General features: G+C 50.8%; 2 pseudogenes; both read right to left on the bottom strand.

Moving 5' to 3' along the window:
• Positions 1-21,088: 21,088 nt before the first annotated feature.
• LOC134426168 (28S ribosomal RNA) lies at positions 21,089-29,104 on the bottom strand (annotated as a pseudogene).
• Positions 29,105-30,001: 897 nt separating this feature from the next.
• Positions 30,002-30,154, bottom strand: LOC134426074 (5.8S ribosomal RNA; annotated as a pseudogene).
• Between the last annotated feature and the right edge of the window lie 41,458 nt (positions 30,155-71,612).

The raw sequence follows: 71,612 nt of genomic DNA, 5'->3' as shown, positions 1-71,612 counted from the left end.
CCAAAACTTAACAAAAACATCCTTTTCAGCTTGGGAATGAGTATTTCCCATAGCTGCCCCCAGTGGAAGAGGGAATGCCTACCCACAGGAACAGAAAATCAGAAGCCCAAACCGCTGGGAGCTCTTTGCCACTCAGTCTCTCACTCTCAGTCTCACAGGCACAATATCCAGCCAAAGTGGGGCTTATGGGGTTGTCAGAGAAGCAGGTCCCATAGATGTTGAGGGGATTATCAACTTCTTCTTTAGCGAGATTAGATAAAACTGGAGTCTCACTTCAGTGTTGTGGCTGACCCGAAGGGGTACAGCTTCCAGTGACGTCTGGCTGGCAGGATCACTGCTGGAGACGCTCCCAGGGACCTTAAGGAATCTGGTTCCTCTTTGGGCGCCATGTGTAGCATCATGGCCCTACTGAGGCCCTTGGAACGTCCAGCACTCATAAGCCCAAACCTCACTGCTACCTTAGAAAGCTGACAGAATGAGCAGGATGGGTTTTCATATGATCTCCAGCAAACTGGGTTTATTGGTACAGGAACAGGCTACACAGCTGAACAGGGTCCAGGGACGAAGACAGGGTGTAGGCTGAGGGATCAGGGTCTTATATGGGGTAGTGAGGGTGGAGCTGAGGGTCAGGGTCCAATGGATATGGGGGAAAATGGTGCAGAGGAGGGGGTCAGATCTCAGGTCAGCCAATAGGGAAACAAGGGTGGAGGAATACAGCAAACTAGGGCAAATGGAGGGACAGAGAGAGAACATTCTAGGGCCAAACAAACGGGGGCAATAGGAGTTGAACTAGGGTAATTAGGCCAATGGGCCAATGGGGTAACCTAACATAACATAAATCAGCATGTGTCTGCAAAGGTCAATATGAGAAGAAAGCATCTCACCCTAACCTGAAAGCCTATTCCTCTTATCTAGAACCAGTCCCCCATGTCTGGGGGATTGAGACTCTGATGGTAGGCCTCTGGGCCTCCACACGTCCTCACAGCTGGCCCAGGGCAAGTCTGGAGGGGTCTTGGTGGCAGGTTGGGCTTGGCACACACTTGAGGAAGGTGTCTGCTTTTAACAGGGAGCTTAGGAGTTTTAGAGTGCTAAAAGAAAAGAAAAAAAACCCTCTTTGCCTGAGAGCAGCCAGTTCTCCAAGCTAAGCTGATGCCAGGTGAGTGAGGAGAGACAGGATGGGGTTTGGAAATGTGGAGCAAGGCTCTCCACACTGTGCCAGATCTCAAGACACAGCTTCTCAGAGCAGGCCAGAGCTCCTTTAGCAAAGTCCCTGGGACAATGTCAGTCACAGAATTCTGCTAACATTTCTTCTCTAAATAGAACCATACACCCTTAAAACAGGAATGTGGATTTATTAGAAGCTCTTTGAAATATTTCTCCATAACAATAGGAAAAAAACTTCCTAGTGAGCTGCACTACAGTAGAGGGAAATCAAGACAAAACCATGGTTTGTCAGGACTTGCTTGATTCTAATGAGCCCCATGGTGCATTTGGAGCTGAGCCCTTGAATCTCAAGGTCTGAGAGGAGATTGCACAAACCTTTCCAGGAGTCAAAGACAGAAGAAAACCCCAGAGTGTCTCAAAGCATGAATGGGTCCCACTGAGGTCCCTCCCCAAGCATGGTCCTCATGACTCCTTGGAGGAGAGAATTGGAGGCCAGATGGCACAAAAACCTCTCAGAAGCCTCACTGAGGAAAGGAAATTCCAAAGCACCTTAAAAACCATTATTACCTCAAAGTATTAGAGTTCCACTGAGTGTCAATACAAAGCTCTCAAGCGACTCGTTAAAGCAGATAACTGAGGCCATGATTGCACAAATCTCTCACGGAGTCTCTATCAAAAGGGAAGCACCAAGTACCTTAAAATAACTGAAGTACCTTGAAGCATTAATGAGCTTCACTGAGGGTTGTTACTGACAAAGCCTCTCCATGGACGAATTACAGCAGATAATTGGAGGCCATGATTGCACAAAGCTCTCAGAGACTGCAAGGCCAAAGCAAAACCCAAAGTCCTTTGAAAAACCTGCAGTCCCTGCAGGGAGCATTCAGGAGCCCCCAGCGCCATTGCTGAGCAAGGCTCCCCAGGGACTCCTTCCAGCAGATCCTTGAGGCCGCTGGGATGTGAGATAGGGGGGGATGCTGAGGGCAGGACAAGGGGCTGACAGTGCCTAGCCTGGATGGGGCTGTGCCAGGAGGCCCCAGTGTCTCAGGACAAGGTGTCTCCTCACAGCCCTTGGTGGCACAGACCCTGCTGTGCCCCTGGGCAGCAAGGCTTGTCTTCTCTTTGTCCCCAGCTGTCATCAGTGCCTCCAGTTCTCTGCTCTGCCTGGGGCCTGGGGACACTTTCTCTGTCATGTCCCTCAGTGAGAGCCATTTAAAGTCAAAGAGATTTTGGAGTTGGATTCTGACTCGAAGTTCTTGAGAGGTTTCTTCAGCTCCCTCTCAGGGACTGATGTTCAGGGCATCAGCACAAAGCCCCAGAGGCTCATTATAGTCTTTGTGCTGTGTCTGTGCTGCTGAGCTGGGCTGGGCTCCTGGCCCAGAGGCAGCTCCTGGCAATGGCAGCACTGCAGAGAGACAGCTCTGCCCAGGAGCAGCTCCTCCTGTGCACAGCCCAGCAGGGCTGGGGCACTGCCTGCAGCCACCCCAGGCACAGCAGAGGCACAGAGAGTTTCAATCAGGCAGGGCTGGGAAGGGGCTGAGAAGTGCCTGGGGCAGAATCACTGCCAGCCTTGGCACAGGAATCTCTGGCTGCAGGAAAATGCAGCTGCAACTCCTGCAGTTATCTCCTAAAGCTGCAACATCCCAATGTCTGCTGACTCTGTGAGTACAACTCTGGGTATTTCTGGTGCAGGGGAGGTGAAATGCTCATGAAGCTCTGATGTACTGAGGGGTTCTGATTGTTGGAAAAGAAATGAAATTTAGCAAAATATTTAATTATAGTGAGTTGTGTGTGAACTGGTTAGTTAAAAATAGTTTTCTAGCCGTTGAAAGTGTGTGTTGGGTTTTGTGTGTTACCTAGCAGGTAGTCTTAGAGATTTAATAAATAATTAAACTAGTGCAAGAAAGTAAGAATGCTAACCTGTCTAGAGGCAGCATACAATGCTCTTAGAATAAGATAAGCAGAGGATTAATGATCTTGTTTGTGAACCAAGGAATGTATCACAAGGGGTCTGTGACCAGGCAAGGGGAACGGAGGACTGTTTCTTGGAGGCTAGGCAAGGGGAACGGGAAACTGTTTCTTGGAGACTTTGTTGTGAATCTCATGTATAAGAGGGAAGCACCCATACGTGAATTTGGGGGCTCGGACTTTGGGACGTGAGTCCCCCAGTTCCCCGGGCCCTTAATAAAGCACCCAGAAAACTTATCCGAGTTTTTTGTCATTTATCAATCGGGCAACATGATCAGTCACAGAATATTCCAAGACATAGATTTTGATAAAAATGAGGCAATTTCCTAAGAGTTTGTGCTCAGATTCCTACTACTGGAGAGTGTCAGGGAGGGCGGATAAATATTAAAGGATTAATATTAATTATTAGTTATTAATTATTAGAATTTTGGTAAATGGTGCCTGAGACAACCAAACTGTTCCTTTTAGTGACCAGTAGGTTCACAGGAGATCCCTAATGTGCCTTCAGCCACTCTGTCCATGGTCAGCAGCAGCAGCAGCAGCACCTTTGCTGGAGCCATCAGGCTCAGTCTGAGCTGTCCTTTCTCCAAGCTGCAAACAGAACCTGCCCCCAGACAGTGCCCTGCAAACAGGCAGGGTTCTGTCAGGCCAGGGAGAATGCAGAGATTTGGGGTCTGTGAGTGCTGGCAGGGACAGATCAGGCACAGGGAAACCCCTGTAGGAGGAAAATCTTCAGGAAGCAGAGAGAAGATCAGGCAATGAGAGAAAACAAAACCCAGCAATGCTGTGGCAGGGCGAGTTGAGAGATGTCCACAGGATCCCCTCTAGTGCAGCCCCTCCCTCTGAACAAGCCCCCTCCCTCCTGTGCCCCAGCCAAGCCTCTGCCCTCAGGGCCGGGGCTCCAAGGCGTGCAGCCCCTCCTGTGCAGGCAGAGCTGCAGCAGAGCCGTGGGGCAGCTCTGCAGCCCCGGGCCCAGTTCCCTCTGCAGAGCACAGGGCTGGGAGCAGCTGCCCAGCCCTGGGGGCTCTGGAGGGGGCACCGCTGGCTCAGGGTGATGCTGTCCCCAGTGCCTGGCTCTGGGCAATGCTGTCAGTGCAGCCAGGGAAGGAGCTGCATCTTCCTTCATCCAATGCCATCATAAGGACACTTGGAAGTCCCTCTGAGATTTCACCCCAAGCTGGGAGCTTCAACCCAGCTTGCAAACCTGTCCTAGATCATCTCTGAGTGATAAGATCCATGGGGAAAGGCAGAGGTTTGTGACACTGAAAATGCTGCTGGGTTGTTGGAATGAGTGATGTTAGTCCTTGGCTACAAATGTGGAGCTGGGCTGTGGTGGATCCCTCTGCTCCCAGCAGTGCCTGGTCACATTTTAGGGGAAATGTGGGAAGGTGATCACCCTCCACCTGAGAAGGGTTCCAGTCCAGAGAAACACTGAACAGGTCAGAACAACAGATCATCTCCCCTCACTCTCCACTCATCACTTGGCCTCAGAGAACTTGCTTAGTTCTCCCTGGGGGCAGAGAAATGCTGAGAGTTTCTGATATCCAAGAATACCAGCAGAGATATGGGGCAGCTGATAAAAAATTTCTGCAACTCTTGCACACAAAAGGGTGTGTTCCAGGGCAGGGTGGGTGGGAAATGGCTTTGATTTTGGTTACAGGTATCTCGTCTAATCCTTCACTGTCCTTTTCTCCATGAACAGGTGCCCAAGTGCAGCCACAGCAAATGTCCAACAGCAGCTCCATCAGCCACTTCCTCCTGCTGCCATTGGCAGGCACGGGGCAGCTGCAGCTCCTGCACTTCTGCCTCTTGCTCGGCATCTCCCTGGCTGCCCTCCTGGGCAACGGCCTCATCATCAGCGCCGTAGCCTGCGGCCACCACCTGCACACGCCCATGTTCTTCTGCCTGCTCAACCTGGCCCTCAGCGACCTGGGCTCCATCTGTACCACTGTCCCCAAAGCCATGCACAATTCCCTCTGGGACACCAGCACCATCTCCTACAAAGGGTGTGCAGTCCAACTCATTTGTTTTATCTTTTTCATTTCAGCAGAGTTTTCCCTCCTGACCATCATGTGCTGTGACCACTACGTGTCCATCTGCAAACCCCTGCACTACGGGACCCTCCTAGGCAGCAGAGCTTGTGCCCACATGGCAGCAGCTGCCTGGGCCAGTGCCTTTCTCCACGCTCTCATGCACACAGCCAATACATTTTCCCTGCCCCTGTGGCAGGCCAATGCCCTGGACCAGTTCTTCTGTGAAATCCCCCAGATCCTCAAGGTCTACTGCTCACACTAAAACCACAGGGAACTTGGGCTCATTGAACTTTGTGCCTGTTTAGGACTTGGCTGGTTTGCGTTCATTGTTTTCTCCTATGTGCAGATCTTCAGGGCTGTGCTGAGGATCCCCTCTGAGCAGGGATGGCACAAAGCCTTTTCCACCTGCCTCCCTCACCTGCCCGTGCTCTCCCTGTTCCTCAGCACTGTCATGATTGCTCACCTGAAGGCCCCCTTGATCTCCTCCCTATCCCTGGATCTGACCCTGTCAATTTTGTACTCAGTGGGGCCTCCAGCCCTGAACCCCCTCATCTACAGCCTAAGAAACCAGGAGCTCAAGGCTGCAGTGTGGACACTGATGACTGGATGGTTTCTGGAACATTAAACTGCTGGCCAGTTTCTGCAAATCACTTGTAATAACCTTTGATACTTTTTGATAGTTTCATTTTGGAGGTTCTTTTTCTTTGTTTTAGTTTTTTCATATTGGCCACAAAGAAAAGCCACTCCTTGTGCCATTTCTCATTTTATTTCTCTCCACCTTCCCTGTGGCCACACACTGTGTCAATGAGGGGTTGCGTTGTCGGTGGCTTTAAGGGAAGTAAAGGATCTCCCAGCAAAGTTTTCACTGAAGCTCCCCCTTTTGTTGCCCTCTCTGGAGCTGCAGCAGCAATGTCTGTGTGCAGAGCTGGGGCAGATCAGTGCTGGCCCAGCAGCTGTGCCCAGCAGCAGCAGCAGCACTTGGTGTTGCCAGTGCTGCTGCCGTGGCCCTGCCCTGCTGCCCTGGTGGCCCTGGTGTTGCTGCAGGGCCTGAGTGCTCTCGGGGCCGGGCGCCGCCCTGGGGTGGCAGTGCCAGGGCTGCAGAAGGGACAGGCCATGGGCACTGCTGGCACAGCATTGACGCCTCTGGCCAGGCCCTGGGGGCACCAAGCTCCTTGCCCAGGCTCTCTCAAGAACATGCCCAGGCCAATGCTCAGCACAGAAAAGCCCCGTGAGCAGCCCCAGGCTGGCTGTGGGCAGGCTGGGGGCAAACAGCATGGCTGGGGCTCTGCAAGGGCCCTGGGGCAGACGGGAAGGAGCAGCAGAGCAGGGGCTGATCCATCCCCAGTGCGCTGCACAGCCCAGGGCAGCGTCCCAGAGCGTCCTGATGGAGCTGCCAACAACATCCCCCCTCTGCAGCCCTGGCCTCTCCCCCAGCTCACACAGGTGCCCCATCCTTGCAGGCACAGACATGGCAGCCCTGGCTCAGCAGCCCCTGTTTGCATTGCACAGAGCAGGGGGAGCACCCCCATGCTGTTGCTGTGGGGACATGAACCGGAGGGAGCACAAATGCCATCAGCCCCTGGGGCCAGCAAGGGCTGGGGGACAGAAGGGAAACCACTCAGCTTTGTCCTGGCCTCTGCAGTCAGCCAGAAAGTTTGTTCCCATCAGCTGGGACATTCCTGTCCCACTGCAGACACTGTTGCTCAGAGCCAGGGCTGCCTGGCAGCCACCCCCAAACTGCCCTGAGCATTTCCTTGGCTTCACCTTTGCTTTCTTTACTCTTCCTGATACAAATGTCTTCCCCTTGCCCACCCCTGTTCCCTTCCCTGCAAACAGCCCATCCCTGTTTGCCCTTTCCTCTCTGGCCCCACTCCCCATTGAAGTTCCTGACTTGGCCCCATGGGAACGTCCCTTGGGCAGCAGGATCATTCTACAAGTGCTGCAGGAATTGTCTGCAGGCTCCTGCAGTGTCTGGTGCTGCTCCCTTGCCAGAGGCACCCCAGGCCAGGGGGGCACATCTGGGCTGCTGTGTCTGGCTCTGGGGCTCCCTGTGCTGGGCAGTGAGGAGGAGCTGCAGAGGCTCTGCAGGACTGACAGGATGGGCTCTGGGGCTGGCAGGAGAAGCTGAGGCACCTGGGCTGCTGGAGCTCCTGAAGAGGAGAGCCAGGGATCATCCTTCAACTGCTCCAAGGGTGCTTTCAGAGAATCACAGAATCAGCAAGGTTGGAAAAGACCTTGGAGATCATCAAGTCCAACCTGTGCCCTGACACTGCCTTGTCTCCCCTGAGCCTCCTCATCTCCAGGATAAACAGCCCCAGCTCTCTCAGCCACTCTTCACAGGACTTGTGTTCCAGAACCCTCCCCAGCCTTGTTACCCTTCTCTGGACATGCTCCAGCCCTTCCATGTCCTTCCTAAATTGGGGGACCCAGAACTACAAACAGCACTCGAGGTGCTGCCCAAGCAGTGCCGAGCACAGGGGAAGAATCCCTGCCCTGCTCCTGCTGGCCACACCATTCCTGATCCATAGGGGTGCCAAAGGTTGGATGAGGGAAATGCTGGGGATGGGGACAAAGTGATATTGTTTGTCAGCCTTGATTTTCATATCTGTTCAGACTGAATTTGAAGATGCTGGCGGTCAGTATCAATTAGACATTGCTGATATCAATCTATAAACAGGAAACGAAAGCAGGCAAAACAATTCTGTCTTTGTTGAGTTTTTGAGGGTTCCCAGGATGAGGTGAGAGATGAGAATCTGACTCCATGTTCTCAGAAGACTGATATATTATATTATATTATATTATATTATATTATATTATATTATATTATATTATATTATATTATATTATATTATATTATATTATATTATATTATATTATATTATATTATATTATATTATATTATATTATATTATATTATATTATATTATATCATATCATATCATATCATATCATATCATATCATATCATATCATATCATATCATATTACATTACAGTACATTACATTACATTACATTACATTATGCTGTACTAAAAGTATACTAAAGAATAAGAAAGGATACAGACAGAAGGCTTAACAAGAATGATAATAAAAACTCGTGACTGAATCCTCAGAGTCCGACAGAGCTGATGGTGATTGGTCATTAAGTAAAAACAATTCCCAGGAAACCAATCAAATATGCACATGTTGTTAAACAATCTCCAGACCACATTCCAAAGCAGCAAACACAGGAGAAGCAATCAGATAATTATGTCTTTTCATTCTTTTCTGATGCTTCTCAGCTTCCCAGGGGAAGAAATCCTGACAAAGGGATTTTTCAGAAAATATGATAGTGGAATGTCTGCATTGTTTTCAAAATAGTTTATTCACTTTGAATACATTTCTGAAATATTCCTAATTAACCACAGAAGAATTGAAAAATTTAAGATATTTCCAGGGCCTTTTGAACAAATGCTTATGAGCCTTTTTCAGTGAATTCCTGAACTGTAGAGCTCAAGAAAGAAGAGGCCTCTGGAGTAATAAAATTCGTCAGCAACATCCAAGAGGCTGACGATCCATCCCCATGAAAGCAGCAATGAACAGAAATGGGCACAGCTTTGTGGCTGCCCCAGCCAAAGCATGGGCCCTGGGCCTGGAGCAGGAGCAGCTCTTGAGGGCCCCAAGGCCAGGGCTCTTGTGCTGCCCTGGGCAGATGGGATGGCAGCAGGGGCTGCAGAGCTCTGCAGAGCAGAGCTGTGGGGCCAGAGCCAGCCGGGCTGGGCTGGGGAGAGGCCCTTGGTGCTGCTCAGAGCTCAGGGCAGCTGGCAGATCTTGCAGGGAGCTGGGCTGGGCTCCAAGAGCCTGGCCCAGAAACCATCAGTGTCCATCTCAGCCTGGCTGAGCGTGCAGGGGCCAAGAAGAGCAGCCAGGGTCTGCACATTCTCTGTGTGGGAGCTGAGCTTGTGAGCCCTTGAGCCTTCCCAAGTGCTGGGGCTGCACCTCCAGCTTGAGAGGAGATGGGACAGATGGGAGCAGACACAAATAATTCCTGCTGGATTTTTTATTGTGTTTGCTTATACAGGTGACCTGGATCCATTAACAGAGGAGGAGTTTTGTGCCAGATAACATTGGTAGAGTGGTAAGAATAATATTTTTTTAGCTGAAAATAATATTTCATGTATAATACACAATGAGAAAAAAACCCCACCTATGATTAGAAGAGCATCTGAGTTTTTCAGAGGACCAGAGACTCATTGATGTTCCAACAGTCAAACCTGTTCAAATACTTTCCTCAGGGCTTCCATGAGATGAGACGTGACCACCAGAGGCCAAGGCCAGCCAGAGCTCTCTGTCCTGGCAGGTTTTGTCTGGGAGAACCCTTGCATATAGGGAATTTTTCAGAGGGAGTGCCAATTTTAGCCGTGGGCACCTGGAAAGACGGAGGATTCTTTTTCATAGGAAGGAAAGCATGGAGCCCCAGTTCTCCAGGGGCTGATAAGAGGCAGCCCTCAACATTCCAAGATCAGCTGGACCTGTCACCTGGCTGGCCAAGCCAGCAAGATCTGTTCCATGTTCTCTTGGCTTCACAGTGATCTGCAGTGTCCCAATGTTATCCTTGCTTCTGAAGTGTCACAATGGCCCCGTGCTTCCATGGGGCCCCACAGTGTCACAATGGTCTCCATGATTCCATGGGGCCTTGCAATGCCACAATGATCTCCATGGATCCACGGTGCCTCTCAGATCACAGCGGCCCTTTGGTTCCATGAGGCCCTGAAATGCAGCAATTGCCTCTTGGTTCCACAAAGCCCTGCTGCTTCACACTGGCCCCGTGGGACCATACAGTCCAACAGAGCCACAAAGATGTTGTTGGTTCCATGAGGCCCCACGGTGTCACCAATGTCTCCACAGAAAGGAAAGCACAGAGCCCCTGTGTTTGAGGGGCTGATGAACTGCAGTCACCAGAGGCCAAAGCCAGGCCTGTCTGTCTGTCCTGGCAAGTTTTTCCTGGAGCAATCCTTGGATATTTGAAGCTTTGAATGTTGAATCCCAATTTCAGCCCTTTTTGCCTGGAGGAGAAGGGCAGTTCTTTTTCATAGGAAGGAAAGCATGGAGCCCCTGTGTTTGGAAGGCAGATGAGAGCTGGCCCTAAGGAGGCCAAGGCCAGACAGACCGGTCTGTAATGGCAGCTTTTGTGTAGGAGCAATCTTTGGATATAGGACTTTTGGAGGTGGAATCCCAATTTTGGCCATGGGCACCTGGAGAAGAAGGATGGTTCTTTTCCATGGGAAGGAAAGGGCCAGTGTTTCAGGGCAGAACAGAGGTGACCACCAGAGGCCAAGGCCAGCTAGAGCAGTCTGTCCTGGCAGCTTTTGTCTGAGTGAAACCCTTGCATATAGGGAATTTTGGAGGAAAAGTACTCATTTTGGCCAGGGGTGCCTGTTCAGGAGGGAGGGCTCTTTTCCATAGGAAGGAAAGCACTGAGCCTTACAGTGTTTGAAGGCAGGTGAGCGACAGCTCTCAGGAAGTAAAGGTCAGGCAGACTTTTTGGTAATGGCAGCTTTATCTGGGAGCAATCCCTGGATGTTGAGAATTTTGAAGGGGAAATCCCATTTTGGCCATGGATGTTTGAATGAGATGGATAGTTCTTTTCTATCTGAAGGAAAGTCCAGAGCCCCAGTGTCTCAGGGGTCCAGAAGAAGAGACCCTCAACATACCAAGGGCAGTTGGACCAGTCAGGCCAAGCCAACCAGAGCTGTTACCCGTTCCCTTGGATCCATGGGGCCCTGCAGTGTCACAATGGTCCCTTGCTTCCATGAGGCCTTGCAGTGTCACTGGGGTCTCCTTGGTTCCATGGTGTCACAATGGACCCTTGGTTCCATGCGGACTCACAGTGTCAGAAGGGTGTCCTTGGTTCCATGAGGCCCTGCAGAGCCCCTTGATTCAGCAAGGCCTCCAAGTGTCATCATAGCCTCCAGGATTCCATGAGGCCCCACAATGTCACAATGGACCTTTGGTCCCATGGGGTCCCACACTGTTCCATGAATCCTTAGTTCCATGGGCCCTCTAGTGTCACAATGGACTCCTTGGTTCCATGATGCCACACAGTGTGACAACTGCCCCTTGGCCTGCCAACACTCCATAGTATCACAATGGTTCCTTGCTTCCATGAGGTCTTGTAGTGTCACAATGGCCCCTTGGTTCAATGATGCCTTCAGTGTCACAATGGTCTCCATGATTCCCTAAGGCCTTGCAGTGTCACAACAGGCCATTGGTTTCACTGAGCCCCACAGTGTCACTGTGGTCCCCTTGGCTCCACAAGGCTCTGGAGTGTCACAATGGCCCTTTGGTTTCACAAGGCCTCAAAGTGTAAAAATGGCCTCCATGATTTCATGAGGCCTTGCTGTGTCACAATGGACCTTTGGTTCCATGATGCCCCAGTGTGTCACAACGGCCTCCTTGGTTCTGTTGGACCCTTCATCCCATGGAGACCCATGGTGTTCACTGGAGTCCCCTTGATTCCATGAGGCCCTGCCATGCTATAATGGCCCCTTGGTTCCAGTGGGTCCCAAAGTGTCAGCACAGTCTCCATTGTTCCATGAGGCCCCACAATGTCACTGTCATCCCCTTGATTCCACAGGGCCCCACAGTGGAACAATGGACTCTTGGTTCCATGAGGCTCCTGAGTCATAATGGTCTCCTTGGATCCACAGTGTCACAGTGGCCCCTTGGCTCCATGTGGCCACACTGTTTAACAACAGACCCTTAGTTCCACAAGGCCTTGCTGTGTCACAATGGACTTCTGGTTCCATGAGCTCTCACACTGCCAGCAGCATTCTCCTTGGTTCTGCAGTGTCAGCATGGCCCCTTTGTTCCATGAGGTTCCATAGTAGAATACGGTCACCTTGGTTCCGTGAGGTTCTGAAATGTCACAATGGACGCATGGTTCCACCAGGCCTTGCTGTGTCAGAATGGACCCTTTTTTCAAGAGGTTTCTCAGAGTCACAATGGTCTCCTTGGAGCCGCAGTATCACATTGGTTCAATGTGGCTCCAATGTGCCAGAATGGATTTTGGTTCCATGGAGTTCTGTTCTGCTGTGTCACCATGGACCCTTTGTTCCATGAGTTTGCACCGTGTCACAGCTGAGTCCTTGGTTCTGTGAGGCCTCGCCAACACCAAATCTCAAAATATCAGAATAAGACTCATTAACACTAATTTGCATGTTGCCTCCGCTTGAGGTGTGATGACCTGATTCAGGAACAGCACGGTGACAATCCCCCTGCTGCTCGGGCCACACAGACACCAATGTGATAGATGGCAAATGGCGTTTATTAATGGGTACACAGGGTTATATAATGGCGGTTAACGGTCAACAAAACGGGGGGCTAAGGAACTTTAACAGTAAAGGGGAGGGGTTCTGTCTACCCATAACATCGCGAGATCTTCTGATCGGTCCCTAATCTCCCAGATTTGCCCCCCCCCCCCCTTTATGATTAATTAAAACCACAGAAAGTGTAAAGGTTATAAAAATACAAAGGCTATCAAACTGATACATGGCAAAACTGACAACTGGTAAAAAACAATACAACATGTCTGCAATTAACACGCTTCAAAGCAACTGTTGGTGGTCAACAAATAAAATGTTAACTTTTTCTAACTGGTTTTTAACAAACAGTACTAACTTGTTTAAAATGCAAGGTCTAAAAATCAATGTGAGGAGTATCATAGCAACTGGGCCTAATAAGGAGGAAACAAGGGTGGTCAGCTATGGGGACTAGTCAAACTATGACTCAAACTATCTTTGCTGGGCTTTTCTTTCAGTCTTTCTCTGTGCTAGCCTTTCTTTCAGTTTGCCTATGGAGTCTCTTAAGACTTCGGTATGGTCTGCGTAAAAACAACATTGTTCTTTCAAGGCAGCACACAGGCTTCTTTGTTGCATGAACAGGAGGTTCAGTTCTTGTCTGTTCTGCAGGATGGTCACAAGCTTTTTGCAGCTCTTGTTGTGTTGGTACTTTTGTAGAGGCTTTTCTTTGTTGATGTTTGGGATGTAGAATGCAACTGGAGGAGCATCATCTGGATGGAGGAGGAAGCTGAAGAAACAGTTTTTGAGATCAATGATCACAAATGGCTAATCATTGAGAGTGAAGGAAGTCTTTGCTGAAGCAGTTCTATGTCCTCAATGACTTCATTGATCTTCTTGAGTTTGTGCAGCAGTCTCTATGAGCCTGAAGTTTTCTTCTGAATGACGAACACTGGAGAATTCTATGGACGTGGTCTCTAGAGGGAAAGTCTTGCTGATCAAAAACTAGCATGACTTGTTCTGCTGCATGTGGTGGCAAAGCAGTAGCTTTGGCTACTGGGGTGTTCTCTGGAACAGTCAGTAGTGGTTGAAGAGTTTTGGCTAAGTCTGTCAGCTCTTCATTCTGATTTGCTGAAACAATCGAAGGATAAATGACAAGTCTAAGGATGCTGCTTCTGTCTTTACTAATTATTAAAATGTCTTGTCTTTTGGGCAAAGTTCTAGTGACACTAGTAGGTATCACTGCGTGGCTCTCATCTATGAAGCAATGTAAAGTCTACAATCTTCTGTGGGTGAAGCACAAGGGTTGGAATCTCTGTGCAGTCAACATCTGTGCTTCTTCTTTTTTTTTTTCTTTTTTTTTTTTCCTTGTGGAATGGTCTGCATTTTCTTGCCCATGCTTCTTGTCAGCATTCTCATGCACTTGATCAAATTTGACATTATTTACTGAGGTCTACCTGGAATTTTGCACTTGCTAAAACACAAACAAATCCATGTCCCCACAGGGACTGGAGGATTATCTCAAAATCTTGGAGGTGAAGAATGGGTCCTGATGTGAAAATAAAACATTGATCTGTTCTGTTTCAGTCTCTATGCAATATTGCATAGGGAAATGTAAGATAACAACAATTAGCAATCAATCAGATAATACACATAACCAATAACACATCTGAAATCATACAATTATCAGTCACTACAACACTGAACTGTCATCCCAGAGTCTGCGACAGCTGATGAACCTTGAAACAACAGAGAACTGTAGAACTCATGTCCAGATTCATGTTTCTCCAAACTCCCTTTGAAATCAGGCTCAGCTATCATATATGGTCAAATTGCCAAGCCAAAACGACTTGAATACTTCTTGTTGCAGAAAACATCTGGGCTGATTCTCAATCATTCCATTCAAGTAGAGCTAGAACTTGGCAAGAGTTCAAACTCTAATTGATGTGCATTACTTAATATATTTTAAAACAAGACTCTTAAAAACAGCAATTATGAATAGGAAACCTTACGATTAAAGATCAATCAAACTATTAAAGAATTGAATCCCTCCAAAACTTCTGTCAGGAGAGAAATTCTTCAAACACAGCAAACCTCTTGAATTCTCGGCTGAGGTACTGTATAATAACTGAAGAAATAATAAATGAAGAAAAACACGAAACTGGCAATCTGGATTTAAAAGAAACCTAAAAAACATGAGTAGTTAAGAAACAAAAAGACAAGATTCTGAGGAGACACATGTCTTGTAGATGATCACACAAAGAGATAGTGAAACACATGGAAGCTGGCTGTTGGGGTTGGCTGCGTGCCCACTGCCGCGGGACCGGAGCAGGGCTGGTACCTCGGGCACCCTCTGCACCTTGACCATGCCCCGTCTCTGCCTGTGCCATCACGGGAGTGCAGGCGCTTCTGCCCTGACCGCGCCTCCCCTGCACTCGTCTCGGCGCAGGCGCGGTCTTGGGAACGTCCTCTCTGCCTGTGACCAACGCCTGCGCTGTCCCAATCCCGATCTGGCTCCGTTCCCGCTTGGCGGTGTCCGTGCCGCGTCTGAGAACTGGGGAAAAACCCTCCCCTCTTTCCTGCCTGCGTGTGCGGTGTCCTGCAAACCCTCTCTGTTCCCGCCGACCACGTCCACGTCCCCCCACCCGGGGGTTCGCCACCCTGCGGCGCGGAAGGCGGAGGCTCCGCCCAGGCTCTCAGACTCTGAGTTAATGACGGTGCCTTGCGCCTCCGAGTTAAACGGTGGTGCCTCGCGCTTTCTCCAACAGCCCGTCCCAAAATGACTGCGCCCGGTCTTTTCCGTCAGCCGGCGCGCCTGGGCTTGGGAGCCGCAAAGAGCGTCCCCACGGCTGTGAATCCCTGCGCTCAGCAAAATCACAATCACCCACAGTCTGCGTAGCCGCCCCAGCACCCAGCCAGGGCACCACAGGCAAACAGTTCTGCGCGGCTTTCCACGTTTCTTGCTCCTGCCGTGTTTTCCGTAGAGCCCACACGACTCTCCCCCATAATTTGAGATTCCGCCCCGAGCCTGAGGATATGGCCTCCTCGGCTAGGGCCTTGGTACACCTATACCACATTTCTGTGTGGAGAATATCCACCGGCTGCCCAATAACCCCAATCCGCAATAGCCTTGATACTACGAGGGCAAAATCCCCTGGCTTGCAGTCAATACCCCACTGCCTGTGAACATGAAAAATGACCTTCGCAAGGGCCTCCATTCCTCTCACTGGTCCGGGAGTATCCTCCCCGCCGAGCTGGGCCAGCTGCTGCGGCCGTCGTTCACCCGACCAGGCGATTCCCGTCCCCCAGGCAAAGTACCAGGTTTTGGCACCACTTTGTTGCCTCCGCTGGAGGTGTGATGACCTTATTCGGGAATGGCACAGTGACAATGCCCCTGCCACTCAGGCCACGTACTCGCAGACACCAATGTGGTGGATGGCAAATGGCATTTATTAACGGTTACACAGGGTTATATATAACGGGGGTTAACGGCCAACAAAATGGGGGGCTAAGTAACTTTAACAGTAAAGGGGAGGGGTTCTGTCTACCCGTAACATCACTAGATCTTCCGATAAGTCCCTAATCTCCCACATTTGCAGTTTAAGAGGGCATCATTTATTCAGGCCTGAGGTCTAGCAAGGGATAACTCCTAACATTATGTGAACATGTAATTCTCCCAATGTCACTAAATGTGTATTAGAATTTATCCATTACCGTAAAACCCACCCCAAGTTCCCAGATTTAGTCCTTTTTTCTATCACTGCATTCTTGAGCCAGATGTCTTCTTGTCTTCCAACCATTCCTGCTGGGAAGGCAGCCCCTGCATGCCTTGTTCCTGTGCTAAAAGCTCACAGGCACAGTAAAAATGAATTAACCCTTTTGATAATGAGCCAAAGGCTTTGTGTGGGCAGGCAGAGGGAGGCAGGAGGCAGAGCTGTCAGCAAAGGAAGGGCCCAGCCAGGTGGGGCAGCCGGGGGATGCCGACAGCCTGCAGGGACAGAGGCACAGGGCAGGGACTCCGTGGGACAGCCTGGGCTGCACAGGGCACAGGGATGGGCAGCAGCTGCAAGACAGCCCTGCCAGAGCCAACTTGGGCAGCACTTTGGCCATGGCTGCTGGCCCTGGGGCCAGGAGGGGACAAGTGACCCTTGCAGGCCTGGGGCCTCATTGTCTCCTTGTCCCTGCTCAGCAGCCTGGCAGACGCCACCACATGATCCTGCCCTTGGCATTGCACATCCCCGCATGCCAGTGCCCATCCCGGGAAGAGCCCTGAGCAAGGAGGGAGGGACAGGATCTGCCTGGCCAGGGGCTGGGGCTCAGGCCTTGGCCCTTTGCATTCCTCAAACACATCCAGCTTTGCTCAGCACCAGAGACACCTTTCCCTTGCTTGTCCCCACGTGTCATCACTGCCTCCAATGTTCTGCTCTGCCTGGAGAACTTCCTCAGTTGTGTCCCTCAGTGGGACCCATTAAAACTTGTAGAAACTTTGGAGTTTAAATTTAATTTTTAGTTCCTGAGAAGTTCTTTGAACACTCTCTGGGACTGAGTCTTATGTAAACAGCAGCAAAGCCCTGAGAGGGTCATTAAAGTCCTTGTGCTGTGTCTGTGCTGCTGAGCTGGGCTGGGCTTCTGCCACAGGAGCTCTTGGAAACCAAGAAGAACACAAAAAGTCATTTCTCCTGATGAGCAGCTTTTCTCTCAGTCCAGCAGGGCTGAGGGCACTGCTTGCAGGTACCTGAGAGCAGTGAAGCAGAGAGAGACTTAAAGGAACTGGAAGGACAATTTTAAGCTCATTCATGGAGAAATCTTCCCAGTTTTTGACACAGTCAGTTTCTGGCTGCAGGGACCTCCTAAAGCTGGAGATGGCAGGACTGATGTGACTGTAAGGATGGCTCTGCTGCCCTTTCTGCTTTGGGGGAGGATGTGCTGCAGAGTGGGGTTGCCCTGGGCACCGTCAGAGGGACAGGGCAGGACAGCTCCTGCTGCCAGGGATGGCTGCATGGGGTGAAGCTGGGGCTGCAGTCAGGGCTGCCCAGGGCTTTCCTGCAGAGCAGCTCCTGCAGCCCTCAGGGCTCTTGGCCAGCCCAGGGCATGTGCCACCTGCCAGGGGCAGCTCTCAGCCTGCCTGGCAGCTCCCCATGGACGCTGCAGGTGAGCTGTGGGTGCATGGAGTGACTCCTGCCAGGGCAGGTCCTGCTGCTGTGAAGAGGGTGCTGTGTGGGCCAGGGCTGCTCAGAGCTCCAGCTCATGCCCAGCTCATTCCTGAGGGGACTTTTCATGGGGTCATTCAGGGCAGGGGTTTCCTGCTTGGGTCTCTGCTTTCCTGAACCTGTGCTCCCACTTTTCCCTGCTCAGCTTGGTGGCAATGGAAACTCAGCTGTGCGGGCCAGAGCAGGGGCTGAGGTTCTTCAGCCATCACACTGAGTTTTCCTGGGAACCTCAGCAAGAGCCTACACCTGCCCAGCCTCCAGATCCATGCAGCATCACCTTTCCCTGGTGCGCAGGCTGGGGGAGCTGTTCTTTAATCCCTGTAGGACCCAGCAGCTGCAGGGCAGGGCTGGCCCAGGGGCTGGGCTGGGCTTCGGCAGCTCTGGCAGGGAAGGAGCCCGGGGCCACAGGAGCAGCTGGGGCTGGGGCAGCTCCAGCAGCAGAGCCGTGGGCAGGGAGGGAGGGAGGGAGGCAGTGCTGAGGGCAGCCCTGCTGCAGGGCAGATGTGGCACCTGCTGGGCCTGCCCTGCAGGGCAGACACTACCCTGAGCAGCACAGCTCTTGTGTCCCCTCGCAGCCAGCACAGCCCTCAGCCTGGGGGCTCAGGGCCCTCAGTCCCTCCTGGGCCGGCAGAGCAGCCCCAGAGATGAAGGGCATCTCTGCGGCCATGTGCCCATTCCCTGCTGACCAGGGCCTGAGGGCCACTGTCCTGCCCTGCTGATGCCTGCCAGGGGCTGGGCAGGGCTGGGCAGGGAAAGGCTTTTCCTCAGGCCCAACTCTCTCTCTCTCCTTGCCTTGCCCAGGTGCTGCTGGCATTGCTGAGGGGCTCTCTGCAATGGCAGTTCCAGCTGCAGGGCCAGGCCCAGCCCTTGGGCTCCTCCTGTGCAGGCTGAGCACAGCAATGGGGTGTCCCAGCTCCCTGTGCCCGGGGAGCTCTGGGCAGGGCAGCCTGGGACCCTGGCAATGAGCCCACTCTCCTCAAGCACTGCCATGGACAGGACCCTTGGTGTGTCCTCAGGATGCCATCCAAGCTGTCAGCTGCCTCCAGGGTACACTGGGGAACAGGAGTGTCCTTGGCCAGAGTGGGGCTGGGACTCTGAGAAAGGCTAAAGCAGTTTGCTTTGCTGTGGGTCCCTCTGCTCTCAGTTGTGTCAGGCTGATTTCCAGGGGAACACAGGGACTGCCCTGGATTGCAGAAAAGGGCAGCTGGGGACCGACGGAGTGACAGAGCAGCTCCCCTAGCCCTTCACTGAGTTCCAGCCACTGCTCTTGCCTTGCACAGCTGTCTCTGCTCTCCCTGGGTGAAGCAGGAAACCCTCTCAAACTGCCTTTGGCCATCACCCTCCCTTAGTCCTGGGACAGAAGATGCTGCTGAGCTCCTCAGCCTCAGGAGCTGTTTGAGCTGATGGAATCTAACCCCAGGACTTGCCCCTGTCCCCATTCCGTGACCCCACTGCTTCAGAGCAGAGCTGACCCCTTGGTGTCCATGGGCAGAGCCCCTGCTCATCACAGCAATGGGGCCAGATCCCAGCAAAATTCCAGGCACGGGGCTGAAGGAAGAGCTCTGAGAAAAGGAAAACTGGGGGGCACAGAGCAACAGGGGCAGGGCTGGGAGAAAGGGCTTGCACAGAGCTCAGCAAAGTCTGCCCTGACTTGTCATTGTCTCCCCTTTGAACATCTCCCCATGACCCACTGTCTCCCAGCCGGTATTGGCATTAATTGTTGCAATAAAGGTGGCGTATTGAGATGGCCCCAGATTTGCCAGGCTCCACAACATTTGCCCTGTGCACCCGACCTTGTTGGGGTCATTATCATGCTGTCCATCCCTCCCAAAGAGTACCTCCAATACTGTCACTTCTCTCAGCTGTTGGATCCCATCCTCAAGAGTCTTCCAGCACATTCTATGGTGCTGCTCCTGCATTCTCTCCCTATGAACAAACCTCTCTCTGACACTTATTAAAAGCCCTGGCTCCCTTACAAAAATCTGATTGATACCTGAGTCCTGGGTCAAGCGTCCCAAATTCCTTGCCTCACCACCATCCAGCTGGACACCTGTACCCATAAGATCCCAGACCCAGAGTAACCAGGTTGTATAAGCCTAACATCCCTGTGCGTACAATGTCTGTGTGCAGATTACAGAGACTTTTGTACATCAGGGACTCAGTGATGATCTCAACCATTGGCTCCCCTGTGAGTTGTGAGGGCCCTCCATTCTTATCCTTGTCTGGGTGCTCTGATTTCATCTTAGACCGCCTCGTTTCCACAGAGCAACTGCTGCTGGCTGTGACTGCCTCTGCAGTTCAGCTGGAACTTGGACAGTTGTAACATCTGTGGGTTCCGCTGCTGCACCATCAGACTCTCCCTCTTTGAGGCAGGGGGAGGTTTCCTCACCAGCTGGGGAAGTGTATTCCTTCAGCATCTGGCCCATCTCACACATCTCCTTCATCAGACCCCCCACCCAATCTGGGTGGATCATTTCTGAGGTGGGCTGTGGGGCGTGGTCAGGCTCTGGGGTGTTGAGGATTTTTTGTAGGTTGAGGAGTTCTTGCTAGACAATGGCCATATTCGGCCGATGCACAATCCAGCCTGCTTGTACTAATGGGCAATGAACACATTCACAAACAATGGATAATGGACATATTCAGAAATGGGGTCAGTATATCCTTGAGAAAGATACAAGAAGAAGAGTCATCAGGACTCAGCAAGTTTGTCAGCAAGCTTGGGAGAGTGAGAAAAAAGAGAAAGCAATGGGTGGGCCAGACAACCACAGCAAGATGCACGAAAAATTAGATGATCCAATCAGCATTTAATTTAGATGTGTTAACAGCTAGGATTAACCAATCATGTATTAGCTAGAGAAGCGTGGGCAGTAGAAACTTATTATAAATCTAGTCTTTTTAGGGATAATAAATTTGGCTTCACTTGATCATATTGGTCATGGTGTGATGTCCCTGAACATCCACACTTCGCAACTGGGCTCCTGGAAGTCTTCATCTATGTCACATTCCGTGGGTTTTTATTTACTCCTTATTTGTCCATCCTGTAGAAAAGGATTGGTGTCAGTGGGAAACTGACATTGCTTGTTTGAAGGGGAGCCCACCCATCCTGCCTGAGGATGATGAACTCCTCTGTTTTAAAGTCTCTTTTTGAGGGTCTCTTCTTGGGTCTTCTACAGGTTGGTTTTTTGTTTCCTCTCCTCCAGGCTGTCCTGGCCTGTGCTGGGAAAAGCCCACTGCAGGGACATCTGTGCACCCTGGGATCCCAGGGTCCTGGGCATCTGCATGGGGATGGGCAACATAACAAAGGACTGTCTGGAGGCCTTTGGAAATGGGAATTTATGGACAGGTGGGACTGCTCAATCTGACTGCACCAGGCCCTCACCTCTGGATCTCCTTCCTGCTTGGCAGGGTTCCGTTTCCAGGAAGTGTGGGCAAGGACTGGCACTCACCTGCACAGAAAGGCTTCTGCCTTTTGTCCCTGTAGCTAAACCCAGGGTGAGATTCCTCCTTTAGTGCTCAAAGAAAGGAAAGGAAATCCCAGAAGGGATGTGCTCTGTCTTTGAAATCATTACCAATTGTGAGGAAGACCCCTGCTAAAGTAGGATGTGTCCCTTATCAAAGAAGGTCACCCTTCTGACCAAACTGATCCCAGCCCAAAGGCCAGGCCTTCAGCTGGGCTCTGGAAGGGGTTCTGCAGGCAATGTGTTCAGGGGAGAGATCTCCATTGGCCTCACTTCTCTCAGGGATAACACATCCCATCCCATCCCAAGGGTTCCCAGGATTATTATTGCAACAGCACATCATCAGAAGGGTAAAACTAACCTGTCTCATGACGGTCTAAACCAAGCTCAGATTCCCTATTAGTGGGTGAACAATCCAACGCTTGGTGAATTCTGCTTCACAATGATAGGAAGAGCTGACATCGAAGGATCAAAAAGCGATGTCGCTATGAACGCTTGGCCGCCACAAGCCAGTTATCCCTGTGGTAAGTTTTCTGACACCTCCTGCTTAAAACCCAAAAAAGCCAGAAGGATCATGAGGCCCCGCTTTCATGGTCTGTATTCGTACTGAAAATAAAGATCAAGCGAGCTTTTGCCCTTCTGCTCCACGGGAGGTTTCCGTCCTCCCTGAGCTTGCCTTAGGACACCTGTGTTACGCTTTGACAGGTGTACCGGCCCAGTCAAACTCCCCACCTGCCGCTGTCCCCCGAGCAGGTCGTGGCCGGCGCGCACCGGCCGCTTGGCGCCAGAAGCGAGAGCCCCCCTCGGGGTTCACCCCCCCCCGCCTCACTGGGTAAGTGAAAAAACAATCAGAGTAGTGGTATTTCACTGATGGCCGGGACGCCGGCGGGCGGGTCGCCCTGCACCGCCGAGCGCGTGCCCGGCTTCCCACTTATTCTACACCTCTCATGTCTCTTCACAGCGCTAGACTAGAGTCAAACTCAACAGGGTCTTTTTTCCCCGCTGATTCCGCCAAGCCCGTTCCCTTGGCTGTGGTTTCGCTCGATAGTAGGTAGGGACAGTGGGAATCTCGTTCATCCATTCATGTGCGTCACTAATTAGATGACGAGGCATTTGGCTATTTATTAAACACATACAAACTGTATATGTTCCTTTTCCAGGTTAAGTAAGGTGGCCCGTCCACCTGATGTCCAAATCAGAATTTTTAACCCAAATATGGGCTAAGACGCGGTTATGAGGGATGAACCCCTCCCACCCAAAACCGATTCCACTGTCCAGTGGACCCAGCCAAGGGGAGGGGCCTTGTTTATTTACAATGTATTTACAGATACAGTCGATCTAGCTTTGCTTACAAAAATATGTACAATATCGACAGAGGCGAAGAGTACTTTAGATGCTAGGGCCCTCGCGGTTCTCTCTAGCCTCGTTTTAGAGAGACCAAGGGTGGTCAGCACCTCAGTATTCTTGCCTAACCATTTGCCACAGGCTCCCATGGGGAAGCCAACATATTCAATTTCCTTTGCATTCGTCTATTGTTCGATCTGCTTATGAAGGCGCTGATATTTCTTGGCCTTTTCCGAGGCGGCTTCACTCAATGAGATTTCAGAGTGCTCGTACCTCACTGTCACGTCAACCACGACTGCTTTAGACCCTTTAACAAAGATCAAATCCGGTTTAAACAATTCTTTTGCCTCATTCCTAATGTGTGGCTCCTTGTCTACTGCCCAACACTCCCTCTTAGCCTCTTCACTAAGAGTTTCACAGATGGCGTTATGTCTCTTAATCCTGGCTTCCTGAGTGATGGCGCAGTTGCCGACAATGTGGGCCACGGTCTCATATCTAGCTCCACAATGTCGGCAGGATTGAACAACATTCTCCTGTCTACCCCTAGCCAGGAATTCCCTTGTCGGGTAGACATAGGCTCTTAATTGTAGGGCCGTGATTAATTTTCGGTGAGGTATGCCCCCAAACCACCTTATCCAGGCATTACTGATCTCATCATTTTCAAAATTTTCAATTCCATGACCCTGGGATACCAGGTGGATCCACTTTTGAAATTCTAATTTCCTCCAATTACATGGTTTTGGATAGCAAATTTTAGGAGCGGGTGCTTCCCATTCAAGCCGGGCTTCATCATCACCCCCCAACTCTACCGCCGGTAGAGGCTCCCAAATTGATGGGACGGACTCTTGTGTCCCCCCTGCTTTTAGCCACAATCTTTCAAATAACCGTTCCAGATGGATTTCCTTCAAATAATTCACAAGAGTCTCATCCGAAGACTGTGCCAATCTATGCAGTCTTCTCGCCTGTATACTTGGAATGAGCGCCACCAATCTGATGAGACCTAAACCACCATCTTTGAAACTCGAGTACAAGATCGCATCACACGTACTTTGTGGAAGATGAAGCCATTCCTTGACCATATTACGAATCAACTGGTCAAGGGATTCGAGGAGGCCCAGCTTAACCTCAGTATGGTCAGCCAAATATATCAGTCTCGGAATAGTATAAGTCCTGAGTATATCAACTTTCTGGAGAGGTTTTAAAGGCGAACGACCAATTCGATGGAGCCAAACAGTTAGCTTCTCTGATAATCTAGGGTCTGCGAAGCCAGTCCAGGGGTCTACCCATGTGCCAAGATATCTTTCTGAGGAACCTGGGTCGATCATGTTAAGAGGGGATCCGTTTATTACCCATGCGGGACAATCATTGATAGTATATGAGTCCCTTGTTGGCTTGATGTAAAAGCCAAAGTGTAAAAGTGACATTTTTCACCCTTCGTACTGAGGCCAGTAAGATTACAAAAGGCCTCCAGAATTTTGATGTTACAACACATGCCTTCCCAGGAATCACTCAGGAGCACTAGGTCATTGGCAAATGCCATGGCCGTAGTTTTCCAACCCCCATGATGGAAACCTTCACCTTCACGTTCAAGTTTACATAGAAGGGGGTCCATCGCTAAATTAAACAGCAGAGGTGACATAGGGTTGCCCTGTTTGACACCTGAGCGAATGTATATGGGGTCTGTTCTTCCCCTTCCAACGGAAATGTACGTCCTGACATCACGATACATTTCCCTCACTAAATCAATCACGTGTGAATCCACACCTCTCTGGACCAGACCCTCAAATACATGCTCATGACACACGGTGTCAAATGCCTTAGCGATGTCCACGAACACGACCCCCAGATGTTTGTGCTCTCCTTTTGCTGTTTTTACCACAAGTTGTAACAACTTGAGGTTCTCGGCACACCCTGATGCGCAAATAAAACCCCGTTGCCGGGGGTTAATGGGACAAGCTTTGGACAGCCTCGCCGTGGCGATCCTGGAAAATAGCCTAATCACCATTGAACCAATAGTGATAGGCCTCCAGTTATTGATATCACCAAGCTTCTCTACATCTGAAGACTTGGGTATCAAGACTGTCCTGCAGTCCCGCAGCGCATCTGGAATTGTACCGGTAATAAGCCAGAGGTTGAAGATCTCAGTCAATCGGGAAAATCTCGGGTCTTTTGCAATAATTTGACCCAGAGTAATCCCATCTGGCCCGGGAGCGGAGGTTTTACACATCTCTTTCAAGTTCTTATCCACCTCTTTCTCTGTAATTAGGGCCTCGAACACCACATTGTTCGCCTCCTTGTAAGGAGGGAAACCTAAGAGGCCACCAAATGTACCAGATGTATCCCATCTATTCTTAAAGTGATCGTGGACAACGCTCGATGGTACCTGGCACTGAATGGCTTCCGTGCTGTCCAAGATGATACGCGCGAGGCGCCTTCTATGTGACTTGAACAACAACTGAAATCGCAAGAATTTGCCCCTCTTGATAGCTCTTTTACACATCCAATTTGGTGTAGTCTTGGATGTTTTTTCGCCACGGGATGCCTCCTTTTTTCGACCCTTACAGATAGATTTGCTCTGGCTAGGCTCCCCCAGAATACCAAGAAACTCGTTATATACGTCATTCACCACACGACCTGGATCTTGCCCATCAACAATTTTCTCAAAGGCCTCCTGATACATGGTGAACTTTCCAACCGATAGTCCCGCTTTGATCATCTTGCGGTATTGGAGCTTTAACTGTCCCTCCTTCGGCAATTTAGCAGACTCGGGTGGATGTTCGATCCCCACGGCGCCTACTAGGCCTTCATGTTCTTCTGCGGAGGGACCTTTCACTAGACGGTGCCTTTTATCGCTTATCTGCTTTGCTGTCTTCATTGGAATATGCTCCGCTAAAGGTTGATTAATGTTCCTTTTACCGGTGTACTTGTCCACCAGTTGTATCAGGAGAGCCTCTTCCTCTTCAGTCCATACTTGTTTGTGGGCTCCTCGGGCCGATGACTCTTTAGGATGGGAAGCAATAATCCGCTCCTCATTCCGCACAAGAGGATGTCTTATCCTCTTGTGCTGACCCAGGCCAATCTTGGTGGCAAACCCTCGATGGCACACCTCACAGACCCAGTCACCTGTGGGAGCCACACACACCATTCCCTTGCAATGTGGGATGTGACACGAGATACTGTGGTATTTTAGATTTTGTTTACCACACTTCGCACATCTGAAAATGATCTTTCTCTGCCCGTGCACCCTTTTAAGATGATCAATCAGCCCCAGCATCCTAGTAAACCGGGTCTCACATTGAGGACAAGATGGCTGTTTGTCCGGCATCGATACGACCGGTGTTTTTGGCGTACTACCAATAGCTTTGGACCCGTAAGGAGCCTCGGGTGTTTTGGGCTCTTCAGTATCCCCCCTCCTACTTTCGGCCTCAGGTGTTCTGGGCTCTTCGAAACTTCCCTCTGCACTCACAGCCTCTTCCTGGGCCAGCCCCATAGGGGAGATCTCATATGGCTCAGGGAGTTGCCCCAGAAACTCCCAGACATCTGCATGATGTATACCATCTCCTTTGACAATTCCAGAGTTAACAAACTCTAGACTTACAAGATTGAACCCCTCTTCCCTGGGCAGAGAGGGCACAGATTTGGCATCATTGACCCTTAGATCTAATGGGTCAGTCTGAGTTGCAGTAGAGATGTAACGCAAAGCTAGAGATTGCACCATTATGTCAGTCCGCTAAGTTAAAGAAATGACCAGTCCAAGTGAGGGTAGAAATAGTCAGTAGTCGACCCTCTCTCGAGCTACCAACTTTTGTCCAACATCAACGGCCCGTGGACAAGGCACTGTGCAACAGCGAACAGGCTGCGGCAAACTCTTTGTTTCAGCAGATCGTGATACTACCATTGGGTGGCGAGCCCAGCAATAGGGAGGGCTGGTAAATGCCCTCACTCACACTGGGGCAAAAGTTGACTTAGTTACCACAAGGGCATCCGGCAGGACCGCGAGGAGGTGCGACTTCTGCAGCTGAGCCCAGTTAGTAACTATTCTTAAGAGAGTCATAGTTACTCCCGCCGTTTACCCGCGCTTCATTGAATTTCTTCACTTTGACATTCAGAGCACTGGGCAGAAATCACATCGCGTCAACACCCGCCTCGGGCCTTCGCGATGCTTTGTTTTAATTAAACAGTCGGATTCCCCTGGTCCGCACCAGTTCTAAGCCGGCTGCTAGGCGCCAGCCGAGGCGGGGCGCCAGCCCAGGGACCCCCCCGGGGGACCCTCCCCTGCGCGAACCGCTCGGGGCGCTGGCTGCGGCAAGGCGGAGGGCGGGTGGGGGGGGGTGGGCGGCGCCTGCCGCAGCTGGGACGATCCACGGGAAGGGCCCGGCGCGCGTCCAGCTGCGGCGCGCGCCCAGCCCCGCTTCGCGCCCCAGCCCGACCGACCCAGCCCTTAGAGCCAATCCTTATCCCAAAATTATGGATCCGGCATGCCGACTTCCCTTACCTACATTGTTCCAACATGCCAGAGGCTGTTCACCTTGGAGACCTGCTGCGGATATGGGTACGGCCCGGCGCGAGACTTACACCCTCTCCCCCGGATTTTCACGGGCCAGCGAGAACTCACCGGACGCCGCTGGAACCGCAACGCTTTCCAAGGCGCGGGCCCCTCTATCGGGGCGAACCCATTCCAGGGCACCCGGCCCTTCACAAAGAAAAGAGAACTCTCCCCAGGGCTCCCGCCGGCTTCTCTGGGATCGGTTGCGTCACCGCACTGGGCGCCTCATGGCGCCCGTCTCTGCCACTCCGGATTCGGGGATCTGAACCCGACTCCCTTTCGATCAGCTGAGGGCAACAGAGGCCATTGCCCGCCCTTTCGGAACGGCGCTCGCCTATCGCTTAGGACTGACTGACCCATGTTCAACTGCTGTTCACAAGGAACCCTGCTCCACTTTGGCTTTCAAAGCTCTCATTTGAATATTTGCTACTACCACCAAGATCTGCACCTGCGGCGGCTCCACCCGGGCCCACGCCCCAGGCTTCGAGGCGCACTGCCGTGGCCCTCCTACTCGTCACGGCCTAGCCCCTGCGGGCATCGCACTGCCGGCGACGGCCGGGTATGGGCCCGACGCTCCAGCGCCATCCATTTTCAGGGCCAGTTGATTCGGCAGGTGAGTTGTTACACACTCCTTAGCAGATTCCGACTTCCATGGCCACCGTCCTGCTGTCTAGATCAACCAACACCATTTTTGGGCTCTGATGAGTGTCAGCATTGGGCGCCTTAACTCGGTGTTCGGTTCATCCCGCAGCGCCAGTTCTGCTTACCAAAAGTGGCCCACTGAGCATTCGCATTCCATGGCGCGGCTCCACGCCAGCGAGCCGGCCCCCTTACCCATTGAAAGTTTGAGAATAGGTTGAGATTGTTTCAGCTCCAAGGCCTCTAATCATTTGCTTTACCAGGCAAAACTGCCCATTGCCAAGTGCCAGCTATCCTGAGGGAAACTTCAGAGGGAACCAGCTACTAGATGGTTTGATTTGTCTTTCGCCCCTAGACCCGCGTCGGACGACGGATTTGCACGTCAGGACCACTACGGACCTCCACCAGAGTTTTCTCTGGCTTCGTCCTGCCCAGGCATAGCTCACCATCTTTCCGGTCCTAGCACGGACGCTCACGCTCCACCTTCCTGGCCCCGCGAAGGGGCGGTGGGTGAGACGGGCCGGTGGTGCGCCTGGGACTACCAGGCGCAACATGCGCCACGGGATCCCACCTCAGCCGGCGCGCGCCGGCCCTTACCTTCATTGTGGGCGGGCTTTCGACAACGGCTCCTGACTCGCGCACGTGCTGCCTGTCAAGCTCATTCCTTGGTCTGTGTTTCAAGACGGGTCAGGTGGGTAGCCAACATCGCTGCGGACCCCGGGCACCCCAGCGTGGCCTGTGAGCCCAGCCCAGTGGCGCCGCGCGGTCGGGGCGCACTGAGCGCAGTCCGCCCCGGTTGACAGCAGGGCCGGGGGCCAGCGGGCCCAGCCCCTGCACCCCTGCGAGAAACGCTGTGCTTTGAGGACACTTACCCCCCGCGAGGGGAGAAGCGACGCCCCCCGCCACGGCGCTACCACGGATGGGGTTTGCCCAGGCGACGGAGGGGAGGCGGAGGCGAGGATCCGCCAAACCTGCGCCAGACGAATGAAACTCGCTGGGTTGAATCCTCCAGGCAGACTGCGCAGGCCCCACCCGTTTACCTCTTAACGGTTTCACACCCTCTTGAACTCTCTCTTCAAAGTTCTTTTCGACTTTCTCTTACGATTCTTGTTGGCTATCGGTCTCGTGGCAGTATTTAGCCTTAGATGAAGTTTACCATCCGGTTTAGGCTGCATTCCCAAGCAACCTGACTCTGAGAAGCCCCGGGCCCGGCGCGCTGGGGGGCCGCTACCGGCCTCACACCGTCTGCGGGCTGCGGCCTCGATCACAAGGATTTGGGTCCCCCAAGAGCGCCGCCCAGGAGGGGGGCTTCTGTACGTCACATGTCCCGTGCCCCACTGCGGGGGGGGATTCAGCCCTGGGCTTTTCCCTCTTTGCTCACCGTTACTGATGGAATCCTTGTTAGTTTCTTTTCCCTTGCTGACTAATTTGCTTAAATTCAGCGGCTCGCCATGTCTGATCTGAGGTTGCAAGGCCAAAGCTTGGCCACACCTCCCGGCCCATGCTGCTCCTAAAGAAGTGGCATGCCAACAGGCCAACAGCCAGCCAGCTTCTCCCACCTACTACTCTCACCTCCCTCCCCACTGGCTCCCATGCACCAGGGGAAAACAAAGCCAGAGGTAGAGAAGCAGAGAACGGAGTGCCCCATCCCAGAGACAAGAACCAAAAAGGGAGTGTGGCAGAGACAGCCCTGATGGGGGACCAGCCAAGTGGCGGCACGTGATGGCCTTGCTGGAGAGAGAGAAAAGCCATGGTGCTATTTGCACCCCGAGACTGCAACAGAAGAGGAGCAGGGCAGGCGAAGGGAGGAGGGGGTCAGAACCCCTGTCCCTGGCGCTCTCGCCTCACATGCACACGCAGCAGCACAGCACAGTACCCCCGTGGTACCCACCCGCAGACAGCCGCCTGCGTGGCTGGGAGGCTACGGGTGAGGCCTGCACCTCATCTCCCTCTTGCCCCCTCTGTTCTCCCAGCCCACGGTGATGTTTTCAACGCTGTCTCTCACTCTCCTCATCTCCCACCACCACCATACTGCGGCATGGGTGCCCCAAGGACAAACTCTGCCCCAGTGGCTCACTCCAGGAGTGGGGAGCTATGGATCAGTCCCTGAGTCTGCATATAGGGGGATGAAGGCCCTGCGCGGCAACAATGATGATGACAGCCATGACGATGATGACGCCTGCTGGGTCACAGGGAAAAAATTGAGGCCGCCAAGGGAAAAGCATCCCTTGCCAAACCCCTGACCGCCTTCCCTCTGGGCACCAGCGAGCCAGCATCGTCTCCGCTGCTGACCACAGTCAACTGGCCTGCGAGGCAACGCCAGCCGCACCACTGTGGTGGCCCCCGGACGGCGACTGATCGTCAAGAAATGCTCAGACGGGCGTAGCCCCGGGAGGAACCCAGGGCCGCAAGTGCATTCAAAGTGTGGATGACCAATGTGTCCTGCAATTCATACTAATTCTTGCAGCTAGCTGCATTCTCCATTAACGCACGAGCCGTGTGATCCACCGCTAAGTGTTGTCTGGCTTTTGGCACCGATCCCGCACGCGTGGAGGGGCTGGGACCGCTCACATGAAGCGGCCCCTTTCTCTTGTGCTGAGGACGTGCAGGCGCGTGCCTGGCTTTGACCACCCTTACTTGATAGTCAGGATTGCAGACATAGGAGATCCAGCCACACTGAACTGGAATTCTTCCTCAAACCTCCACACTATGGCGGCACTGAAGGAGATCTGAGCAGTCTGGGTCCCACCTGGTGCACCGATGTCTTCCTCAGGCACAAACTTGAAGCAGAAGCCCACGTTGGCAGTTGAAGGGCTATAGGTGAAGGGAGCATCAATATCTCCTAGGTTAATCAGTTTCACCTGCAGCAGCAAGAAAGCAAAATGGAAATACATGTGGAATCTTCCCTTCTTGTGAGTTATTGTCTAATGACGCAATTAATACCCAGAAATAGCAGACGATGCTTTGAATGGCAAAAAAATACAACAGGACAAGTTCTGCCTTGAAGTTTTCATGCAAAGCAGCGGCAACTCCACAGAACTGGAGTCCACAACCCTGGGGTTATCCCATGGACACAGAGCTGTGCACCTCTGATCAGCATCACCAAGTTCATTCAGACCTGGCCCTGAGAGCAACGTGGGCTGATTGCAGCTGCGCAGGGAATCACCCCAGAGCTGCTGCTGCCCCACTGAGCACAGCTCCAACAGCACCATCTACTCATTCACCTTTTCCCATGTCATGAAAACAATACATTGATTATGAGGCATCAGCATCAAAATGTATAGACAGCATCATCTTTTGGTAAGAAAACTCAGCATGTCTTTGCCTCCCACAGCCAAGCTTTTGGAAGTGTCTGGCATGATGTAGTGCCTCATTTTCTACCTCTTTCAGCTGCTCTCTCTTTGGATTTTGTTGCAAACTTGACACTATTGGGGAGGAGACAAATAGGTAGAAAAATGCTTTGCTTTATTCCCAGGAACACTTTTCTCTTTCTAGAGCCAGAGATGCACCAAGGCTGAAGTGTGTTGAGGGACTGGTCAGCAAGGGAAAGAACTCCCAAGCCCTTTGCAAGGGCCAGCACTGAGCCAGGAGGCTGGATGGCTTTCCTGTGACCTGCAGCAATAAGCAGGAGACACTTGACTGGAAGCTGTCTGCAGTTGACAGAAGCTCAAAGGCAGCCAGTTTGTTCCAGCTGCTTCTGAACAGCCCAGTCCAAAGGTGTCTTGTGTCTGGCACTGCCACAAAAGCCTCTGAACATCCCTTTTTGACCCAGGCTTTGTTTCATATGCCAAGGGGTTGTTTTGCAGCAAGCCTCCCAGCTGATTCCCAAAGAAGGAACTGGGGCTTCATGAACAACAGACACACCTTTCAGACCCTCCCAGATTTCACCAGTAGATCAAATATTCCCTGCTCACAACTGCCCAGGTCGGCAGCAATTCCACACTTCCACCAGGCTTGCTCTGCCTCAGGAGCCATCAGGATCCACCCCAAGCCTTCTGCTCACGTCATAGATGTGGGGGGTGTCGATAGAAATGTTCCCAAGGTTCAGAGTAGGAGAGCTGAATTCTACCAAGGGTCCTTGGCCTTCCCCTGAGAGGTGCAGGGGCAGCCTGCTCTCACAGCCTGGGGAGAGATGTCTATCGCACTACAATCATTCCCTCTGTTATACTGGATTTTCCAGGCTGCCTCAGTGCTAGACCCTGACTCTGAGCTGGATGCAACCACCTCCTGATGCTGCAGGAAAGGATATGGACCCTCCTCTTCCCTCAGCCTTGGGGCTGACTTCTAATTTCTAACCCATTCCTTGGGCTGCTTTCCAATTTCAGCCACCAGTCTGCTGAGTTTAAAACATCTCTGCTGCCTTGTAGTGACAGGCCAAGGAGTTACAGGTATAAATTGAAAGAAAGGAAATTTAGCTTAGATATTAGGAAGAAATTTTTTACTCTGAGGGTGGTGAGACACTGGAGCAGGTTCCCCAGGGCTGTTGTGGAGGTTCCAGCCCTGAAAGTGTTCCAAGCCAGGCTGGATGGGGCTTGGAGCTACCTGCTCTAGGGGGAGGTGTTCCTGCCCAGAGGCCTTTAAGTCCATTCCATCCTTAACATACTCTGGTTCTATGCTTTCCTTCCCATGCACTTAGAGGAGCTTTGAAATCATTCAGTGAAGGCACAGAGCTCCTACAGAGTTTGGCAATTACCAAACTACCTGGCCCAGGAACACAGGACTTCGTTGCCAAAGTCCCCAACTCCTGACACTCAGCACTGTGTTCTATTTCCACAGACAGAGCTGCAAGGGCTCAATTCCCACAAAGGGAGAGAGGCAAGTGCTGGCCAAGGCCGCTCCTTCTACCAACACCCTGGGCTCAGGGGGGCTCAAACACCTCTGCTCTGCTGCTGTCTGGGCACTGGGAGGTGATCCAGGCTCAGGGAACACATTTGTAACTCAGCTCCTGCTGCCTGATGATGGATCCATGTCAAATGGACCCATCATCCTGGAGGCCAGGGGCCTGCAGGGGCTGAGTGCTTGTTCACTAAAGCTGTTCTGCTCTGCAGCTCTCTGGCCTTTGGGGGAATGCTGGCAAAGCCATGGCATGAAAACCTCTCCCTGCACTGCCTGGGCTGTTCTGGGATCAGTCAGGCACACACAGCATTCTGAGCCCTGGCCTGGCACAGGAGACTCCTTGGGAGCTGCAGGGCCAGGGGGGATGTGCCAGCACTGCCCTGCTGACCAGGGACTCTTCCCAGCACTTCCATGGGAGCCCCGTGGGCTCAGGCTGGCACCATGGCTTCACTGAGGGGGAGAGAAGCAGGGCAAAGGAGCTGTACCTGAGATGCTGCAGTAAGCCACACTTCCATTCTCCAGTGCTTCCAGGGGTCTGAAGGTCACCTTGAATTTGGCCAAACAATTTGGCCCAATTTCTCCCTCCTACAGCAGAAAGAGACAGCAAAACATTGCTCTGCAAACTTCACATTTCTTGTTTTCAACCACACTTCTGTAAGCCTCTGTTTAGAGCATTAGTAATGAGTGAACAACACAAGGAGCCCAAGGAAACACTCCAAACCCAGCTCAACACAGCGCTGGAAGCTCTCAATGCTCAGCTGTTCAGCTGCCACTCTCCACAATATTCCTGCTGCTCTGACAAAGGCTCTTGGTCACATCATGCTGCTGTCAGCTACAGTGGGATGCAACTGCCACTGTGCACTGGTGGCTCTCCACAAGAAGAAGGGAACATGATGCCTGTCTTGGGTCGACTATATGATGCTTTTATCCCAAATCGTCTTGTTCTGTTTATGCTGAATAATAAGTTTTGCACCTTTAAGACTTGTTGCAGAGAGTGAAGTGGGGAGAGAAGAAGCAGCAGTTTGTTTTCAGACACTGCACTCACTCCTCCACACTCCTGCTCCTGGACTGCATTGTGTGTGGATGGACAGACAGCGGGACAGAGCTCTCCTTTGCTTTTAGTTAATTTAGCTTGCTGAGGCAAAGAAGTTCCCTGGACTGTGGGGTTTTTTTCCCTTTTCTTTGGACCTGTTCAAAACTGCTCTGGACTGAACACCAGAAGAGCACCGACAGCTCCACCTGTGGCCACTGGGCTGGGCCTGGTCTGCCACATTTCCAGCACTAGAGGGACTGATCAGAGACTTAGTGAGCTGAGCTGCAACCCAGGGAGGGACTTTCTCAGTTTGTCATCTCTTTTGGAGCAGCAAGGGGTTTTATTGATTAATACTGTTTAGGGTTTATTGTTTAATAAACAGGTTTTTTCCACTTCAAGGAGGTCTTTTCTCCAGGACCGGTTGGGGGTAGGGGCCGATTGAATCTGCTTTCCGAGAGGAGCCCCTTTGGGGGGTTCTCTCCCAAATTTGCCCGGAACCAGAACCTTAGAAATAAAAATATTAGTTTAACCTGTATTGAAAGAAAGCAGAGGCTGGCATTATTCTAGGGTTTACTCCAAGATGAGAAGGGATGTTGCACTGTGCAGACATCAGGCATTCATTGTCTCTCACAATGCCATGTCGACGGAAGGGAACCAGGACATCATTTTGATCATCACAGGCTCAATTTTATTGATCAGTACGGCGGGTTAAATACAGTTAATAATGAGCTTCATACATATTGCAAAAGTTGAGCTCAGGATTGGTCAGCTTACATATCAGCACCTACGCCTACTTCTACATTCCTATGGTTCTACTTTTGATACTTTCTACATATTCTTAGGATATATTCAGGACTAATCTCAACTCCCTATCCTCATGTTGCAGCAAGGTCACTGCTGACTTTTCCTTTCAGCTTGCTGACTGCTGACTTTTCTCCTTCAGCTTAACCAGTGGCATTATATCAGTGTGGCCTTTCTCAGCTAACCAATTATTAATAATGCTCTCCACATTTCCCCCGTTTTCTTCTTGTGCAAGGAGATTAGTTTGCCATGTTTTTGCTATTGTACGGATGACCATGTTTTGGATACAGTTAAAGATACAAGGCAAAATAAGCAAAAACAGTAAAATTACACCCAGCAGTCCTATAGCATAGATCACAAGGTTCCTCAGCCACGGTCCGAGTCCCAGGCCTTTAAGCCATTCGTCAATTCCTAAACCGTCTTCTTCCTTAAGTTTGTGAAGTCCCTGTTGTAATTCTCTTATCTTAGTGTGAATGGACACTGAATGATCAGACAGATTCATGCAACACATTCCCTCGAACTCTTCACATCCATGCCCTTGTGCTAAGAGCAAAAAATCTACAGCAGCTCTATTTTGCAAAACAGCATGGTTAACACTTTGCACGTCTGCAGTTAGCATGTCTAGGATTTGTGATGTCTTGTTCAGCTCATCCCTTGCCCAGCATCCTAATTGTTTTGCTAAATTCATGGCTTTATTGGCAGATCCTCCTGGTAAGATAGTTGAAACCACCACCTGTTTGAATGTGCCCCAAAACCGTGGATCTCCTATCTTGCTGCAGTCTAAGTCATGTATGCTACGTTTTCTCCTGTTTGAATTTTGACTCAGCTGCATTAGCAAGGACACATTAGGATGAAACAGTGACAATTTTCCCAAAAAACAGGGCCCACCCTGTGGTTTAGCTGGTATACCATTCCATGCCCTGTCTCCACAAATCAAAAATATTCCTGTGGGTAATTTCATTGGTGCTGTGATATTTGTGCCGTTACATTGACTGTAATGCTGTGGAGAGAATTCACTCACATTCAGGGATGAATCTAGGGTGGCCCATGTTTCTTTAGGTTGGTTTAAATTCTGAGCACCCAAAAGTTTGAAGCTAAACCATCCACCAGCTGTAGTGTTAGATATGCTGGCATTTGTACTTCCAAAAAGATCCAATTCCTCAGGAGGAGAGTGCAAAGAGGTGTTAAGTGATTGGATTAGTAAGCATTGACGATAGCCATCACTCTGACCTGCAGTATACCCCTGTTGCACCGGCAATGTGATGTTTGACATGTTAGACATACATAAGGTTTGATTGTTTATCAAACTACAAAATTCTCCAGGAGACCACACCGGAAGTCCCACCAGGCATGTTCGAAATGGGTTAGTGACTCCTCCAAGGCTAAGACAAAGTGATGATTGGTTAGTTTGATTAGCAAGTGTTACCCATAAATTTTCCCTTGGTTGACTAAAGTGTGTTACTCCTACTGCTTCACTTGCTACAGCATTGAGCAGTATTACAAAAACAAACCTCATTTTTCTTTCTGCTTGCTTTGCTTCTCCTTTTCTTCCTTCTGCTTACGTTGTTTTTTCTTTCTTCGCTGTCTTTTCCCTGGTTTGCTAGATTGTCTATTGTAAGGCTGAGTCAATTCTTGAATATACTGATCTAATTCTAAATCAGCATCCTTGCTCACAGGTATAGCACGAGGTAAGTTTGAAGGCAAATCAGCTTTGCAGCGAGCTGCTATGATACGTGAGGCTCTAGTAATTTCAAATATTCTAAGGCTTTCCTGTAACTTCCACCTAAGATATGCTATAACCACTTGTTCTGCACTCTCAAAGAGCTGTAATCCTGTCCGTCCTGGCAGGCCAGTACTTTGTTCAAGAGCTCTAACCCAGATATGATTTCGAATCCACTTTCCAAAACAAGATGTACACCATAAATATCCTAATGACTTCTGTGAATACCAATAAACCTGATTACAATCTGCACAATGCAAAGCTACCCATGCATAGCATTTATCTTTATCCTTTTTGCAAACATAACAAGGAAGCGAATGTAAGTAAGGACCAGTATAAAACTGTGTATCTTCAACCCAAAGCAACCAATTCAATGGTGGTGATCGCAAAGCCTCTTCAGCCTTTTTACTATATGAGGCTAACAGCTCAAGGTCTTTCTTTAACACAAGGTGTATCTTATTTCGTAATCGTAGTTCTTGTTCGTTATCCTCCTCAACAACTATATCCTCCCGAGAGTCCCACAACAGTAAAATTGTTCTAATCATAGAAAATTAATTAGCAATCACTGATACCCCTATTCAAATGAGACCGTTCCCTTTTTTGCCTTCTTCTTCTTATCTGTCTTCAATCTTGCTGCTCCTAATTTCACTGGTCCTGCCACTTTCAAACTTAATTTTTGCAACTTATCAACGCAGCAATCTAATGCTCTATCAGGATCCCCTTGGAAGGGTCCTACAACTGAATGCTCTGTTAAAGGCACTAATTTCCTACACCTTATAGAAACTATACGTGATTTACTTTGAACCTTAATTCTATTTACAATACATTGTATTTCCCATCGATAATAAGCAAGAACCTTCTGTTCAGGAGACTCATAAAGATTTAAAGCTATATATGCGTTTTGCCCCGTTTGTCTCCTTAATTCATCTTGCCAGCTTTTACCCCACGTGTGCTCGTGTTTACAGGTATGACACCACAAATCCCGTAATAATGATTGTTCTATCCAAAAAGTTCTTTTACAACCCCCACAACGTAGAGCTATCCAGGCAGCACAATGTGGATTGTGACAGTCAAGGCAATGTAGTTTCGCTGGATCTGTTAAGTGAAAAGTTGATAATGAGTCAATGAAACCAATCAACTCCCGGGCCGTCCGGTAGTGACGTGTCAGTGCTCTGTCCACCGCTTCCGAGTACCCCTTCAATTGAAACAGTAGTGGTTGTAGGACTAGAAGCAGTTTCTTCCCCAGTCGCTCCTTGTCCTCCTCCGTAAGGCGATCCACCGGAGGCTGCATCAAAAACAGGTTTAGTCCACTTAGCAGGCACCCACAAAGGCCCTGTAGGTGAGGAAACACAAAGATACCCCCGACCCCAATATAATACTTTTGCAGGTTTTTCCCATAATCCTGTACTTGGGTTCTTATACTTAACCCAGACCTCTGCTTCCTTAGTATTTTCCTGACCTGACCTCGGATGATGTTTCATTGCAGGGGGGTATCATCTTCCCCAAAAATGCATAAATGATTAATCACATACAAAACCTTAGCCAAACATGCTTGTGGATCTGTCAAATCTTGATGTTTTTCAATATACTGCTTAAGGGTACCGTTTGCTCTTTCCCGTAAAGCTTTCCTTAACTGTATCAGTAACTCATACAATCGTTTATTATTCACTTCCTTAATTGCTGCTTCCTCTATTCGTTTGACTACTCCTGCAACATACATAGAGTCTGTGACCACATTTAAAGGCTCCTGTAAGTTGGACACCGCCCATACTACTGCTAACAATTCCAAAGTTTGTAAGCTATCTGCAGGGTCTGCTGTGAGGAGTTGATGCTTCCATTGTCCTTTTTCTTGCCAGGTAACAGCAGCACGCCTTGATTTCTTTCCTGCATCTGTAAAAACTGTAATAGCTCCTTCTATGGGGTTTTCTTCTCTCAAAGGTCGAGTAATCCAGTTCCATTCTGTCATCCATTGCAAAACTCTAGGCACTAATTTACTAGTCTCTACTTTAGCAGGTGACATCAATAATGCTTCTTGTAAATTCTTTGAATTTATCAAGTACCAGTCCAAGGTTTCTTTTTGCATAGGTAATCTAATAGTAGCAGGTTCTCTACCATCCACTTCAAGAATTCTGAGACGCCCCTTTTTGATTAATGCAGCCAATTGTTCAATTTTTGAAGATATTGTTTTCTTATGCTGTAGTGGTGGTGATAACCATTCCAATACCCGTATCTCCCCCGTTTTCTTTTGCAACTGAGAGAGAGCACCAAGCAAGTGGCAAGGGCTATTCCAAATAGTAAGGTCAATGGGGTGGTCGAGTTGTCGACGAGACACATACCCTTGCTGTACACAGTTACTAATTTGCTGCAAAGCAAGATGATGCTCCTTTGTCAGGTGTACAGGAGTAGTAGGGTCCACACCTTTTAACAAAGGTCGTAGGGCTTCTAATAAGTGATTTGGTATTCCCACAATAGGCTTCAGCCACTGTAAGTCTCCCAGCAACTTCTGTGCATCATGTAGAGTTTTAATGTCCAGTTGTAATTCCAATTTTTGTGGTATCACTATTTGATCCATCAAAGTCCATCCCAAATATTTCCAGGGCTTTGTAGTCTGAATTTTCTCTGCAGCAATAACAAGTGAATATGCAGCAAGAGTATTTTTAATGGTGTTAATCTGTAAAGAGGAGAATGGCTGTTGCTGTGCAAACAAAATATCGTCCATGTAATGATATATTATAGTTGCTGGCCATTTACGACGTAGTGGCTGTAATGCTGCATCAACATAAAGCTGACATAAAGTGGGAGAGTTGCGCATGCCCTGCGGAAGAGATGTCCATTCAAATCTTTTATCTGGTTCCCCACGATTTATTGCTGGTAAAGTAAAAGCAAATCTCTTCATGTCATCAGGATGCAGGCCAATAGTGAAAAAACAATCCTTTAGGTCAATAATTAAAAGTGGCCAGTGTTCTGGAATCATAGCTGGATTTGGAAGACCAGGCTGTAAGGCCCCCATTGGTTCCATTTGGTCATTTACAGCCCTCAAATCATGTATCAAACAATATTTCCCTGATTTCTTTTTGATTACAAAAATAGGTGTATTCCAAGGGCTTGTGGACAGTCGCAGGTGTCCCTTTGTATATTGTTCCTGTACCAATTCATGAGCATGCATAAGACTCTCCCCTTTTAATGGCCATTGCTTAACCATCACCGGTGTATCCGTTTTCCAGGTGAGTGGAATGGGGAAAGTCCAAGCAATGGCAATTACCCCAAAGGGTGCTGATTAGTTAACACCACTCCCAATTGTGTTAAAATGTCCCTTCCAATTAAACAGGAAACTGTAGGAGGCAGTTGAACAATTGAAAACACAGCAGATATTTGTTGATTCTCAATGCACACAGACAAAGACGGCGACCTGCTTGCCAATGTAAATCCTCCTACTCCTGTGAGCATGTTTGATGAAGGTAATAGAGGCCAATGTTGTGGCCAGGCTTCTGGAGAAATGATGCTAGTATCTGCTCCTGTATCCAATAATCCATAAAGGGTTATGCTTTGATGCCCATAGGTAATTTCAACCTTTTGTTTTGGTCTATTTTGTAAATCCACAGTTAAAAGTGTAACACCAGTAGAGCCAAAACCTTTTTCATCCCGTGCTTGCCCAGTAAATGATTGTATTCCCGATGTCATTTGTGACAGTGGTACCAATTGTGCAATGCGTTGTCCTTTTGTAATTTTAATCGGAGGATAAAGGGTGTAAGCCATAATTTGTATTTCCCCGGTAAAGTCCGCATCGATAACACCAGGCAAAACAAATAATCCCAACATAGTTATAGAGGAACGTCCCAGCAATAATGCTCCACATGTTTGTCCATTTAGTATAAGAGGACCCTTTATTCCAGTGGGTATCCTCTCAGGCCGGTTCGTCATTAGTGTGACGTCTACTGCTGCTGATAAGTCCAAGCCGAGGCTCCCGGTTGTTGCGGGTTGCAGACAGGAGGTGGCAGCGATGTCACGGCAGCTGCTGGTGTCTCCGATGTCACGGCGGCAACTTGTGTCTGGGCGCGGCCCCCATGATTCGCGCTCTGCAAATGGTTTCCCGACCGGCGCCTACAAGCCGTAGTGTTGTGGGAGCTGGATCGGCAGTGTTGACACCATACGCCAGTTGCTCGGCACGTTCGGCGTGTATGTCCTTCGTTGCCGCATCGGTAACACTTGAGGAATGGCTTCGAGCCCCCTTGAGTGAATGCCAGAGAGCCATTTCGGAGAGGAGCAAGAGCAGCTAGCACCTGATTTTGGGTGGACTCTGCTTGCTTTTGCAACCCCAATCCTAATTCCTTTAAGGCTTCTGCTATAAATGCCTGTGAAGCTGTTGGCATTAATGCCATTCGCTCTAATGCTTCCTCAATAGTCCAATTTGCCCCTAAAGTAGCTAACACTCTCTGGGTTGCTGGATTGCTATTTTGCAAGGCACACTGCTTCAATAGCGCCCCCTTCATGTAATCTGCCACACCAGCCCGATCTATAGCAGTAGCTGCTCTATCTATAAAATTTCCAAATGATTCTTCCCTTCCTTGCTTAATACCCATATAAGCCGGTAGCCCTCCTGGCTCTTTAACCATGTCTATTGCAGCACGCACCAACCTCATAGACTCTCTAAGTTTATCAGCTCCCGATATCATCTGTGCCTCTGTACGCAAATATGCCCCTAAGCCCATCAGCTCCTCTACTGTCACCCCATGTAATGGGTCTCCCTGGGCTCGTTGTACAGCAACCGATTCATTTACCAACGCGTGCCAATGGGCATTAAACAATAACTGCTGATGCTGAGTGAATATCAACCGAACTATTCCTCTTAAATCATTAGGACATAAAACCTGAGTATTAAAAAGATAATCTAACATTTGCTTAACAGGTTCACTTTTTACTCCAAACTGACTAACCGTAGAACGTAGCTGAGTTAACAACTTCCAATCTAAGGGAGTATATTCTGCTATATTATGCGTAAGGTTCCCCTGTGCATCATACGGTGGTGTGTATGTAACTGGACATGCAAGACTAGAAGCTATTTCCACCGCCTCACCATCCCCCATTTGCATTACTTCTTTCGCCAAAGCAGCCCAAGCTTCCCTCCTCTGTTTAGCCATCTCCCCCCATGGATCACGGTGTGCCCCTGGGATGGGATCTGGCCCTTTAAGGGTGCTATGCTGCTGGCGCTTCGGTGCAGACACCGAGGTTTCGCGCGGGGGGGGCAGTGAAGCAGGGGCTGGCTCGCGCGGGGGAAGCAGGAGCCCCCCCTCCCCCGCTGGAGCTGACAGTGAAACTGGAGCCGGCTCAAGCGGAGCCTGCCTGCGGGGGGGAACCAGCCCACCCGCTGGAGCCGCCTCGGGCGGGGAAATGGGCCCCTCCCCCACCGAAGCTGTAACCGGAGCCGGCTCATTGAGGGGAAGCGGCGGAGGCAAGGCTGGCGGTGGAGGCGAAGCTGGCTTGCCCCTCCCCCCACCATCCGACTCGCCTGAAGCTGGTGGCGGAGGCGAAGCTGGCTTGCCCCTCCCCCCACCATCCGACTCGCCCTCCCCCTCTGACAGGAAAGGTGCAGACGGTTCCACTGCGCCTATAGAGAAATCCTCCACACCACTTTGCTGGGGACTCTTAGGCATAAGTACCTTAGTTACAGAGGGTGCCAGGGGATCATCTTCACGACCATACCCTATATTCCTCTTATGAGCTTCTGTTGCCTATTCTGCTGCCTTTCTCTCAGAGACCTGCTGAAGTAACGTGTTATACACCACCCGCCATAACTTCCCGAATTTCTTTGCTGACTTATCATCATCTAGTACTGTATCCCACAATATTTCCCCAAACTTTCTCCACTCTGATAACTCATGAACTGTATGAGGATTAGAAAAGATACCCTTAGCATGGCCATAAGCTAATAACCCTGGTAACTCCTTTTTTAAATCTATCCCTTTTATCCCACGCCGCTCTAAACAGGCGGTAAATAAATCATATGCCGCTTGCCTATCCATACCTATTAATCAGCACGCGCTGTTGCAGCTCTCCAGGCTCCGGCGGACACGTATTGGCTTAAGTCACAGTTGTGAACCTTAAGGGTGCTTCAAATTCCGGCACCGTCCCGGCTGCTGGGACCCAAACCCAACTTCCGAACCGTGGCGTAATCCCTTTTTCTTTTAATCCGAGAAAAAGGGCAGAGATTCGGTTATGCCCGCATTCTCCACCATTTGTCGACGGAAGGGAACCAGGACATCATTTTGATCATCACAGGCTCAATTTTATTGATCAGTACGGCGGGTTAAATACAGTTAATAATGAGCTTCATACATATTGCAAAAGTTGAGCTCAGGATTGGTCAGCTTACATATCAGCACCTACGCCTACTTCTACATTCCTATGGTTCTACTTTTGATACTTTCTACATATTCTTAGGATATATTCAGGACTAATCTCAACTCCCTATCCTCATGTTGCAGCAAGGTCACTGCTGACTTTTCCTTTCAGCTTGCTGACTGCTGACTTTTCTCCTTCAGCTTAACCAGTGGCATTATATCAGTGTGGCCTTTCTCAGCTAACCAATTATTAATAATGCTCTCCACAATGCCAGTACTCAGAATCAGGACTCTGGTTGATACGAGGACGTGGTGGTTTGCTTGCAGAAACAGAAAAGGAAAAGGTTTTCTGTCCCTGTGTGCAGGACAACTCCAAAGGCCCATTTCAACCTTCCACCCTTGTGTCCAGGCTACAGAGGACACTGGAAGGGACACTCAGAAATAGTGCAAGGCGTGGTTACAGGAGGGGATTGGTATTTCTATGATTAGCCTTAGGCTGAATTTGGCCTCACTTGCCCAGCAAACCATTGCAAGCTTCAGGTCAGAATGTGGCCTGGCAGTGCTCCAACAGCCTCTGCTGAACCTCACATGTGGGGGGAGCCCCTACCTGTAAGAACTGCTCCCTGTGGACACTGCAAGGACACGCACAGAGTGCCCTTGAGGTCAAGCCCTGGCACCACAGCTTGGCCTTGTCAGGCACCCAACCCTGCCATGAGCCTCCAGGGCAGAAATGCTTTTAGCATTTGGCATTTTTAGGCGAGCTCTGCAGGTGCACCAGAAACTCAATGTCCTCCCTCCCAGCACTTCGAGCCAGCTGAGGATCTGCCCAGTGACCGCAGCCGGGGGTAGAGTGGGTGGGAGGAGGAAGAGGGGGAGCAGGATGAGGAGGAGGAGGATAAGGAGGAAGAAGAGGAGGAAAATGACGTTTTCACCTATCACTTACCATTGGCTCAATGAAAAAAATGTCATCAGAGAACAGCATGGGGTCTTCGTGCAACTTTGCCTTCTCCCCCAGGAGCCTCAGGAGGGCAGTGTGATCTTCACAAGAGCCCTTCTTCTTCCCTGTTTCTTTCCCCTCCATTAACTTTTCCAGCCACAGCTCTCTCGTGTCCGCAGGAATCTACGCTGCCTGCACCCACAGGAGAGACAAAGCCAGCAGACTGTTTAATAAGCCACAGATTGGCAGAGAGAAGTGTGAGTGCAGGAGAGCAAAGCACCTGGGGAGGAGCTGCAGTGTGAGAGATGAGTAATGCGATGATTTATCAAAAAGCAGGATGCCCCATTGCAGGGAATGATTGGCAGCTGACTCCATTGATTCACAAGGCTGAACAGTTGCTTTATTAAACTAAATTATATTACATTGTACTACACTATATTAAAGAAGCATACTATACTACAAAGAATACTAGAGAATACTAAAGAGTACTAAAGAAAACTTGTGACTGTCTCCAGACAGCCAGGACAAAGCTTTTTCCAATTGGCCAAGGAAACAAAACAATCCTCAGCAGAATCCAACTGACAAATCACTTCAGGTAAATAATCTTCCTAACACTTTCCACATGATGGAGATACGAATTTTTTTCTTGCTTTTCCCTGTGCTTCTCCAGGAAAAGAAACCTTGAGAGAGAATTATGTCTCTCCATTCAGAGAATGTGAATGCCACAATGATTGACTCTCACAATTAACAGACAAATACCATGTATAGAAGTTAAGAAAAATTTCTTTTACCCCCTCAGTTGTTATCAAGGGACACCTGGGGTTGGGATATGTGGGAGGGTCACCTTGTCACTACAGTGACATTTGACCTCCAATCAAGATTTGAGGAAGTAAACTCCACCACTGGACACTGAAGAAGGAGTCAATGGACAGAATTTTGGGAGGGGCTAAAGGGTTAAAAGGCAAAAAACTCCATTGTGTGGGAGAGCACATGGTGGGGAAAATCCTTTGCTCCTGGCGCCATAACATTTTCTCTATTCAGTCTTCTGTTGTATTTTTGATAAGGTTTAATAAACCTTTCTAAACTTATGAAAAGGGAGTGGCTATTTCTCCCAAGCAGCAGCTCCCCAGCAAGGGCTGACCCCAAGCCATGGGGGTCCCAGATGGATCAGAGGATAACTTGTTGTTCACTGGCCCAGCAGGGAGTTTTACTCCACACCTGCAAGCTCAGGAGAGGTTTCCAAAGCCAGCGTCCCTCCAGAGAACCTCCTGGCTCAAAGCCTCTGGCAAAAAACTGAGGGAGAATCCATCAGCCACTTCAAGTGGCTTTTCCTACCACTGAGCTGCTGGGGAGGCAGATAAAGGTCATGGAGCAGGACTTCCCTGGGAAGGGGAGACAAAGCTGGGTTGCAGCTACGTGCTACCAGCACTGTGAAAAATGCACATTATATGATTGACTTTTCGCATATATGAAAACAAAACATTGGTCTCTTCTGTTTCAGTCTCTATGCAATATTGCATAGGGAAATGTAAGATAATGATTAGAAATCAATCAGATAATACACATAACCAATAACACATCTGCAGTCATACAGTTATCAATCACTGCAACACTGAACTGTCATCCCAGAGTCTGCGACAGCTGATGAACCTTAAAAAAACAGAGAACTGGAGAACTCATGTCTGGATTCATGTTTCTCCAAACTCCCTTTGAAAACAGGCTCAGCTATCATACATGGTCAAATTGCCAATCCAAAACGACTTGAATACTTTTTGTTGCAGAAAACATCTGGGTTGATTGTCAATCATTCCATTCAAGTAGAGCTAGACCTTGGCCAGAGTTCAAACTCTAATTGATGCACATCACTTAATACATTTTAAAACAAGACTGTTAAAAACAGCAATTATGAATAGGAAACCTTACGATTAAAGATCAATCAAACTATTAAAGAATTGAATCCCTCCGAAACTTCTGTCAGGAGAGAAATTCTTCAAACACAGCAAACCTCTTGAATTCTCAGCTGAAGTACTCTATAATAACTGAAGAAATAATAACTGAAGAAAACCACGAAACTGGCAATCTGGATTTAAAAGAAACCCAAAAAACATGAGTAGTTAAGAAACAAAAAGACAAGATTCTGAAGAGACACATGTCTTGCAGATGATCACACAAAGAGACAGTGAAATACATGAAAGCTGGCTGTAAATATTACAACAATACCTTGATCATAATTCTTATAATAAATTCTGAGAATTCTCATTATATAATCAACTTATCAACAGGAAGTATTTGAAGGGGTTATGACAACTTTTCTAAAGTATTCATATAGCATTAATAACAATCCTTATTTATCAGTATCACCTATAAAATCCAAAAATAACAAAGGTTACAAACTCCATACCAGCAAAACTGTGAATCATTGGAGAATCAGCTGGTGACCCCACAGATAGGATCTGATTGATATTTCTCAAATACTCTGTCTTCAGAGACATTTCAGGTAATTGAATCATTACTAATACTTCTTTCTTTCTATGGTGGTTTCCCTCCCTGAGAGGCATTTTTCACAATAGAAGATTTCCATCTACCTCGTATTTGAAATACCACTGATTTGCACTGGTTTCCCCTTTTTTCTGTATCTTGGGGAAAAGTCTGTGTGCTTTCTCACTTTACACTGATTTTGGACACCTTTTTTACATGTCCAGCTTTTGCATCTGAAGCCTGATCATCTGGTAAATGCTGTTTCCGTCACTTCTGTGGGACCGGGCTGTTGAGGAGTTCGGTGTGCCTCACACAACATGCGCTGCACCCGCGAAAAATCTCCAGCTTGAGATTTTGATGGAGGCTGAAACTGTGTGCTGGCTGCCGGGGCCGGCTGCGTGCCCGCTGCCGTGGGACCGGAGCAGGGCCGGTCCCTCGGGCACCCTCTGCACCCAGACCGCGCCCGCTCTCTGCCGGTGCCCTCACGGGAGTGCGGATGCCCCCGCCCCGAGCGCGCCTCCCCGGCGCTTCTCTCGGCGCAGGCGCGGTCTGGGGAACGCCCCCTGTGCCCGTGACCGACACCGGCGCTGCCCCGGTCCCGTTCTGGCTCCGGTCCCCGCTCGGCCGCGTCCGTGCCGCGTCTGCGCACTGGGGAAAAACCCGCCCCGCTCCGGCTGCCGGGTTTGTGCGTCATCAGCGGGCGCCTGCCGCGCTCCGTGGCGGTCGCAGGGACGCTGCAGCCGTCCCGTCCCGTCCGCCTCAGTCCCGCCCGGCGCGGCTGCCGCGGCCCGTGCGCGTTCCCCGGGTGCCGCCGCCATCGCAGTCGCGCGGGTTCTGCCCTTCGCGCGCGGCTTTGGCATCCCCTGCGTGAAACCGCCGCCGCCGCCATGGCGCATGCGCCCGCCGCCAGCGCCGCCAGCCCTGCGCCTCCCGCTCCCGCGCTCCGCCCGGCCCGGCCCCGCTCGGCGCTGCCCCCGCAGCCGCCGGCCGTGCCCTGCACGCTGCCGACCGCCCGCTGCTGCGATCCGGGCACCGCCGTGCGCGCTATCGCCTCCGCCGCTGCTGTGACTGCGACTGCCCCGCTGCCCCCGTGGGCCCCCGCCGGCCTCCGCAGCCCCCACGGCCGCCTCTGCGGCCCCCCCGGGCTGCTGCCGGCCGGCGCCGCCGTGGCACGGGTTCGCCAGTCGCCGAGAAGCGGCTCTGCCCCGGGTTCACCGACCCCCTCCGCCCACCTCCCCCTGAGAGTTCTGGGCGTTCTGGGGACCCATGGGACCCTGGGCACTGTGGAGATGATGCCAATTCCTCTCACACCTGTTTGCTGGGGATTACCTTTGTCCCTCTATGGTCGGTAAGGGCAACTGCCGCCTGCTGATGGCAGGATGACTTCCCCCATCCTCGAGAGAATACTGCTGCCTGCTGATAGCTGGCAGCCCCCGTGGAATTCCACGAAATTGCCTCTAACATTACCCTTGCTGGGGATAAAAGCTTCAAGGCCGTTTTATCTTTTTTCAGAGATTTTCACAGGGTGTGTGGCTGCCATGCCCTGTAGGGCTAACAAGATGCTGGGTTGTTCCTGGGAGCGTGTCCCCTCCATGTTCTCAATTTTGACCTTTCTTACCAAAAGCTGAATCATCTGCAAGGTCAGTCCGGAGTTTGCCCTGGTCACCGTCCAGCAGCTCGCAGGTGAGGGTTTCCAGGCATGCTTCTGGTCCTCCTCTTTCTGGGTCGAGCTTGAAACGAATCTTATCAGCAGAGGTCGAGATACTCTTTCTGGATTTTTCCCTTGAGAGTGCCTGTTTTCTTTCCTTCTTGGGCTAGGTTTCAGCGGCTGATGGCTGTGGCGTGGCTGCTTGCCAAGAGCCCGCCTGGGTGCCCTCTTGGAGCCCACCAGGGATGCCAATGTCTCAGGGTCTCTTGCTGCTCAGAGTGACCCCAAGAAAAGTTCAAAGTCTCTTTTCCCAGCCTGACGCTTGAAGAAGGAGTCAGGGCTCTTCATTTCTCAGTCTCAAGGTTGTTTATTTTATCTTATCTATAAAAAATTTTCTCCTGCCCTGCCGAGGTCAGCTCAGCAGGACAGTCTGAGGCACTCTGCCTGCCCCCGGGGCGGTGTTATGTCTTTATACTGAAAACTATGTATACAATATTTACAATTACTTTCCAATACCTATCACCTATATTAGACAGTGAGCTTTTACTCTAAACCAATCAGTAAGTGCCAACATCACAGCAGAAGATGGAGGCCAAGAAGAAGAAGGAGAAAGGCTGGACACACCCAGTTCCCTCCATCTTGCCTCCTGAACCCCCATACCAAAAACCCCAAAATCCACTTTTCCATCCCGTGACAACTTCACTAATATTCTACCTAAACTGTTGTGGCCTGCTGATCTTCATATAAGGTTTATAATTTGCTCTACGGGTCATAATCAAATCCACTGGTGTTTTGGGCTCTGTGGCAGGGCTTCTGAGCCCCCTGGCATGGGTCCTGGCCATCCTGGACTGCCAGAGGGATGTTCTGGGTTCCCACAGGTCTCTTCTTAGGTCTTCTACAGGTTGGTTTTTTGTTTCTCTCCTTCTGCTTGTGCTGGGAAAACCCCCTGCTGGGACATCTCTGCACTCTGGCATCCTGGGCATCTGCATGGGGATGGGCAATGTAACAAAGGACTGGCTGGAGGCCTTTGGAAATGGGAATTTATGGACAGGTGGGACTGCTCAATCTGACTGCACTGAGCCCTCATGCAGGACAGAGCTCTGGATCTCCTTCCTGCTTGGCAGGGTTCAGTTTCCAGGTAGTGTGGGCAAGGACTGGCACTCACCTGCACAGAAAGGCTTCTGCCTTTTGTTCCTGTATCTAAGCCCAGGGTAAGATTCCTCCTTTAGTGCTCAAAGAAAGGAAAGGAAATCCCAGAAGGGATGTGCTCTGTCTTTGACATTATTACTAATTGTGAGGAACACCTCTGCTAGAGTAGAACATGTCCCTGGTCAAAGGAGGTCACCCCTCTGACCAAACTGATCCCAGCCCAAAGGCCAGGCCTTCTGCTGGGCTCTGGAAGGGGTTCTGCAGGCAGTGTGCTCAGGGGAGAGACCTCCATTGGCCTCACTTCTCCCAGGGATAACACATCCCATCCCATTCCATTCCAAGGGTTCCCAGGATGGCCACAGACAAGAGCAATGGGATCCAGCACACTTACTTAGCTCTTTGAATAGCACTTCTACACCTTTCTGAGCCAGACAGCCAGCAGCCACAGACACTGGACATCAGATGCACATGAAAATAAAATCAAAGACAGGGTATTTAACAAGGACCTTTCCCCAAGGAACTCCAGGGCTGCACTGAGCAGGTTCTGGGGCAGAACACATCCCACAGCTGGCCCAGGAGCCCCATGCAGTGCTGGGGAGTTCCTGACCCTCGGGCCCACTGAGGCTCTCCTGGGCCAGGGAGCTGCCTCAGCTGCCACAGCACTCGGGCACCACACAGGTGCCTCAGTCCCACCAGAGCACAGACACCGACGAGAGGGTGAGACCCTTCTGCCACACACCAGGAGTGGAGAGGAACCTCCCAGGCCCCTTCACTGTCCCTTGGCACATTCATTTCAGCCTGACCCTCAAAGCCCTGCTCAGCAACATCCCCCGCTAGAGTAGGATGTGTCTCTGGTCAAAGGAGGTCACCCCTCTGACCAAACTGATCCCAGCCCAAAGGCCAGGCCTTCAGCTGGGCTCTGGAAGGGGTACTGCAGGCAACGTGCTCAGGGTTGAGATCTCCATTGGCCTCACTTCTCTAAGGGATAACACATCCCATCCAAGGTTCCCAAGGATGGGCACAGGCAAGAGCAATGGGAGCCATGAGTCCACACTTACGGACTCAAATTGGCCTCCTTGGTCATGCCGCCATGAACTCCCTTTTTTTGTGGCCATTAGGTTCACCTGAAAAGAAAAAGAAAAATGAAAACGAGGAAGCTTCGCTATGATATTTCCCCTTAGGTTTTAGAAATGCATTTAAGAGCTTTTTTGTGACACATAGATCCCTCAAAATACACATAGATCCCTCAAAATATACTACTCAAACCTCTGATCTACTCAGGGTTTTTTAATTTACCGATTTTCCCTTCCATCACTGTCCAAACGGAATACAGCTCTTTCCAAGATACTCAGTCCTTGCTTGTGGTCTCCCGTATCATTTTCTCTAGGTTCACTCTGCAATGCAAGGGAAAAGAGGGGCAAAATCTCTGTGGTGAGCAACATCTCAGCACTAGAGAAGACAAGGCAGTTGATAAGATGTTCTGTTGCACTCCCAGCTGGTCCCTAACCCATCTTGTCTGCCCTGGAGCTCTGAGAATTCTCACAGACACACACTTCATCTTCCTTGGTAAAAATTAAGACCTTCTGCTTTTGCAGAGTGCAGAACCTGGTGTTCAACCCCAGTCATATTTTCCTCAGAGGCAAGGGACCATTTTCCATTCCTTCAGACTCAAATCCTGGAGGTTATCCTGACCAGCTATGAAGAAATCTATGGTGAAAGGACAAGTGACCTTGGCTGGAGTCGACGCAGGAAGTGTCCCGACCAGAGAGTAATTACCACTCATTCCATGATGCAGAACGCATGAAAGACACTTTATTATTTGTGTACAGTATTAAGAAATATACAGTTCCTATAGGAACAGTAGTGGACCTAAGACCTGATTGGTCTTAAGGTGAAAACCTCTCACACTAGTGATGCATTATGATTAGTACACTCTAGCAAACCATTTTTATAAACAATGGTTATAGAAAGAGAGATAATAATGGTTTGATTTTTTTTTTTCCTAGGATTGTTAGGTTCAGTTTGTGAGAAATTGTCTCTGTTCATTCTTTGACTGAACTGAGAATATTTACAGGCTGGCTGCCAAATGCCCATCAAACTTCTCTCACTCCCCCTCCTCAACTGGATAGGAGGAAAAAATACAACTGAAGAGCTCACATAAAGCTTGGGACATCCCTCTCCAGCTGCCACCATGGGCAAACCAGACTCCACTTGGGGTCGATTGCTTTGCTTTCTCAGCAATTCCCAATAGAGCAGCAAGCTGGGTAACAAAGACAAAACTGAAATCATCTCACTCCCACTCTCCCCTCTCGTGCCTGTGAACACACCTGGTGCAGGTGGCTGGGGCAGCTGCAGTGCCTGATGCAAGCTGAGCTCCAGGTGGGAGCCCGAGACAGGAGCTCATGAATGGCCAACAGAGCCCAACAAAGGGCACCAAGAGTGGTGGCACCGCTGGGGAAGGGACACCGAGAGACCCAGCAGGAGCTGAGGGCCCGGGAGGAAGAGCCAGACTCGAGCCTTGGGCATCCAGACTGAGGGGATAAAACTGAGGGGCTTGGAGGAACATCTCAGGCTGTTGGAGCAACATCTCAGGCTATTCCTGTGTCACTGCACTGGGAATAAATGGCTTTATGGAATCAGACAGCTGAGACTGCTCTGGGAAACCTGGGCTGGAACCAGGGAGGACATAGGGGCTGGGTGTGGGGAGTCCAGCAGGGCCCATTGGGGCACTGCAGCCACTGCTGTGGAGGGGCTCCTCCCAACATTGAACACCTTTGGTGGCCGGAGTGTGATGGCCAGAGAGCCTTGGGAAGGGTCAGACTGGGAAGTTTCCTAAATATCCTCTTCTGCACAGCTGGCTGCAGAAAGCAGGGCCCTGCTGACCCTTCCAACAAAGCTGCCTGTCCCTTCTGAGCACATCCATCAGAGCAGCAGGGACGAGGTGAAGGCAGAAACAGGGACTGCTCAAGAGTGAGGAAAGGTCTGCTCAGGGCACAACTCACTGCTGTGCTCTGCTCTCCCTCTTTCTTGCATTCCATTTCCCTGGGCTGTCTGCTCCTTGGGACTTTCTGTTTTCTTTGGCCATGTTCCAGAGAAGGAGGACCTGGACTGAATTAAGGGACCCCTTGCCAAAAGCTGCTGCATGTCCAGAAAGCTTTCCTGGTGTTCAAGGAGAGGATAGACCCAGGTGAGGAAAAGAGGGGAGGATTAGAAATAGAGAAATGCCAGCAGGGAACCACGAGAAGTCACAGCCCCAGGGCCCATGGCTGTCCCACGGGTCTAACTGAAGGTATCAGACAGGAAATGCCAGGGGTGATTTCCCAGGAATGAACCCTGCTCCATCTCCTCCCACTACATTTTACTGTTTTGCTCTGGTCTGAAAGGAGGGAAAGCATATAAATGGCAAAAAATGCTCAGAGTTTGAGGAGTTTTCTCCTGAAAGCAGAGCAATAGCGTGATGGCTTCTCAAACAGTAACAATGAGTAGATGATGTGCACGTGGAGCTGTCCTGGATGTACCTCTGCCATTGATCACTGATGAACACCGACATTAGCTCAGATCACCGCTCATGGAAAGATGGTTGTGCTTCCAGGGATGGGTCACCCCACTTCTCACAGACAGAGACACATTGTCCTCTCTGTCTCTCATATTTGGAAGGAGCCCTGACAACTGCTTTAGACAGGAGAATTATTTTATGCAGGGCCACATCTGCACTCTTGAGCCAAAGCTGAAGCTTTGAGGGGGAAAAAGAAAAGGAAGGGGGAAAGACAGGAGAAGGGAGGAGAATAAAAAAGAAAAGGGGGGCGGGGCAGGGGTAAGAGAAGACAGAAAAAATATGGAATAAATAAAAGAAACAAAAAAAGAAGAAACTCTCTCTGCCACATTGTCAGTGATGGCTTTGTTGCCCAGAGACCAAGAGAATCTGGTCTGCCAACAGATGCCCAATAAATTAGACATTTTGAATTATGCATTGAGTGCAATAAAACATTATTACCAGCATGTGAGTTAAATCCAGGAGGATTGTATGAGTGGTGGTGAAATCTCATTATGCTTTTTCTGGTGTGCTAAGGTGAGCTAATAATATTAAATATAAAAATTAAATTAAGTTCTAGTCACTCCATGAAATAATTATTCATTCTATATTCAGACTAAAAATTTTTCCAATCAGCCAAGATCAAAGCAACAAACAATTATCCATAATGTATTCATGGCAACCAGGCTGTGCCTAATCAATATGCTACTTACTTTTCACTTTTTTCCCATTTAATGTGTAGCAAGAGTCATGGTAACAATTTTTGCTATCAGAAAAAAACCCATGAAATAAATAAGTAAAGTCTGAATTGACCATTTTTTCTCTACGTAGGAATGAATTAGGAACTGGATTAGTGTCTGTAGACTGAGGGCAGGAAGGGACAATCGACTTTGAATGGGAATTCTATGGAATATTAACTTTGTGGTCTCCCTCCAACCCTTCCTGACTGGTCCCCCACCCTCTGCAGCACAGCTGGGCCTTGATGAGGCAAAGACACTGAAAGCCCTGGGGGCCCTGGAGGGCAGCAGGGCTCCTTCAGGTCTCAGCAAAACCCAGTGAAGGCCCCAGGATGGTCCAGGGAGCTTTTCCCACTCAATCCCCTCTGGCAGAACTGGACTCAGCACTTGAGCCCTTTCCCTGGCTGGGCTCCTGCTCACACAGCCCCGGGTGCTGCTGCCTTGTTTGGCTGCTGGCCCGTGTGCTCCCTCTCCCAAGCGCTGCCTTTTCACCAGGAGCTTGCTCAGTTCAGCCGACAGCCTCAGGAGAGGAGTGCTTTACTCCTGGCTCTTGGAGAGACCATTCCTGCCCTCAGAAGAGGCTGCCCTGGAAAGCTCGGCATATTTCCTGATAGGCATTTATGGGAAATCAGTGTCAAACGGAGAAAGGAGGTGCTGGGGGGGAGGGAGGAGCCCGTGGGGGTGGGAACCCTCCGCAGCTGCTGGTTCAGCCCATCAAAGCCTTCTCCTCTGCAGCCCCAGCTGTGTGCTCTGCTGCTGGCCTCAGTCCCTGCCCCTCGGTGCCTGGACCCCGCTATTTCCCGGCTGTGACAGCCCAGGCTGGCACTGAGGAGCTCATCCCTGTGTGGGGCAGGAGCAGCTCCCCGTGAGCACCCCCCATCCACGCACCAGGCAGCTCTGCTGAGCCATCGCTCCCGGATCCCCCATGCTGCTGGAGCCCTTTGCTGTGCCTGGCCATGGATGTCAGGGCAGCTGCCATTCCCATGGGAACCTGCTCACTGGCCTGAGACCACTCCAGGCTGCCCCCAGAGCTCTTCTGCCCACTCTCCCTGATGATCAGGGGGTTTCTGAGCTGGCAAGGCAGCGTCCCCCCTTTCTGACCCCTCCACTGCTCACTCACACAAGTCAACTTAACCTCTGCCCATCCTGTTGAGGATGTCCAGGTATCCCAGCTGCTCTTCACACCTCCCATCCTCATCCTCCCTGACACTCCTCTGGCAGAGCCTCTCCCCTTCCTCTGCATTCCACCAGCACTCAGGCACAGCCTTCCAAACCATCTAGGGATGGGTTTGGCTCTGAACAAAAATGATGTAGGCAGCTTCTGAGATCAAAACCAGCAATTTTGGGTTCTCAGGGGTTCAGAAACTCCCACTCAGGAGCATTTGGACTAAGAAACTGCAAGTTTGGGAGCTCTGGGGTCCCAAACACTGATTTAGAAAGATTTTGGGTTCTGAAGAAGCCTCAACTTTAGGCAGCATTGGGGTTGAGAAACACAAATTTAGGGAGCATTTGACTCAAAACCACTGATTGGGGGAACTTTTCGCCTCAGAAAGTCCCCTCTAGGCAGCTTTTCAGCTCAAAATTCCAATTTAGAGAGCTCTTGGGCTCAGAAGCGAATGTTTAAGGAACTGCAATACTCAAAATGGGATCTCAGGAAGCTTTGCAGGTCAGGGAAAGCAACCTGGGGAGCTTCAGGGCTCAGAAACATCAATTTAATGAGCTTTGGGGCTCAGAAAACTCAGTGTCCAGAGACTTGGGACACAAAAGCAGCAATTTAGGATACTTTGGGGCTCAGCAATACCATTTCAGGGCACTTTTGGCCTCAAAAATTGGTATTTGGGGAACTTCACAGCTGAGAATACAGGAGTCTCAGGAGCATTGGGGCTCACCCACCTGGGGATGTTCTGAAACAGCATTTGGGTGCAGAAATACTGATTTAGGGAGCACTGGGGCTCTTAAACACCAATTTAGGGACACACATGCCTATGAAACCCTGATTTGGGGAGTTTAAGGCTGGGAAAAAATCATATTGGGAGCTTTGGGAATCAGGGAGAGTGATTTTGGGATATTTTCAGAGCAAAAAGAACAATTTAGAGAGCTTTGGGGCTCCAAAACAACCAATTTAAGCCGATTTTTGGCTCTGTAGTCCCTATTTAGGGAGCTTTGGAGCTCCAAAACAGCGATTTATAGAACTTTTGGGCTGAGAAACATCAGTTTCGGGAGCAGAAGGAGCAAGCCCTGAGGAAACCCGGGAGCAAGGGGCAGGCACTTACCTGGGACAGGTCAGGGGAGAAGCCGCTCTGCGCTGGGGCGCAAGCACTGCTTAAAAACTGGGATAGATACAGCTCAGTAGCTCACTGTGCCCGACCCGTTCCCGCCCCCACGGGCTCCTCCCTCTCTGCCCGCAGCTCCTTTCCCAGTTTTACACCGATTTCCCCTAAATGAGGTTTCCCCGCTCTGGTCAGGGAGCGGTTCCTTGGCTGGGGGTGGGAAATGGGCACAGCCAGCGCTCCCCGCCCATCGCTCCCGGAGCCTCCCTGGCTGGGATCAACCCCACGGGCTGATGGCACACCAGGCACAGGGCGTGAGTGAGGGGCGTCAGGGCTCTGGAACACTGATCTGGGAACTTCATGGCTTAGAAACCCCTGTGTCAGCAGCTTCGGGGCCAGAATGGTGAGCTCAGGAGCTTTGGGGCCGAGAATGAGCAATTCTGGGGGCCTTGGGGCTCCAGAACACTGATTTTGGGAGGTTTTTGGCTCGGGGAAAAAAAAAATATTTTGGGAGCTCCGAGTCTCAACGAAAGCAACTTAGGGCTATTTTTAGCTCAGAAGCAGCAATTTGGAGAGATTTTGGGCTGAGAAACATCAATTTAAGGATATTTTGGTGTCTGAAATACCAGTTTAGGGAGCTAAGAAACACTCATTTAGGGAGGATTTGGGCTCCGAAATATCAAATAAAGAGTTTTTGACCTCCCAAATAAAAAACCTTTTTGGGGAGGGTTTTGCTCCTGAGGGCTGGAATATAAGTGTGGGGAGTCCTGGCAGACTGACTATACCCCAAACCCACCACGGCAAGTGCTGTGTGCCTGTGGTGGCGAGAACAACCCCTGGATGACTGCAGACAGACCCTGTGTCCCATGTCACTGCCTGGGACACTGTCCTGAGCTTGGAAATGGGTGCTATGGGCACAGGTGCCCCATGAAAGAATTTAATCAGAGTGTGGTACTCATTGCCAAAGCAACCTTACAGACACCTGGGGAAGAAGCAGGCACCGAGTGGATTTAGGACATCCCCTGTGATGGACCAGCCTCTGGAATGATGGAATGGGCTGGGGAGGATGACAGTGAGCAATGGGTCCTTTCGGGACTACAGCTCCCATCATGCACCGCGGCATCCACTGAGTGCCAGTGCAGCCGAGACTTCATCTCCCGTGATGCTCTGCGCACCGTAGAGCGTCTTTGTAGCCGGACCACCATCTTCAATATGCCCTGCGACCCCAGAGCCCGTTCCGGCCGTACAAGTCCCGTCATGTTCCGTGCCCCAAAGGGACCCATAACGACTCTCCAGGTGTCCCCCAAGGGCTTCCCGGCACCATAGGTTCCTCGCAGGTGCCTCCTGAGGACCCGAAGTGGCCGCCCGCACCCACAATTGGCTGCCCGGATCCCCAAGTGCTGCAGTGGAGCTACTTCTGGGACTACATCTCCCATCATGCTCCGCGGCGCTCGTGGCGTTTGAATGCAGCCGAGACTTCATTTCCCGTCACACCCCGCGCTCTGCAGGGCGCCATTAGCGCTCCGCCTTCACCCCCGCGCCCAGAGAGCCCCGTTAGAGCCCCCCAAGGGCCCGCCCGGACCCCGAAGGGCCCCAAATTCCCCTCCCTGACCTCCAAGGGTCTCCCTGCATCCCCAAGGGGTCCCCTGGACCCCGAATTGTCCCTCAGAATCCCTGAGTGCCTTCCCCCACCCCCCATTTCTCACCCGGCTCCCCCAAGTGTTCTCCCGACGCTCAAGTTCTCTCTGAATTCCCTCCCCAGACCCAAAACTGCCCCAAATGTGCCTCAAAATTATCTCCGTGTAAGCCCAAGTGCCCCCTTGAACCATGTGTGAGAAAAACAGGATTAAAAACATTACAAAAGGACTAAACATAGGGTGAAGTAGAAGAAAGAGGGTAAAAATTAATAACCAATAGAGGTGAATTAGTGAATGAAGGGAATTGTGATACTTAGAACCAGTTACCATTAATTTTACTGGTTGCTAAACACGGATAGATTTTTGATATAAAATTAGGTAATAGAAATGAAACAACTATTATTACAAATAAGAAATAAATACAATAAATACATTTAATTGAAAAATATTAAAAATAAATAATAAATTACTTTCTTTTTAATATATTTTGGGATGTTAGTCCCAGGTGGATGATGTCAGACATGGTGAGGCCGGGGGTGAGGAGCAGGTTGTCCAAACAGAGTCAGCTTGCAAGGGTGTCATTCTTCTCTGTGCCCAGACCTCCTAAGGAGACATTCAGCATCAAGATCACTTGGGGAAAGCTTCAGTTACCTTTTCTCTGAACTGAAAAATAAAAAACAATACTCATGATTAAAAAACTAAAAATCATGAGGTGCACTTTGAAATCATCCTCCTGAACAGAACTCCAAACTGACTCTAATCACTGCACAAACCCTGGAGACTCAAAGACAATGGAAGGGAGACAAAGAGCTCCCGAGGGCATTCTGTATTTTCATGATCCCCATGGTGGGTTTGGAGCTGGGTCCAGGAGCCTCAGGCACAGAGAGAAGGATGAAGAAGCTGCTCAAGGAGTCAGCAGCAAAACTCCAAGTGCCTTGGAGCATGGCTGGGCCCCAGTGAGGGCAGGGAGTGCCAAAGGCTGCCCAGGGACTGCTGAGAGCAGATCCTTGAGGCCAGGATTGCAGGGAGCCCAAGGCTCTGAGCAGGGAACTGCAGTGCTGGGCAAGGCCTGGGCTGGTTGGGGGAAGCAGAAAGGCCAAGCCCTGAGCCCAGCCTGGGACAGCAGGGCCTGTCCCTCACGGCTGGCTCAGGGCTGTTTGTGGGCCAGGGGTATGTGAAGGGCAGCAAGGACAAATGCCATAAACCTATGTGACACTCCAGATCCTCATGGAACTGAGGGGCCAGTGGGACACTGTGGGAAGTTGTGGAACCAAGGGGATCATGGTGGCACTGTTGGGGCCCATGGAACCAAGGGGCCAGTGTGACACTGTGGGGCCTCATGGAAACAAGAGGCCATTGTGAGCCTGCAGGGCTGCAACACTCCAGATCACTGAAATGCTGGGGGTAACCAAAGGTTCCTTGACTTGAGTTTGGTGCACAGGAGAAACACCAACCAGATATTCTCAACATGGACAGATGCAAAGAATATTCTTGGTAGGAAGGGCCCAGAAGGATCATCAAGTCCAGCTCTTAAGTGAATGGCCCACACAGGGTTGAACCCACAGCCCACTGATACCAGCACCATGCTCTGATCAATGTAGCTAAGAGGTCAAAATGACACAAAATATTATTGGCAAAATATAGACAATCAAGGAACTTTTGCAAAGGGTTTAATACAACATCCACTTCAATATGAAACCCTTATCATAGCATTAAATTCAATAACTTAGCAAATTTAATCTAAAAACCTTTATCCCTTAAGATGTTAAGTTACCCAAAAATGTTCCAGCTAAGTAAGATTAGAAGGAGAAGAAATAGCAAACAACAGAAAGACAGAAGATCCATAGAAAGACACACACATAGGTACCAACTGCTCAGGTTCCAGCATCACTAACAAAGGAACCCCAGGAGAAGGCAAGACCCAGACCATGGTCTGGCCTCGTGCTCCGGCTTTTAACCCCCTGGGCCTTCATGAGCCCGCCTCTGGGTGGGACTGTCAGTTGCTTGTCCAATCAGAGCCAGGGTAGCACCAGCTGCTAGTGTGTGATTGATTGATTAACAGCTGGGCTAAGCAGAGCTGGGTTAACATCACCCCCTGCTGTGTGATTGACAGCTCTGCCAGGTCAGGGCTGGGAGTGGGGCTCTGTCCCACCACAAACCAAGGCCTGACCCGGCCCTGGCCCCACACGGGCATTCCAAGCATCCCAAGGTGTCTCGGGACATCAATCCATCATCCAGCCTCTGACAGCGACCATGGTGACACTACAGAACCTCATGAAACCATGGGTCAGTTGTGACAATGCGGGTCCAAGGACACCACGGTGAGACTATGGAACCTCATGGAATCAAGGAGACCATTGTGCAGCTCAGAGGCCCTATAGAAGCAAGGGTCAATGATCAAACTGTGGGGCCCATAGGAACAAGGAGCCAATGTGACACAGCAGAACCGCATGGAGCCATGTGGGCCTCATGAAACCCAGAAACCATTGTGACATTGCAAGACCTCATGGAATCAAGGGGACCATTGTGACAGTATGGGACTCCATGAAATCAGGGGAACATGGAACAGGTCTGCCTGGTTTGGCCTCCTGGGGGCTGTCTGACAGGTCCCACTGAATTAGACATGCCAAGGACCACTTCCCATCTGACCATGAGACACCGGGGCTCTGTGCTTTTATTCCTGTGGAAAAGAACTGTCTTTCTTGTCTAGTCTCCCATGGCTGAAATTAGGATTCCACCTCTAAAATTCCCTATATCCAAGGGTTGCTCCCAGATAAAATTTGCTAATAGTCAAGTCTGGCTAGCCTTGGCCTCTGGTGACTGCCTCTCATCTGCCCCTGCACCACTGGGGCTCACTTGTTTCCTTCCTATGGAAACCATTGTGACACTGCGGGGCGTTGTGGAGCCAATGGGCCATGGTGACACTGCAGGCCCTTGTGGAGCCTGTTACACTGTAGGAACTTGTGGAACCAAGGAGATCATTGTGACACTGTGAGTAGCATGGATCCATGGGGCTATTGTGACACTGTGGGGTCTTGAGGAGCCATGGAGACCATTGTGACTTTTTTGAGCCTTGTGACATGCAGGGGCCATTGTGACACTGCAGAGTACCATGGATCCATGGGGCCATTGTGACACTGTGAGGCCTCATGGAACCAAGGACATCACTGTGGCTGTGTTGGGCTGCATGGTCCCAAGGGGCCAGTGTGAAGCAGCGGGGCTTTGTGGAACCAAGAGGCCATTGCTGCATTTCAGGGCCTTATGGAGCCAAAGGGCCGTTGTGATCCTGAGGGACACCATGGATCCATGGAGATCATTGTGACATTGCAAGGCCCCATGGAATCATGGAGACCATTTGTCATGATCCGTCCTAGTGAATTGATGATGTGATGGTTCGTAGGGGTGATCTCAGGGTGCAAAAAAAGCCAACACGGCACAGGGGATTTGCAGTAACAATCAACAAGTGCAATTTTCTTGAAATAACCACAACAGAAATGCATTGGTGAGGGGAACCAGGGGGACAAAGGAGAAAATAAGGAAAAGAGGAAGGAAGAGGAGGGGTGGGTTATAGCTACCAAACGTGGTGCTGCGTTATCCTTTGGGATCCAGCCAATGGAGTCTGCCAGGCCACATCCGGGGAGATCTCGGAGGTTCATCGGACCCCACGTTATACTATTTTTTGTTGGGGAAAGGGGGAATGAATTTCACAACCAAAGCAAAGGTCTTCAGGGGGAAAGAATAGTATTTGTTCAGGGGTGAACAAAGTCAAGCCAGGCAGCAAGCAAGAACCATTGTTTTCATGGCCCACTGCCTGCACCTGTGCTTGCTCTGGGCAGCTTTCCTCCCTGCCCTCTGCACAGCTCCCCCAAGTTGGGAGGGTTTCAGTCCCAGTCTCTGGAAGAAGGTGAGAGGGGGCCTTCTCACACAGGGGTTTCATGTCTTGGGTCCTTGATGAAGAGGCCTACATCTCTACGTGTCAATCCTGATGGTTGAGAATGGGCTAGAGGGGTCTACTCTTGGAGGAGGGACCACGCTAAAGCTCAAACCAGCCAGGCCAGGAGGCAGAGAGAAATTCCAGGACCATTGTTCAGGGAAAAGGGCAGGGTGCTCCTTCGAGTTCAGTGTTGCATATAGCAAAAAACACCTCTGGATCAGTGAGCTAAGAGGCACATGATTTCCTTCCCCCACCACTGGTTCAGCATTTTTAGTTTTTTGATGGTCCCTCTTCATGGCAGCCATGAGGCAAAAATGAAGGATATTTTGGACAGACTCTCACATGGCCTCAGGCCCAGGGCCAGCAGCCATGGCCAAAGTGCTGCAGGAGTTGGCTCTGGCAGGGCTGTCTTGCCGCTGCTGCCCATCCCTGTGCAGCCCAGGCTGTCCCTGCCCTGCGCCTCTGTCCCTGCAGGCTGTCAGCATCCCCCAGCTGCCTCACCTGGCTGGGCCCTTCCTTTGCTGACAGCTCTGCCTCCTGCCTGCCTCTGCCTGCCCACACAGAGCCTTGGGCTGCTCCAGGCTACTGCTGGGGACCTGTTGCACCACAGCCCTGCCCTGGCAGGGAAATTCCTTTCTCCTGGTGTCCACTCTGCACCTCCCCAGCTGCTCTTGGTGCTATTATGTCTTCTTCAGGCTCATTCCCACTATGAAGAAAAGCTCCAGCCCCTCTGAAACCAGCCTTCCATCCCTCCCAGGCTACTCCTGTTCTGTCCTCAGTCTCCACACCACTGAGCCCAGAGCCTGCAGACTCCCCCTGCTGGTTTTGTGATGAGGCCTCCAAAACCCCATCCTGGGAGATTTTTGGAAAAAAAATAAGGTCTGTGAAAATGGAAAAATTGTGGTCAAAGTTATTTTCTCCCAAATCTTGCCATGCCATGACAGAAAAAGGTCAATATCTTTAAACGGAATGAGGGTGGATTTACATTTGTTAGAAGGAAGAAATATTCTACAATTATGAAAGTGGCATGAAACTGCAGCTGTTTTTCTAGAGAATTGGATGCCCTATCCCAGGAATTGTCCAAGAGCAGGAGCTTTGTGCAGCCTGACCCAGTGAAACCCTCCCCACCCCAAGAACAGAATTCCCGTAGTGTGTGTTCTCTGCTGTGCTGGGTGCCCTCACAAGGCTTCTGGCCAGAATGTCTGCTGAGGGCAGCCAGGCTGCTGCAGGGGCAGTGGCCTCACAGCCATCACCATGGCAGCCCTGTCCCCTGGGCCTGGCTCTCCCCTTTCCTCTGCCCCTGCCTTGGCTCTGCTGGCATGAAGAGTTTTGTCATTAATATCTTGTCCCCGAGGTGCTGGGGCCAATGGCTTCCCATTCAGGCTTCTGGAGCAGAAGTGGCTTTTCAAGCCCAGCCAGGAATGAGCCCTGAGGCAGCAGCTCTGCAGTGGTGGCCACCAGGCCAGGCTGCCAAGGGAGGCTTCTGGCCATGGCCTGCAAGCAGCTGCTGCTGCCAAGGTGCCTTTGGTGCCTCAGGCTCTCCCTGGCACAGCTCCCAGCACGGCGCTCTGCCCTTGTGCCCGAGCCCTTCCCTGTGCTGGGGCTGACCCGGGGCTTTTCCTGCAGCGGGACCTGCCCTGCTCATGGCACAGGAAAGGCAGTTCCTGCTGGAGCAGGAGGCTCTGCCTGCAATGGGCTCCAACAACTCCAGCAAGGCCCTGTTGACTTCAAAATTGCTGCCTAGAGCAGAATATTCTAATTGTTAGAGCTCCAGTGCTGTGGAGGAAATAACTCTGATCAAGATCTTTCTGTCTAATCATGATCAGAATCAATCAGAGCTGTATTTCTAGAAATCTCTCAGGTATTCCATCATTAATCCTGTGGGACAAGTTCAATTCCCCCTGTCCAATCTTTTGCATCTTTCTCAATGTCTGGGGCTGGGATTGGATCCAGCCACTCCCAGTCTCCTCTCTGAGAAGAAATTTTAGAAGTCTAGGGGTTCTGGAGTGTTTTATGGGTTCTGTGGTGGCTGCTGGGTGTCATTTCTCCATCCCATGACTCAGCAGGAGTTTCTTCAAAAAAGAAACAAAGCTTTTGCCTGCAGCTCCCACTGTGCCCATGACAGGAACCCCTGTGAGTGTCCAGGACATCCTGGCTCTTTGGCAGCCTGGGGGCTCCTGGGATGTCACCGTGGAGCCCCCGTGAGTTCCAGTGACAGATCGGTGCCTTTGCAGCCCAAGGTGCCCTGGGATGTCACCATGGAATGGCTGTGACTGCCTCTGACCACAGGGCTCTTTACCATCCCCAGAAAGCCCTGGGAGGTCTCCATGGAGCCCCTGTCTCTGCGTGGGACATTCCAGCTCTGGAACAACCTGGAGACTCCTGGAATGTCCCCATGTGTTGCTATAGGACATGAAAGAACACAAGCACACATCGCTGTTGTCATGGTGAAAAAAAAAGGGAAGTTAATTTTCTGACTCCAACATTTATAGTTTCCCAAGAGTGACAGTGGATTGGAGCGTGACAGTGCCACCTCTCCAATGACACTGGACAAACCAAGAGTCCATCAACTTTCTCCTCCTCCATAAAGGAATGCAAAACAATGAGTTATTTACAGCAAGTGTGTGAGAAAGTTCGCTACAAGAATGTCAATATCTTAGAAAATCTTAAAACATCAGGGCGCCTCCCATGGAACCCCTCTGAGTGCCTGTGGCAACTCAGTTCCTTAGCAGGCACCCATCACCAGAACCCATTGCTCTGGACAGTTTCCATGGCAACCCTCCCCAGCCCCCTGTTGCTATGGTCAGTTTCCTGGCAGGGCCAGGAAGAGGGACAGGTGTCTTCCAAGCATTAATGACAGGGAACATGGATCACCAGGGCTCTTCCCAAAGGGGATCCTCCAATGGGGGATGAAGCTGGAGCAGTGCAAGAAGCTTTTTCTGCAGTGGGGGCATTTGCAGGGCTTCCCTTACCAGTGCCTCAGTTGGTGTTTGGTCAAATGAGAGCTCTGGTTGAAGCTCTTTCCACACTTGGGACACTCGTAGGGCCTCACCCTGGTGTGGATGCACCAGTGGGTAACAAGGCTGATGTTTTCTCTAAAGCCCTTCCTGCACTCAGGGCAGTTGAAGGGCCTCTCCTCTGTGTGAATCCGCTGGTGCCTGACGAGAATGGAGGTGGTGTGAAACATTTTTGGACACTCAAGGCACTTGTAGGGCCGTTCCCCAGTGTGGATGCGTTGGTTGGTGTGGAGAGTTTAGTTCAGGCATGGCTTGAAGAAAAAGGCCATGAAGCCATGCAATTGAGAGAAAAGTAACAGGTAGCTGTGAAGCAGTTCCCAGCCTGACTTCTATAAACAATTAGACTCTCTCAGGCATCACTGTATAAACAATAAGGTTCTCAGGCAGTCTTCCCATAACAAGTGTAACACCCTCTCTGGGAAAAGATGGCACCCTGAGAACAGATGTGGAAGTTTTGGGAACCGTTCATATCACAGTGGGAACACTGGTTTTGTTTTGTGTAAACAATCGACGGTGTAGTAAAACAAAAGGTGTGGTTAGAGTTTTCTCTGTTAGCCTATCATAAACCTGGATTTTGGAATATGCATGAAGTTGGTTAACACTATTATTTAAGCTGGCTGATCGATCAATAAATTGAGTTCCATGCATCAAAGGATTGGTCGTTCTCCCCTCACTTCAACAGGTTGGTGACGAGCTCAGAGCTGCACCTGAAGACCTTCCCACACTCCAAGCACTTGTAGGGATTCTCCCCATTGTGAAGCTGCTCATGCACCACCAGCTCCAAGACGTGGCTGAAGCTCTGTCCACCTTTCTGGCCCAGGGTGGGTCTTTCCTCCTCATAGCAATCCAGGCTGAGTTTGGTGCCCCTCCTCCTGAGGGACCTCTGGAACTTTTCCTCTCCATTGGATTCCTGCACAGTAGAGGCGCTCAAAGTGGCCTCTTCCATGAGGTTCTGCTGTGGGGATTTGTCCTCCCTGGTCTCCATCCTCAGCTTCTTGCCTGTGGGTGGAAGGACAAGGACTGGATGAGATTTGCCTCTGTGCCACAGCGAGGGGGAAAGAGATTCCCCCAGTGCATCCCTAGCAGGATGGCGTTGGCAGTGGGGTTCTCCTGCAGCTGGGGGCCATGCTGGGCTGGGAGATGGAGCAGAAGAGAGGGAGAAAGGGGCACTGACATCCTCCTCACCTGGGTGTCTGGGGATATTGTCGCAGTTTGAATAGACAGGTGTCTGCAAAGGAAGGCAAGAACCTCCCTTAAAATGGAAAAATGTAAACAACCTCCTTCCGAACTCTTATAATTTTGAAATTATGGGGCTCTAGTGCAAAAGATATGGGAATGGGAAAAACAGTTCTATATCAGGAAAATTAAAATATAAATGCAATAGTACAAAGAAAAAACATTGACAGATTCAGAATACGACCTGACACCATGCGGGGCACAGTGGCAGTGGTAGTCCCAATCAACGGTGGCTACAGTCCGCCTGCAGTGACTGGTGTGGCTCTGTTGATGCAGGGATCCTGTAGGAGGGTGGAGTTTTCCTCTGAAGATCCAGTGGTGGTGGTGTTGGGCCTGGTCGTCCTCTGGGAATCCAGTGGAAAAGGCTGACTCTGGTCTTCCAGCCCTCTGATTGTATCCAGGTAGGAATGCTTGGCTCCTCCCTCTGGGCGGAGCTTCTCACAATGGGATGATGGAATTTTATCAGTCATGCAGTGGCACTCAATGGCCCCTTAACAGAAGATATCTCCTGGGAGGGAGGATGGGTTGTGGAAGAGATAAAGAAAACTGCCCAATTCACAGAAGGTAACTGCCCCATCAGATAGGAATAGAATACATGCCCCATGTCCAACCTAAGACAGCTGGAAAATGCTTTGCAGCATTCTCTGTCCCTGTGTCTGTGTGCATTTTACACTCAAAGTCCCCCAGATTTCCAAGAGGTTTTCCCTGGGGTTTTGTCTTGTCCCTGTGTCCCTCGGCTCCTCCCTGTGTCACTCTGTCACTGTCACCTCCACACATCTCTGAGCCCACTGGCACCTCCCAGGTTTGCACTGAATCTCTCCCTCCTGCCCTCCAGCACCAGCAATGCCCATGGCAGGGAGCTCAGAGCAGGAGCAGCCAGGCCAGGGCTAATGCCAGGATCAGGAGCACCTGGCAGAGGCAGGAGGAATCCCCCATTCCAGGCGGTGCAAGGGGGGCACCCGTGTCCCCTCTCAGCCCCAGGGTAACAGACCAGGGAGGAGATGCCTCAGCTGCCTCAGCTGAATTGCTTCCCTCAGCCCTTGGCCCGGGAAGTCTCTGGCTGGAGCACAACCTCTAGAGGAGAGTTCCCACAAGGAAAACAAAGGAATTGTTTCTTCCCTTTCTCTCATCCCTGCCCCGTGTGCTGATTTTCTTGGCATCTCTTAGCAAAACCAACAAAAAAGCATCTGGAATGAGGTTTTTCCCAGGGTCAGTTCCCAAATAGGGCCAAAGGAAGGTTTTCTGCCAGGGAAAAAGGGACAAATGTGGGATTTGTTCAGACAGTTGAAAACATGACAGTTTCTAAGCACTGGAAATCCAGAGACTATAAAAATCAGAGTTTGCAGTTGTAATGGTCTCTCCCTTTTCCCACTGATTTGTCACATCCCAACTCCAAAGGAGCAGATTATGGAAAGAAGACTCCAACATCGGGTGTTGGAGGCCTAATCCCAGAGACAGGAAGAAAGAGTTACATTGGGAAAAGATCTCCAGTTGTTTTCCTATCATAATGACCACAAATAGCTCTGTAGTCCATGTGCAATATCCAGATGAAGAGGCACGTTCCTGGTTTTTAATGCCAAATTGCAGTACTTTGGAACATCTTTCTGGATGAGAACAAACCACAGGCCAATAATTGACTCACTTCAGCTCCCAAATCAGAAATCATTCAACTTCTACCAAGATGTCTTTCTCTGCAGATGTCCCAGATTGCAAGGCAAGATGGATTCTATTTGCCATCTGTATGGCAGTTTTCCTTATCTCTTCCACAACCACTCCTCCCTCCTGGGGGGACATCTGCTGATAACAGGCTATTGAATGTCACTGCATGGCTGGTAAGAACTCCAGCATCCCATTGGGAGATGCTCCGCCCAGAGGGAACAGCTAAGCATTCCTAACTGGATAAAATATGGAGATTCTGGAATAGCAGCACAACTTCTCCCCTGGATTTCCCAGAGGAACAGCAGCTGCCTCTTCTTCCACTGGATCTTCAGAGAAAGACTACACCCTTTTCTACAGGACCCCCTGCTCCAACAGAACCTGACACTCAAGGAGGACTGCAGCCACGTTACCAGTTGGATTGCTACCAGCACCCTGACCAACAGGGTGTCAGGTTGTGTTCTGACTCTGTCAGTGTTGTTTTAATTTACTGCATTGTTTATTTTTTCCTTTTATTTTCTTCCCTATGAAATAACTGTTATTTCCTGTTCCCATACTTTTTATTTTTTGCCTGAGAGCCCCTTAATTTAAAATCATAACAATTCAGAGGGGGAGGGTTCACATTCTCCATTTCATGGGAGGCTCCTGCCTTCCTTAGCAGGCACCTGTCTTTCCAAACCAAGACAGCAGGACAGAAGGCACTTTGATTCCTTTTGTCCCAAGTTTCTCCTGAGTTCATGACTTCACATGAACTGGAATGGTCCCAACAGCACAAAAGCAGCCGCAATGAGCAGAATCAAATCCCCAGGTCACCATTAAATGCACTCGATCCACGCCTTCCACAGCCCGGCATCAATTCCTGCCTCTGCCCCCAGCTCTGGCTCAGCCTGAGGGGCATCGCTCTGGTGTGTGTGGGGCTCCTGCAGGACACAGCGCTGGGAGCCGCTCTGTGTCCCACAGCTTTGGCATCTCAGGCACCGCTCCGCAGCTGCGGGGCTGTGCCACCACTGTTGCATGGCTGCAGTTCCTGTGCCACCACGGTTCCGTGGCTGCAGTTCCTGTGCCACCACGGTTCCATGGCTGTAGCTCCTGTGCCACCACTGTTCCGCCTTTTCCATGCTCACTCCACTGCTGCTCAAAAGCTGTGCTGTGCTGTTTCAGCACGGTTCCTCAGCTCCTGCACCACTGCTCCACTGCTGCTCCAACACTGCTCATCTACCACTGTTCCACTGCTCCTTCTCTGCTCCTCCCCTGCTCCCCTGTTGTTCCTCAGCTGCTGCTTCTGTTCTAGCGCTGCTGCCACAGCTGTGGTGTCACAGAGAGAGGAACTTCGGGCAGCAACCACTGTGGTGTCACAGAGACTGGGACAACAGGACTGCCACAGCTCTGGTGTTGTGGAGAGGGGAATGTTGGGGTGGCTGCTGCTGTAGTGTCATAGAAGGTACAACTGGGGCTGCCACCACTGAGGTGTCACAGTGAGGGGAACGTTGTGGCTGCCACCACAGTGGTATCATACACATGAGAATGCTGGGGCTGCCTCTGCTGTGGAGTCATAGAGAGGAGAACATTGGGGCTGCCTCTGCTGTAGAGTTATAGAGAGGAGAATGTTGGGGCTGCCAAAGCTGCGGTGTCACAGACAGGGGACTCTGGGCCTTCCACTGCTGTGGTGTCACAGAGAGGGGGACTTGGGACTGCCACAACTATGATGTCACAGAGAGGGAAATGTTGGGGCTGACACTGCTAGGGTTCCACAGACGGGATTTCTGGAGCTCCCACCGCTGTGGTATCATAGAGAGGGGAATGTTTGGGCTGCCATCCTTGTGGGCTCAAAGACAGGGTAATCTTGGGGCTGCTACCCCTGTGGTTTCCTACAGAAGTCAATGTTGGAACTGCCAACTCAGTGGTATCACAGAGAGGGGAATGTGGGGGAGTCACTACTGTGGTGTCACAAGGGGAGCATTTGGGGCTGCCACCCCTGTGGTGTCACTGAGAGGGCAATATAGGGGTTGCCACTGTGGTGCTGTCATAGAGAGGAGAACGCTGCGGGTGCCACCTCTGTGGTGTCACAGAGAGGGGAATGCTGGGGTTGCAATTTCTTTGGTGTCATAGACAGGGGGACATTGGTATTGCCACTGCTGTCATGTCACAGACAGGGGAACTTTGAGGTTGCCACCACTGGGATGTCACTGACAGGGCAATGCTCGATCTTGAACATCTGTGGTATCATAGAGAGGAGAACATTGGTGTTGCCACCACTGTTGTGTCACAGATATGGGAACACTGCCAAACCTCCCCTGGTGCTGTGCCCACTCCAGTGCTGCTCCTCTGTGACACTGCAGGTACTCCTGGGGACATTGTCACACTGCAGTGCCTCCTGGGGACATTGTCACATTGTGACAATGGGACTATAGGGGCCCTGTGACACTCCAGGGTTTTGTAGAATCCATGGAACCAAGAGGAGACTGAAACTCTGGGACTTCATGGAACCATACATTGTGATACCTCAGGGCCTCATTCTTTCCAGGAATCCTTGTGACACTGCAGAAATAAATGGAACCAAGGGGACATTGTGACACTGTGGAGTTCATAAAACTGAGGGGATGCTCTGAGACTCTGGTGCCTAAAGATGCTCAGGAACCGTTGTGACACTGAGGCTTGTGGAACCAAAGGCACACTGTGACACTGTGGGGTCTCATGGAATCCAGAGGCCCTGGTGACTCAGTGAGGCTAGTTGGAACCAACAATCCATTGGGATCTCCCAGAACCTTGTGGTGTCCAGGGATCCTTGTGACATTGTGGGGCCTCATGGAACCAAAGGGACACTGGGACACTGTGTGATCTCAGGGAACCAAGGGGACTCAGAGACACTGTGGGGCCTCCTGGCTCTCAGTCACTTCTGAAACTTGTGTCCATCTACAAGAGGGCAAAACTCAGCAGCTTGAGCCTGTTGATCCAGAATATTCCCATCTCCATGGAGGGTGTTCTTGCCAGCTATGGTGCTTTGTGTTCTCTCTGTGCTCTCTGGGGGAATTGCATCCTACAGGAGACCACAACAACTCCAGTAGCTGACACCACAGAGCCTCCTGTGGGGTGCGGGCAGAGGCATCTTTCACTCCATTATGTTGCTCAGAGCCCATCCAAGCTGGAATGTTTCCAGGGATGGGGCATTCACTGGCTCTCCACCAAGGCTAACGGTGAAAGCAGGGCACTGGGGGAGGCAGCAGGGAGAGCAGACGCTGTGCTGGGTGAACAAGGGAAGAGGATGAATGCAGAAGGCACAGCCCACCAGGAGGCCACCAGGCAGAGCTGTGGAGCCTCCCCAGGTGAGGGTGACCTGCCCAGGGAGTGCCCTGCTGCCACCCAGGACTGTGCTGCCACCCTTGGCAGAGGTTATTGCCCAGCAGGATGTCCCCTGGTCACCCGGGGCCGTGCCACTGCCCCAGGCAGGAGGGCGATGTCAGCTGAGTGTGCCGTCTCTGGGGTCAGTGCTGGAGGGACCCCAAGCAGCCTGGCTGTGTTAAATGAGCACCCTGCAGCCCCTCTGTGCCCTGCCGTGGCTGCAAAGACTCCTGAAAGCACTGGCTGCTGTGCAGCTGTGCCCTCTGCTGCCCCTTGTTCTGCCCTGCTGGTAGAAACTGCCGCAACCGCCCAAGAGCAGCGCGGGTGGTCAATGGAGCGCGCTGCTGCCGATCCAGAGGGTGGAGAGATGTCATGCTGCAGAGTCACATTGAACAGGCACTCTTCCACTCTACTGTGCCTTGCTGCCACAGCTGGAACCCCAGAAGCAGCACTTGGTAGCAGCAGCGAGGCGCTTTGCCCCTGCAGCCGCTGCAAGGCACCCAGCTGCCACCACTGTGAGATGCCTTGCTCCTGCAGGACAGTGCCTGGCCATGGAACGGGGTTTGCTGCCCCTCCACCAGGCCTGCCATACCAGCTGAGATCTCAGAAGCAGTGCCCAGCCCCTGTGAGATTCCAGCTCCTCTGTGCCATGCGGCTGCCCCTGTAGCCATCTCTGCCTGCGGTGGAACCACCTCTCTGTGCTTTGCTGTGACTGGAAGCGCCCCTACAGCTGTGCCCAGCCACGGCGAGTCAGTGCCGGGCCCCGGCGGGAGAGCACCCTGCCACTGTAAGGGGGTGCCTGGCTGAGGAGCCATTCCTGGCTGCTATGGAGCTGCCCGTGCCTGTTGCCAAGCTGTACCTGTCTGCTGTGAGACTCCCAGCTGCTGTGGAACACCTGGCTACCATCAAGCCGTATCTGTTGCTCCATGTCCTGCTGTCAACTGCTGTGAAAAGGCGTCGGCTGAGTGGTTCACATGGGGAAGGTCACCAGGGGGGTCACCAGGTGGGTGCCCCACCTGGGCCAGCATCCAGTAGCCAGCTTAGAACTGGTGCAAACCAGGGGAATCCGACTGTTAATTGAAACAAAACATCACAAAAGCCTGAGGTGGGTGTTGATGCAATGTGATTTCTGCCCAGTGCTCTGAATGTCAAAGTGAAGAAATTCAATGAAGTGCAGGCAAATGGCAGGTGCGACTATGACTCTCCTAAGGCAGTTTTTGAGAGTATAGTTACAAACTGGGCATTGCTGCAGAGATTGCACCTCCTCATGGTCCTGCTGGATACCCTTTGTAATGTAACCCAATTGATCTCTGGCCCAGCACAGAGGCAGTGGGGAACGTTGGGCACCAAAACTGAAGTGGTCCAGCTGCAGAATAATGGTCGTTCTCGGACGTCCCGGCCAGCTTTCCAGCACGGCTAGCAGTAGGTGGGCACTATCCCAATCTCCGTGGTTCGGGACAGCACCTAAGGCAAACGCTCTGTGCTATGACAGTAGCAGTACCTTGTGGTAGGACGTGGCATGGCTTATAGCTAGAGTCAGCAGAAACAAGAAGAGAGCACTCTCCAGCTGTGGTGAATCCAGGTTTATTGAACCCCAGGGGAAACCGACAACCGAGGAGGAAAAGGGGGAAGTTGCAACAGCTTATAAGAAGGGAAGGACACAGGGGAGAGTCAGTCCT

Source organism: Melospiza melodia, chromosome 17 (assembly GCF_035770615.1).
Source record: "Melospiza melodia melodia isolate bMelMel2 chromosome 17, bMelMel2.pri, whole genome shotgun sequence".
In the NCBI taxonomy this organism is placed as follows: Eukaryota; Metazoa; Chordata; class Aves; order Passeriformes; family Passerellidae; genus Melospiza; species Melospiza melodia.
The sequence above is the reverse complement of the archived record's forward strand: the minus strand, read 5'-3'. Positions and strand labels throughout refer to the sequence as shown.